The 72,089-nt window shown below is 39.0% G+C and overlaps 1 protein-coding gene and 2 non-coding genes across 3 annotated transcripts; 1 reads left to right on the forward strand and 2 right to left on the reverse strand.

Annotated features, from left to right (window-relative positions):
- The first annotated feature begins 9,348 nt into the window (after window positions 1-9,348).
- Window positions 9,349-22,875, forward strand: LOC129721714 (uncharacterized). Its single transcript, XM_055674611.1, has 2 exons — window positions 9,349-9,983; window positions 21,011-22,875. Exons 1-2 carry the CDS (start codon window positions 9,936-9,938, stop codon window positions 22,484-22,486), a joined length of 1,524 nt encoding a protein of 507 aa, XP_055530586.1. The 5' UTR covers window positions 9,349-9,935; the 3' UTR covers window positions 22,487-22,875.
- Window positions 22,876-33,299: 10,424 nt separating this feature from the next.
- Trnav-aac (transfer RNA valine (anticodon AAC)) lies at window positions 33,300-33,372 on the reverse strand. Its single transcript has one exon. It is a non-coding gene; the product is annotated as a tRNA-Val (tRNA).
- A 26,078-nt stretch (window positions 33,373-59,450) lies between these two features.
- Window positions 59,451-59,523, reverse strand: Trnak-cuu (transfer RNA lysine (anticodon CUU)). The gene has a single exon. It is a non-coding gene; the product is annotated as a tRNA-Lys (tRNA).
- Window positions 59,524-72,089: the final 12,566 nt, after the last annotated feature.

Raw genomic sequence — 72,089 nt, forward strand, 5'->3', positions numbered from 1 at the left:
GCTTCGGCTTGTTTGCAGCGGGAAGATGGATTGTGGCAAATGTGGTAATATCATTCGCATTAGCGACGATCCAGTTATTTGCGTCGGTAAATGCAAATCTAAGTATCACAGAGTTTGCACGCCCCTTACGAAAATAGCAGCGAAAGTCGTTAATGATAATGAGAATATTGTGTTGAAATGTGTTTCGTGTTTATCAGCCTGTGATGACGGTGGGAAAGATGATGTTTTGAGTGAGTTGACAAAGATGAGAGATGCCTTATCATCTGTCTCCCAGTCGCTCACGAATAATCAAAACAAAATTGAAACCCAGATAAATGTTGCTGTTTCTAACGCGATCGAGACTATTTTGAAATCTGTCAGCGATTCTCTTCGTGAGAGTCTGGCAAACATTGAGACCAGAGTTGCTAGAAAGCTGGATGATTTCAAAAACCATATAGTCTTAAATACCTATCGCGATAGAAATAATAGTCCAATGAACAGAAAAAGGAGTCGAAATGAGAGAACGGTTCACTCTGAATCGGACTCTAACCCCAGTAAAAAGATATTAATAGTACGTGATGACGAGGTTTTTTCGAATAGTATACCAACATACGCGAATGTTTTTGCGGGTTCGACTGGGAGTATGTCAAATAAATTACAGAAAAAGGAAAACCGTATGGCTCGGCCGGTCATTGTGATCAAACCGGTCGAGACTTCTCAATCTAGTGAAGATACTAGATATTTTTTGAAATAAACTTTAGATCCAAAAACCCACAAAATTAGGAATTTTAGAAACGGTAAGAATGGCTCGATAATTGCAGAGTGTGCAGTAAGGGATAATGTTGAGGTTGTTAAAAAAGACATTGAAAGCAATCTAGGTGAACGATATAATGCTGTTATTCCCACAATTCCGAAGCCTAAGTTGAAAATTGTGGGAATGAGTGATCGATATTCCTCCGATGAATTCATAGACTTGTTAAAAAGTCAAAATGATAGCTTCGGCTTTAAAGAAGTAAAGGTTATTGCCGAGTATGGAAATTCACGCTTCAAATATAACAAGTTTAATGTGATAATCGAAGTTGATCAAGACACTTATAACTGCCTAATGAATGCTGGAAAAGTAAGCAATGGGTGGGACAAGTGTTTTGTACGAGAGGCCATAAATGTATTGCGTTGCTTTAAATGTGGCGAATTTGGTCATAAAAGCACAGAGTGTGTTAATCCTGAGACATGCTCTAAGTGCAGTGAAAAGCACAAAACATCGGAATGCGCTTCTACTGATTATAATTGCGTAAATTGTTTAAAACATAAAAATGAGTTAAAAATGAATTTGGACGCGAAACATCCAGCATCAAGTTCGCAGTGTCCAGTTTTTCGGAGACTGTTTGAAAAAAGGAAAAGCAACATGTTGTCAAGTAAATAGCAGCTGAAGAAAATGCAATGTGAGAGGAAATTAGAAATAGTTTATCTTAATATTGCTGGTTTATCCACAAATTATGTTGCTTTGCGGCATCTTGTGGAAACAAAACGACCAATGTTAGTATTGCTGGCTGGAATCACATAGTGGAAGCTGATGCATTTGATCAATATAGCATTCCGGGTTATAAAGTTGCTTTTTGCCTTTCACATTCCAGACATACTGGTGGGGTTGCTATTTACGCCAAGGAATCAGTCAAGTTCAACATTCTATCAAACGAATTTGTTGAAAACAATTGGTTTCTGGGAATATCAGTTCAGAGAGGCATGACGATGGGAAATTTTGGAATAGTTTACCTTTCCCCCAGTTCAAGTGACCAGTGATTAGTCGGTTTTTTCAATTTAAGACAAACAGTTTTTCAATTTACAGGAACAGGTACACCGCGGCGCGAAACATATATTCACGCACCTTGAAAAAGGTTAGATGTGCATATATATAACGGAAGATCGATCAACATCAAAATAACAGCAAAGAGTTATGGAAAACTTTAAAAAAATTAATGAAAAGTAATAATACATTATCACAGCCCATAACTTTTAATGGTATTGAGGAAAACTCCGCGCGAGTTATTGCAAATTAATTTAACAGTTATTTCGTTGAAAGTGTTCAATCGATCAATCAAAGTATTGATGTGGTCAATGAACCTGACGAGATAATACAGCCGATCCATAATAACTGTAGATTTGATGGTTTTCATCCTATTACTTTTGCAGAGTTGAAAGATATTTGTTTCTCTTTGAAGAGATCGGCTGGTATCGACAATGTCAACGCAAAAGTAATACAAGATTGCTCTCATGTAAATGGACACGACCTGCTGGACCTTGTCAACGAATCTTTACAAACAGGGCACGTGCCTGAAGTTTGGAAGGAATCTCTTGTGGTTCCTATCCCCAAAATTACTGGGACGGATAAAGCCGAAGAGTTCCGTCCCATTAATATACTCAGAGCCGGATTTACGATTGTGGGGGCCCGGGGCCCAGTTTACAGTGGGGGCCCCAGAATAAAACAAACCCGTTTTTTTATCGTACGAGTTAAAAACACTTATTTCTCATTGAAAAGTTACCAAAAATTTGCTAGAATTTTTTCTTACGAGTTTTTTTTTTGCAGAAACTTATTGATTGAATAATCAACATTCAGCTCCTTCAGAATATTGTACTCTCAACTTAACAATGCTAAGTTTGACAGCCTTTCACTCTTCATAGTCGTACGCAACCTATTTTCAATCAGTTTCATCTTCGATAAAGACCTTTCTCCAGTTGCGTTCGAGATCATTAGGCTCAAATAAATAAATGTATGCAACTGCTCGAAATCCGGATTTTTTTTTCTTGATATCTGAAAAATAAAAACCTACCGCAATTTGAAAAAAATGCGATCCGCAAGCAAAAATTTGCACACAATTTGAGAAAGACTGCGCAAATATAAGGCTACGCTGGCAATAATCTACAGAACCTAGGAAAAAACTAGGGGTAAGCGGGGTAAGACCGCCCCCTTAAGCAATTCTGTTTATAGAAAAAAAAAGTTGCGGCTGCAATTTCATTTTTTCTTCGCTAAGAGGTTCTTCTATTCAGTACCCGCATTTAAAAAATAAGAACTGAAATATTTTTGTTTATTTTCCGGTTTTTTTTCCAATTTTTAAAAATTCATTGAAAATGTGCAGATCTTTTTCATGCGGGGTAAGCCCGCCCACCAGCGGGGTAAGATCACCCACCATTTTTTGAGGATAAACAATATTTTTAGGGCCGAAACGGTTGATTTTATCGGTATAGTGTCTCTGACAAAGTTGTGGATGGTATTTTTTTTCTTTTTAAATAAAATATACACTGTAAAAAATCTGAAAAAAAAATTTCTAAGTTTCAACTTATTTTGTTTTCTGATTATTCAAGTTCAGATCAATGTTTAGGTAACTTTTTTGGTTTTCAAAATAAATAGATTTTTTAGAATTGGGGGTTTTCAAGATATTGAATTCATAATATACCTATCTTTAAGCTAAAAACTAAAACTCATTAAACCTGTCTGTATGATTCTTTTGAAGACTTATTATGTATAGAAAAATACTAATAATTATTCTTTCGTTTATTTATATTTTCAATTTTCTATGTTTTTTTTTTTTTGAAGAACAAAATTATCAACGACTCTATACACCAAACAAACCGTCAAAAAAAAAAAATTCTTCACAAAAATTTAGCAATTAATATTTCTATTACTCCATGATCCAACAACCATAAAATTTTAGCTTACATTTTGTAGATTTTACAGGCAAAAACATATTTTTTCAAATAAATTTGAAAAAAAAAATATTTTTAATTCTATTTTTATATCTTTTCTTTAAATTTTTTTAGAGTGTGTATTTTTTTCGGAAGTAAAAAACTACTATTTTCAATTCTGCCGGAGACGTCATACCAATCAAACAAACCGTCATGGCTCTAAAATTATTTTGGTTCATTAACACCATTTTCACACAGGTTTACTTTTTTCAAAAATAAGTCTTGTTAAAATATATTATTAGAAAAGCTTCAACCAAATTGAAAATGGTCGATTAACATCGATGTCTTATGTGGCTTGAAGTTGCTTTACTGATCCTGTAAATATTCCCTTTGTAGTGTCGAGGCATTTGGGTCTTGAAGTAAAACAACAAGCAGTTGGATACGTGGCGGTTTTACCCCTTGTATAGTGGGCGACTTTACCCCCAGTGGAACATTTTCATATTTGACCGAAAAAGTAGTCAAAATTACAAGATTACTCACGGCCTTCGATATTCCCGAAAGAAGATAGATTCAGGCAAGCGATTAAACGTATATTCACGAACAAAACAATAGATTTTTAGACTGAAAAACCTTAAGTCCCGTTGCCGCAAAACAATAGCGCATTGACTGGTTGCCAGCTGAAAGGTTGTTTTTGATTATTTCTGCGACCGTTCGCGCACTATCAAAACAGAAAACCGTGCAAAATGTTATGTAATTATACTGTGATAGACACGTTAAAGAAATTTTTCAATTATTTTATAACTTGGTAGTAAAACTACAGTGGGCGGTCTTACCCCGCAGGGCGGTCTTACCCTGTTTACCCCTACACACTTCTGCAGGTCAATAAAATCTGCTCACGGACTCTGAAAATCTGCATTTTGCAACGCAAATCTAGTATCCCTGATTCGGATAGGTAAACTTATTTTCGGAATCAACAGCAATGTATTAAAAAAACTTGTGGATTATCTTCTTTCCTGCTTGATTTCCCATGCGCGCTGGTTCGATTCAAATGGTGTGTTAATGTGTGTCATTTCAAGAGAATCGAAGGTGAAATCTTATGGATGTGGTTGTGATATTGGCGCTCGCGAAAAAATAACACTGAAGGAAAGTTTCAGATTGAAATGGTCTGTTCAAATTTTCTTACTGTAAATTGAACTTTTGATTGAATCTCATTTTTGATAGAGAAAAGAACTTTTTCTCGTTTTGTGGGGGCCCCAAAAATGTGGGGGCCCGGAGCCCGGGCCCCTTGGGCCCCCCCTTAAATCCGGCTCTGAATATACTGCACACATTAGAGAAAATTTTTGAGCTCATTGTTAAAGGCCAGCTAATGCATTATTTGAACAGTAATAATTTGCTAATCCCAGAACAATCAGGTTATCGAGAGGGACACTCTTGTGAGTCTGCATTGAACTTGGTGTTAGCAAAATGGAGAGAGAAAATCGAGGCTGAAGAAACTATTTTTGCGGTGTTTTTGGATCTAAAACGCGCTTTTGAAACAATTTCTAGGCCCTTATTGTTGCAAACATTGAAGCGCTTTGGTATCGTAGGGACAGCATACAAATGGTTTGAAAGCTATTTGTGTGCTAGAACTCAGAAGACTCGTTTTTATGATTCTGAATCAGTTTCCATTGCTAATACACTGGGTGTACCGCAAGGAAGTGTTTTAGGGCCCATTTTGTTTATAATTTATATTAATGACATGAAGCGAGTTTTACGGCTTTGCGATGTAAATTTATTTGCCGATGACACTGTTCTGTTCATTGCGGCTTAAAACCCAAATGATGTTGAAACACTATTAAACCAAGATTTACATTATCTGGCGAATTGGTTAAATTTAAAAAAACTTAAACTAAACATTAGCAAAACAAAATATTTGATTATTTCTTCGGCCAACTCCAGACCAGACGTAAATATTGCAATTAAGGGTGAGACGATTGATCGCGTGAATGAAGTAAAATATCTTGGAGTAATCATTGATGACAAGTTAACTTTTAAGTCTCACATTGACAACGTCATCAGAAAAATGGCTAAAAAATACGGTATTCTGTGTCGTTTAAAAAATGAATTGACTGTTAGTAGTAAAATTTTGTTGTATAAGTCAATCATTTCACCACATATAGACTTTTGCTCATCCATCTTATTCCTTGCAAATAATACACAAATATTAAGATTACAGTGGTTACAAAATAAAGTAATGCGATTAATATTAAGATGTAATAGATACACTTCCTCAAGTTTCATGCTGGACGCGTTGCAATGGCTTTCTGTGAAGCAACGAGTACATTTTTTGACAATGGTGTTTCTTTATTAAAATTTTTAATAATATGCTGCATCGATATTTGTGTGATCGAATTGATAGAGGAAGTGATTTTCATAGGTACAACACTAGAAACGCGGAGGACGCTAGAACACCACACTTTTTATTTAGTAGATCACAGAACTCTCTGTTGTACAAAGGAATTAACTTTTTCAATTCGATGCCCAGACAAGTGAAACGTGCAGCAACAATGGCGGAGTTTAAAAGGCTTTGTATTTCACACATAAAATCTGTTTTGTAGACAGATTTCAACGAACTTTTTGTAAATTATGGAGAAGATTGTAATATTTAAGTTTTTTTTTAAATTTATCTGGTACACTAAGTTATTATGTTCATTGATGATGATGGATTTTTGTTTGAATATAGCTAATAATATTAAATAGTAGAGTTAAAAAAATGAGTTGACTACACATGTTTGAGCCACGCGCGCGTAGACTGACATAGACAATCTGGATACTGAGTACATATCGGGTTGATAAGTTGCTTTTTGGTTTGTAATAGTATATATATCTTTACCAAGATTTTTAATATTTATCTGTTTTCACGATTTATAACAAAGGGTTGGGAGAAAAAACTGAAAAGGCTTGGGTTTGCCTGTGGACTGTAAAGCTCGTTATCGAGAACTATAGTATCATAGGATCTCTCTCGTAGTTCTGGATCGTTATCCAGAACCAATTCTGATTAGTTAAAGCTCCTAAATGTTAGGTTCGATTCCTAACCAAATCCAGATAATTTTCGGGTTGGAAATGTTTTGGATGAGCCTTGGATCAATGATGTTATTGGAAAATCGCTTTTTTTAATTTCAAATTATTGGTATTCTTTTGAAAGGTTACTATGTCTGTATTAATAACCAGTCCGTTATTTGTTTGCCTACTGGTTACATTGTATGTGTCTAAATAATATCTTTCATAGATAAATCGACCAGCTCAAACCTATGTAGGGGTATGAGGTGGGACCATCATCATCATCATCATCATCGGGCGTCGTCCTGGATGATGAGCAGAATTTTGCCCGCAACCGGTCGACGGTACAGATAAATTTTAATTTTTTTACTTGTTAGATTTAGTAAGAGTGATAAGTGTTGGTGTCTGGTCCTTGATATCGTTTGTCATACTTCTTTTTATTCTAGATTTTTCATTAATTTTATTTTAAATTTTTAATTCGATAACAAGATGACCCTAGAAATGATCCCTGTCACTGTATCGATGCAATCGATTTCAGGATGTATAAAAGAGTCGTTTTATTGTTATTTTAATTTGAAAGATTAAATAAATATTACGCACAAAGAAATTTTTGATCTCTGGTTAAATGTTACGCTTGCGCCGTTGATAGATTTGGTGAAACGTTTTGTTTTTGGAACTTGTGCCACCAGCTTAGTTTTTCAACAACAAGCAGCATGCACTCGTTACTTTAATGGTTAAAAACACTTTGTATTAATTATACCTTGCATTATAATATATAAAAAATAAAATAAATATCTAATTATGCAGGCTCGGTTTAAGCCAGTCTTGTATGAAAAACAGGTTTGTAAATGAGGTTATTTTCTCTCAAACGAAATATGCAATCGTCCGTTATTTTATTATCCACATAATTAAAATGAATAGATTATTTTAAACATCAAAACAAGTATTTGACAACATAATGAATGCTAAAATATATAGGTGCCTATCTTTCATAAGCTGCATTATGTTATCATTTCGATGGTCCAAAGTGACATTTCAGCAGAAAGGAAGGTCCCCCGATCCTCGTAATAACTTCACAATTTTATCTCTGCTGTCGCATCCACCATCCACAAGTGGCAAACTGAATGTTAACCTGTATCACCGAATTTTACAATGTAGAGATCGAGATAGGCTCTACTTTGGAAGGTTAAGAAATGAGAAACGATGACGTTCGGTCGCGATGAATCTCACATGAAACCAAAGCAGTTTCGCGTTGCAAGTCTCCACTTTAGCTTTCAGGACAGGTCGATAAAATTTGACAGTTTTAATGTACTGCAAACGGTGGTCAAGAGTGAGAGGTTATTCCATAAATATTCCACCTGATATCAGATACGTGTCATCATGACACCAAACTTGCATCAGCAACTGTTTGAGTGTGCGAAGAGCCCCAATTCAAAACAACCCGTCCCCAATCAAGCCGTCATCTATCGACAAAGGAACCACTTAGCATAATTATTACAGTGCAACTTTGTTGTCGCCCGAGGCTTTTGAGAGCAGAAACTGGTCGATTGTGAGCACATATAAAAAAGACACTTCGAAGTCTAATTATCACAGAAAGCGGTTTAGGCACGTTAAAAGAATCAAGTCTTCAATTTTGAAATTAGCAGGTTTTACACCGGACCAATTTCTCCGCTGTCGTCATCAATTTCATCAAACTTTGCTCCGCAACCGCCGTGCCAACAGCGCCGCCGGCTACTCAATCTGTTGCACATTTCGATTATATTGCTCCGTCGTTCTACCACACAGGGTCCGAGATTGACCATCAAGCGGCAACGGCAGCAGCTGCAGTCCGTGGTAGCGCTAACCTGCACGACGAATGCGCAGGAGGCGAACGGGAGAGACCCCGAAAACCGTCGATAAGTATCGTGAGAAACTGAAAGTCCCAAATCATCATCCCGGTGTTTGCTGTTGTTGTTATTGATGTTACTTCTTCTGCTTTTCCCCGAATCCTGCTTCCTTTTTGAGGATTTTCCATTACGTCACTGGTGTCTGAAGAGCCCCGTTCTGACCCGACTCGAGCCGGGACCCTATTTTCGAAACGTACCGCGTGCTCAGCGGACCGTGTGTAGTGTAGGCGAGAAAGGGACAGGTTGCGGGATGATGTTGTGTCCTTGTCGTAAGTTTCTCACAGTTTTGGTCTCGTGTTTTGTTTAGCTGAGTAGCAGCTGCTTGCTTGCTGCTGATCTTTGCCGGAGCAAGCAAATAATCGAAGGGGAAAAGGTTGTTCAATCGAATGGTTCATTTTCTCCTACGGCACAGCCGTAACACTGGCAACCGTAGTAGAATAACAGGACCTGACGAACCGTCGATGAACTTTTTCTCCTCTTTTCATTCATAGTTCACTCTTCGAAGGGGAAAACCACATCAAACTGGTACGTTCATTCATCCTTGCTTTACGGTTTCCCTTTTTACTCTTTGCTCTGTCGTTCTCTTCGACGATGTCGGCCCGACAGGATGAAGCACTACTGACACTATGAGAGAAGACAGGCGGGGAAGAGTGTGTGCTGGTTTGGTTGGCTGAATGCCGATGAAGACAGGCGACGACGGCACACGCTTCTTCTTCCGTTCCGTTGCATGCGCTCCGCTCGAGACGGACGGACGAACGGGCGCAAACCGCGCTCACTTGATCGCCTAACGTCGAGGCGTACGTACCGAAGTGTTTGTGTGCTAGTGGTTGTTAGTCTTTCACGTACCTACCGGCTGACTATAGCAGGTTATTTCCATTGTGCATCATTGCTAGTCTGGCCCCAGAGCCGAAAGGAACGCGAATGCGAACGTAAACGGGCTCAGTCGTAGTAGAAGAATGGAAGTTGGAGAGTCCTTCTCAAGCTGAACAATCGGTGTTTTTCTCTGGCTCGTACGAGGAAGTGCTGCGAATGTGTGTGATTATTCAATCGAACAAACCGTTCGGAAGGATTTCATTAATGAAGATAATCTAACGGTACTTTCATCCAACCGAAGATACGAGAATCGTGTGTGGCTGTTTGGTTTTGCGCCATTGCGGTTTAGGATTAGTGTGTGACGAACGAACGAGTCGCAGTGAGTTCTGTCAGGAAGGATTAAGGCGATCAAACCGTCCATCATTGCGTAAATCTATATGTGAGAAGGTGTGTGAATGCCATTACAAGTGCTGTAGCGGATTATTACGTGTCGCAGTGAACCAGGAAGCTTTGGATGATTGCAGTCCCAACAACAAAATGACAATGTCGCAGCTATTGAAACAGACGAAGAAATGTTGCGTAAAGGTAAATTTTGCTCCTAACCTTCTATCCTGGTTTGTTTGAGTTAACATTTATGTGGTGTAATGGCGCTCTCGTATTGCGCGCCCCAAGCGTGGATAAAAGTTGAAGATATAGACGGGATGTCACGGTGTTTGGTTTTAATTACCGCTACTCGTAGCTATTTCTCCAGCGCTTGGAAATGCCCTTCGGGTGGCGTGGGACTTTCTGGAAAGGGTTGAAACGGAAGGCGTGCGGAAGCGTACAATCGGATGTTCTCACGCTGCACCGCTGCCAACTCGAGTGAAGTCAAGCCGCCAACACAGGGGTGGCAATTAGTTTTAACAAGTTACCATACTGTCGTGTGGGACAGAATCAACCCCTCTCCCTTTTAATTGTACAGCTGTTTTTTCGTCGTAGTCGTTCTTGTTGCTCGTCGTTTTCTCACTCGATAATAAATGCAGAGTGCATTTTGGCTGCTGGAACATTTTCGTGGTACGGGAGGAGGGTGTGTAATGTTACGAGCTGGCTATCGAGCGTGAGAACAGTTTGTTTCACTTTGTGGGGTTTTGTGTGCGACGACGTTGCAGTAATCGACGATAAAAGGATTTATTCCGGGTTTTAGGGGCGGACGAGGTGGCACGCATTATTCCACTGTACTACGAAATATGTACACTGGATGTTGCAATGAATAAATTATTCTGCTTCACAAAACGGTTTCAACTTGCCACATTACAGTTGGCACTTTTCAAAGGATCCACTGCTGCTGGCAGTACTGGGATCATCATATGGGGAAAGCATGAATAATGTATGGATCTGCAGTAGTTTTTTGTGTGTGTGAAATCCAGTACACTTGCCGTTTGGAGGACATTCCGATATTGTACCAAGGGACTTTTAAATCACTGTTGAAGAAAAATTGTCCCTGAACGGAATGAGAATTAGTTTCATGACAACTCTTGCACGAAGCAAAAACTTTTGTGCAGAACTCCAGTAATGGCAAATTTATGTGAGCAAACAACCCCAAATTAGCTCCAGTATTATAGTGACAGCGTTTCTTGATTGGCTCATTTGCAGGTGTTACCATGTCAACTGTTTGTACGGATACAATGTCAACTAGTATCAAGTCGGTTATTCCACAAAACATGTGGGTGGTAATAAATTTGAAAAACTTTTGCTAGTAACGATGGAATATTCAGCATGTCTGTACCAGACGCGCACCCTCCGATAAAATGGCTTGCCTAACTTTCGCTTTTTTATCAAAATTCTCAGAAATGGACGATTTCCGTCAGACCATATTTCCTATTTATGGGTACAAATTGAAAATTGTAAAATGTTTTCGACGTTTCACGAATGAAAAATCTACGTTCGTTCTAGCTGCACTGCAATAAAATATTCACCCCGAAATTTCGGCAACATTGCCTTGTTTGACATGTGCGAAGTGCAAGAAAGTGAAGATAATACAAATAATATTAAGGTGCACAGTAGCACTGTTAGAAAATTAAGAATTAGTTTTACTTGCAGCATCTGTTTGATTAAATTTTATTTCAAATTACTGATTGAACTGTTTTGAGCTTTTCTTAAAAAAATAGTAATAACAAGACGTTCACTGTGTTGTTTGTGCGTTTGAAATGTAAAAATGGTAAAATAGACTGTATCTTCTGTTCGCCGTGTATTGTCGATGGAAGGTAGGATAGCAGTCAGGTTTTTCTTTCAAACAAGGTCTGAAATGGTACACTTGGATTTTTCTTTCAGTTTAATGTCGAATTCGTTTTTACGGCAGGACTATACCGTCCCGGACTACACTTTGCTGCTGGAAAAAAAAAAACACTTTCCGAGCAGTTGCAGTGGTGTGCGTAATACCAGAGGTAGCTGTTACTTTGTTTTGTTTTGGTCATTATCGCCATTGTCTTTTTGTCGCGTTTGTGGTAAAAAAAGCAAAGCCTTGGTGCTACATTCCGTATCGGAACTCGACCTTCTGTTTATTATACACAGACTTCGCAGCCAACTGTCAAGTGTACAGGACAATTGCGGGGCTAGCGCTACGATCCTACTGACACTAACAGTCTCTCCCGAGCCGAGATTCGAACCTACGAAGACTGGCTTGTTAGGCCAGCATCGTCCCTCGAGACCAGCTGGGAAACTCGCGTTTATGGCACTGTACGAAAAATTTGCCAATTTACTGAAAAATGACTTCTTACGCGGACTGTCCGGGACAGAAAAAGGGTAGTCCGGGAAAGTCCGGAAAATGAAAAAAAAAAAAACATTCATAGGACAAAGTGTAGTCTGCGGTGTAGCTTCACCGCAAAAACGAAAACGACATGAGTTGACAAAAACAAAACGACATCTTGTGAATATGCTGTCTAGAATAATTCATAACTTTCTGGACAAAACATCAACCAACGTGAGGATTTTATAGTGACATTCAGAAGTGATATGTTCGATTTAGTTTCATCTCAAAAAGCTCATCCATCAACTGCCTCCTTTCTTTCTTTCAACAGTCACACTCGTTTAGAAGATTCTAATCACAAGAAATTTTATGACTTTTGCTGTTCTAACTTTTTCAACGAATAATGCTCATCAAATGCGTTCGAAAAAAAGATATAAATCAATATTTTGCTCTGATAAGTATAAGAAATCTATTGGAACAACCAATGCTTTTTAGATGCTCTTTTTTTTGAAATCAGTTTCAACAAGTTCAAGAGGTTGTGTCTAAGACCCTAGCGCAAGGATTTATGAAAACGTGTCTTTTTTTAAAGTATTTCTTGCAATAGGTTAGGGAATACACTCAATTTGTGATAATCAATTCGATGGTCTGAGGCGGTGAATTTCAGTAATAATTCTCTATTATTTTTCTCTTTTTCACTTATGGGTTTCAGTCTCGGATTTATAGGGTTGTTTTCCGGAAATGAAATTTCAAAATGACATCTGATCGATTTTTGGCCTTTGTGCATAATCATGATTAGAATAATACCTATGTTATGTAGTCATTTTAGGTTGTTTTCTTGATATCGAAAATCACCATCTTGAATTTAAAAATGGAATACTCGTATAGGATAGTATTTAGACTCGTTCAACGTTCGGCACAATGCATTCAAAACAATCTCTTTTCACATAATAAAATTTCTACATTTCGGTGGACACGTAGCTAATTTTTCAATCCACTGTTGTAAGCAGTGCTGATAAAAGTCATTTTCCTCAGCAAAATTCTTCGAAAATTACAGCCAATCATTTTCAATTTTCACTTCCAATGATCGCAGCACTCTTTCAGATACACTAGATTTTCGTCCTAGTAACGTGCTGTTATACTCAGATGAAATAGATCGCGCGTATCGTTCACGGTTACGGAATAAAATTTGACGACAAATCCAACCAAATGATCTTCACTTCAAAGCGAAAAATAAAAACAAACAGTCCACTCAACCAAAATGAACCTCACTGAAACACTTTTTCACTGACACTGACCGATTCCTTGACAATCTTCGTTAACTGATAAACTGATTTTGTTGTCTTGCTTCCATCGCATGAAATATAATGAGGTGTTTTGACAGTTCACTTCCATGCAAAAAGCGGGAAGGGAGAACTCTGAAAAGATTGTAAAAAAATAACATTTATGGATGCTTTTTTTCACTTTCACTCAAGAGTGTCAACAAATATCAACTCTGGTTGTAAGCATGACGGAAATTCGTTGAAAACTGACTGCTGTTTCAAGCATTTGAAATTAGACAATTTTCGTGATGCTCGCAATGTTTAGATATTCAATTTACACCCTCCGAGAGCATGTTACCATAAAACGTGGTTCTACGTAAAAAAAACGGTTTTAAGCAGGGTCACTAATTAATTACGTTGAAGTATTAATGTAATTTTCTTATCAAGTGTTTTTGTTAATGCTCGTCTGTAAATGCAGTTTTAATAAGTTCAGTTTTCCAACCATAAAATACGTGTTACTACAAGAGCGTATATACAATAGATGGATTCATTTGAAACTCTATAGAACAACTATACATATAACGGCAGTGTAGTACTGACATGCGGAAAACTCATTTTAACTGGTTTGATTGGAAATATGTGATTGCTCTTAAAAGGACGATTGGTTTTAGCTTATATAAAGCTGAGAATTAACGTTTGCGGTAAAAAAATGGACTTTTTTCGGATGGTGGTAAGATAATAACTAAAACAGAAAATTGAGTTCGATAAATTTCCCATGGAATGGTTTTATGTTAGCTTACTTGCAAAAAATTCTAAGCTCTTGCGAGCGGCGTTCCAACAGTTAACCGGAACATTCGCCAGGGCGAACGACGTTTTTGAGTTCTTCCGTCGTTTTATTTATCAATTCCATTATTATTGGCATATTGGCACTTCGTACTATAAATTTCCCGTTCATGGCCAGTTTGGAGCAAAAGAAGAGCGGCTTTGACATCCCCTTATCGCTGATTGACAGTCACAGCAGCGCTTTCTTGGGGAAATTGGTGTGCAAAATGAACTTCACCTCGGTACTCACTTCCTTCGTGGGTGAAGTAAAACACGAAGTGCCCTGCCAGTCTCGTCGCCGTTCACCACCAACATGTCACGATTTGCCGGAAAAATCTCCTTGACCATCTTATCCAGGCGCTGCCACTGCGTCATTGCCTACAGCTCCAAGACCAGTGGACAAGACTGCCGCTTCCTGACATGTATTATCAGGTTCGCCAGGTAATTTTTCACTGTTAAGGCGGTTGCACCGACCTCCCGGCCAAACTCACGCAGCGATTTAGCCATTTTTCCGTCGGTCTTCCTCTTCAGCATTCTTTGGAGCTTCTTGTCGTCTTGCCTCCGGAACCGGGCTTTCATTCGATGCTCTGATTGTTATCCAATAGTGCCAAGATGTTGTAGTTGCCAAAAAGGGGGGTATCCGGTGTCACGATGTCCGTTTTCGATGTGACAGGGTACCATTCTTTGGACGCACACGCACTGTTTTCGCCATCACAGTTAGAGCTGTCAATTTTTTCTGCTAACTCATGGGTTACTATGATTGATGCTGCATGAGTAGTTTAGCCAGTGCATGGATTATGTCTTTTTCTCCGTTTTCTTCGAGAGCACAACAGCTTGTATGTTAAGCAGAACATCTTCCTGAGCAATAGTGACGCTTGATAAAAGCTCGTTCAATTCCTTGACATTGCGGGTTGCCTACTGCAGAAAACGCGTTACCGGCCAATATCTGCCTTAAGATACTTCACAACGCCAGATACTCCAGCACCAACGACCGCACATATTGTAGTTGCACCTCCGTGAAGCACCAGCACCACGAGCATAATTTCCATTTCGCAGTACACGATGAATTCGATCTACCGTGAATTATAGCCTTGTACGAAATGAACGGGATTTTGTCTTTCCCTTGGCGTGGCCTCATTCACCACGACCAGATATTGTAACTTACAAATTTTATTGAACAGAATAGCGATGTGATGCTGAACAAAACTGTCACCTGTACCTGTCCTAAATACCTACGGAGAGGACTAACGCCACAACGTAGACTGCGCGACGTAGGTGATAGAATGAGAGAATTCGAAAAAGAGGTTGGATTTCGCTGCACTTGATGAATTTTATCTAAAAATTTGCGTTATTATTCTACACCAATAGTACTTCAAAATGCATGTTTCCAATCTATGACAAAGAGATAACACGACGAAAAAAATACATTTTCATTTTAGAAATTGTCAATGTTCAGGGTCATCCTACGCTTGTCAACATCGATAGAAAAAAATCAAAATATGGTGTTTTGTCGAGCAATTTAAGAACTTAAATTAAATAAAAAAAGCCAAATGTCAAACACCGTCAAAATCCGTAAAATCACAACACCAGAACTACCTACCCATACGCCGTTTGGGGTAGAACGTTCCTTGAAGATTTTTTTTTTAAATGCCGTCACTAAAACAACTGCAAGCCTTGATAGATTTACTGAAAATTTAGAATATTACAACTAAATAAGAACTGTAAGGGTAAGGTTACATGGCGAAAAAATATTTTTCCTGGAGAAGGCTCTTCGGGGTGCTGTTTTTCTTTACAGAAAAGGATTAATAAAGTAACTTTGGAATCTGACTAAAAAGAGCTAAAGTTTTTCTTGACTGTTTAACTAAATTTCAGAATGATTACAAAATTTCGAGTTTTGCTGAAGTTTAAATGCATAGCAACTTATTCTTTTGGCTTCATATTCATACTTTTATTTCGCAACTATTTTCAAATCTTATTGTCATCGTGGGACCATTGTTGGCCAAAAATGTTGCTTTTGTTCACCACAGCAAACATTAATTAGCGTTTTCATACTTACGTGATGCATTACTTATTACCAAGTCTTGTGCCTTTGACTAATGTGGCTTCAACACCGTTTCACTTTAAATATCGACTACTCAGCTTTGTTACAGTCGCCCAATTTCATTTTAGATGAATGAATTATTTTCCATTGTATGGAAGTTGCAATTTGTTGTTAACTTGTCTGAAAGTGTGAATCATTTTTGCATATAAAAATCCACTTTTTTCGGCAAAGTTTTGTTACATTGTATTACAAACAACTTTGTTGAAGACACAATATTTCTATCCTTTCATTTAAATGCAGTTTTGTGAAGTTTTCAATAAAATGCCTGCTAAAACCTTTGTTTTTTCGATATAACTTTTCATAGTGATTTTCTATAATTTTTCAGTGTTCTTCAATGTTATTGACTATAATAATACACGCAATTCTACTGCAGAAAGTTTATTGTTATCTCTTATGTTATTTTAGTTATTGAAGATTTACGAAGAGAGACAAACGCCTATATTTGGATTGACTTATACTTTAACGGTTTTTGATGTTACCTGTTATTTAGTGCATTATTTAAATTGAAATCTTCAATAACTCAAGAAATCTAAGAGATAAAAATTATTTTTTCATTGAAATTGTGTGTTTTGTTATAACAAACAACATTGCAGATTATTGAAAAACTGTAGAAAACCACTATAAAAAGTTATGTTGAAAAAAACTAAATATAGAAAACTCCAAAAAAGCCTATTGGAGTAGGTAGATGTTGTTTCTTAAAAAATGTGCAAGTACTTTGCCGAACAAAGTAGATGCTAAAATGCAAAAATGAGAAAAGCAAAATCTGTTCCTCAATTTTAAATCACAAAATTGTACTTTCTATCAAATGACAAATAATTAATGAAAACTTTACTGAAGACACCACAGCTCCAAAATCTGGTCAAAATACTTTCGATCAGGTTTTTGCAGCTTTGGAAACAGTGTGGCAAGGTAGGCGGCGTGATGTACATGATAGAATGAAGGAATTCGAAAAAGAGAACGGACGAACGTTGTGCGCAAAAGTACATTATTTTTCGTCAACTGTATACCGCTTGTTAGCATATCGTTAAAAGCACAGTAGAAAACATTATCCACGGTCATAAAAAGAAGAAAAAGAAAAAATTTCATAGTAAGCTATGTCAGTGAAGTTCAGACTCCCGTACGCTAGCTGTTACTAGCCAAGCACACTATGTCGAAAGGAAATAAAGCTGATATATACCGTTTTGATTCAAACTACGAATTTTTTAGTTCAAGAAGTTACATGCTAGCTTAAGTGTACGAAATTTGATGCAGTACGGTACGTTCTTGAAGCAATGCAGATTTTTTTTACATTGCAAGTTATGAAATGTGCAGATCTACTTTAAATAAAAGTATTGAAATGTAGTCATATTCCGATCATTGAACTAGTTTAAGTAATGTGAATTGAAATTTGCTTGTTGTGAGTGAGTCATTTAGTAATGACTCAACTACGCAACTTACGAAAATCGTTTGATAATTGAGTTGAAAAATTTTTTTTTGCTAGAAACAATAAAAAAATGAGAATTATCACGCGTTTTCTCGCAAATGACATTTCGCAATGACCAACAAATTAACAGACATGCCGGGTGTCACTATTGTGACAACACCAACGACGCTTTTTAGCGTCCCGAAATCATTTATTTGAAGTAGTTAACGTTACCACTTGCCAAAACACTGTAGTCTGTGCTTGGGTTACATTGTTTTATATTCAACGAGAAATTAGTGGCCAAAATCAGTGCAGTGGTAACAAAGTAATAAACATTTGAAATCACTCATTCTATCGGTTCACTCGATTCTCAATTTTTTTGCATGCCTTCCTACTAATGTAAGACGTAATCCTAGTTTCTAGCAGTTTTTATCATTCATCCGTGCTTGAATGTATGCTTTTGACCTTCCTTTAAACTTACTGCTCTACTATAACGAGTCTCGTTTCTCCTGCCAACTATAGTCAATTATAAATACCTGGAAAGGTTTTTATTGTGGGTCCCTCTGGTTTGCTTTGAAAAACTGCAATCAAAAACCCTTCCATTAATGCTACAAACTACAGTCAGGATCTAGTCCAGTAAAAAAAGCATGAATATCAAGGTCGAACTTTGTGCCATCACACAATCGAAAGGATGAATGAATAATTGAATCAGAAAAATTACCAGAAATGCTATTAGTCCCGTACAGGAGGTGAATTGAATGCCGGATAATCCTTGTTGAGTTACTGATAGCGTAAAATGCGAAATCAAAGCTTTGTGGATACAATCTATAAGAGGGACCTTTTCCTACCTACACTTCATACTCTATTTATAGTAAATTAATTGGTTGTTGAAAACTCTTAATCCTGCAGGTACTGCAGGGTCAGTGATGTATACTTTGTTCCCTCGATAAGACCATGCCACTCAAGCACAGTTAAAGCATCAGTATAGCGAAGACAAATATATATTACCGCTTTATCCATTGTTGAAACGAGTCCGGAAGGGAAGCGAGTGAAACAAATCCCATGTTTCAGTCGGTGTACAGGGAAAAGTCAAAGTTCGAAGCAATCTGTCGGGATAAAGCTACCATAGTAAAGGGTCGAACTTAGGCTAGTACTTTTATTGTCCAATAAAATCATATTAACTAGTCTTTGGCTGCATCCTTAGGGAGCAATTTCGAGAGAGCAGATAATCATTACTCGGCAAACTTCTTGATTCAAACAGCAATAAAATGTTTTGCCACTTCAGCGAATCCGTGCCACTCTAGTGCCGACACCGGAAATCTCTACACACCAGTCCGTGGCCCGTGGATGTTTGCGTCAAGTGGCTTCACTGCGACTAAAGCCCCGGTTTTCCGTAATGCTGTTGAGATATATCTCATCCCGTTATGTCAGCACTCGCAGCATCTGAAAACCACCAGCCAAAAGCAAGAGCATATCGATTCTGGGTCTTTGCCATACATATGCCTTCCGGCATCCGGCGAAAGCTCTGCGGATAAAGACGGCAAAGTGATATACCTTCACTCCGCTTGTGTGCTACTTAATCTACTCTCGTAGTTCCGATGCAGGAAGTGGACAATTTGTCACCTACTTTAGCTGTTGTTGTTCCCAGGGGAACGGGCTGCGAAAATTCGAGGTTTTAATTAACCTCACTTATTTTCGTGAAACAAAAAGTTGACGCAGACCTTTGCCTTACAGTTGGAGGGAGAAAATTAACAACCGATTACAACGTTGATTGATTTCTGGCCTCCAAAGGGTTTCATTTGGAGTGAAATTGAATTCTGAATCCGGTACTTGCTATGGGTTCTGTTGGTTACAAAACAAAACTCCTCTTTTGTCACGTAGAAAAATTCGTACAGAAACCACGAACACCGAATCTGGATGGATGCTGAAAAAAAAAATCGCCTCCAATACATTATCAGTTCATATTTTCACTGCGGTGCTCTGGCTCGCAGCATCGAAAAATCCTTTCCAAATCTGTGCACCATCCGCTTTTTCGAACGTTCGTTTCCACTGTTCGGAAGAAAAGAATACGAAAAATCACGTCGAAGGTGATGGCAGAAGGGGCTGTCGAGAGGAAGAGCGCGGGCCTTAAAAGGGTTCCCAGCAGCCGATTGCAGCCGGGCGGCGAGGGGTTCACGTTCGAGAGGGCCTCGAACAGGTGTGATTATCCTCTTTTTCCCAGGGAAATAAGCAGCGCACCCGAGAGTGATGTGCTTCTTGCGGGTTTAAGTCTGTTATTTTTACCGTCGCTTTGGTGGGAACTTTTCGGTAGCTGCGGATTGAAACGTGATTTGAAGGACGACTTAAGTGATGCGCGCTGTACTTTCGGGGGGAAATTGGACTTAATGCCTGCCGCGGTGCATCGTTCTCCTCTTCGTGTTGGGCAGGTAGAAACGATTTAAAAATAAAGTCATGCTGTTTTATTCCGTGCTGACGCTGCTGCAGCGATGAGTTGCGGTGGGAAAATGTTCAGAAGCATCATAACTGCAAGCGAGTTTTTTTTTCTTTCACTTTTTTGTTGTTGATGAAACAAAGAATTGAAGAAAAAACAACGACACACTGATGATGGGTTCGTTATTTTTTGTTCCGAGCTTTGTAAAAGGAAGAAAACAGGAAATGACTTGAAAGACTTTTTTCTTGCTCCTGAATCTGTGCTGCTGAGTGCGCAGGAAGAAAGACGATATGGGAAATGAAATTTGAGACATGGCAATGAACGAAAATTGGGATACCCAAAATCGGGCGGCTATTATGTTTATCGTTGATTAATATTTATCTTGAAGCACTAACAACGGCGGGTCTTTAATTTTCGTTTAAACTTCTCCCACCGTCGGTCGGTACTGAGAATCCAATTGCAGTTGAAAGGCAGTTCGCCAAAACGAAATGATGAAAGAGAGCTCTCCGCTTTCCTTCTAACCTCATGCATCACTGGTGGGGTGTGAATTTAATCACTACGAGGAAACGAAATTCTATCCACAAAGAACAAAAGTTCATCATTATTCACCTGAAAACATTCCTTTCGACTACGGAAGATACACTCGGCTCGGTTTGTCGCGAGTATTGATTTCCTCAAGTTTTCGCATCCCAAAAATATCTTCGCAAGAGTTTAGATAACTCCCACGACCGTCACACTTTGTTTGTATATCAAAGCGGTAGTGAAAACTGTGTGTGTGTGTTTCGAAAAGTTTTCTCATTCTTTACCACGATTTAAACATTCATTGTACAACTCGCTAATCTCATTCTCTTTTTTTTTTGTTCCTCTTCCAGATGATCAGAAAGTTTTCCTTCAGCCCGAGCGGTTCGTCATCGTCACCGTCGGGACTCGGGTCCAGGGGACTGGGAGGAACCGGTAGCATCACCAGTGGGGGACGCTCGATTTCCCTAAACAACCGAGCCACCGCGAAGTACGTGCTGCACAAAAATTGTACCCCAACGCGATGCAAAGTGCAACCGACAACGCCGGAGCGGGTTCCCGCATCAGGTGCCGCTGGCTGGACCGCCGGCACTGAAGAGGATGATTCTCCCAGTGGAGTGCGACGGAGGTTAGACCTGTCACCGAAACCGGAACTGCCCGATATTCCGCCGACGCAGAACAACTACAGTGCCAGCCGGGATGGGAAGAACCTGCCGAAGAAGCGTACAAACATCTGCAGCAACAAGAATGTGAATTTGAGGAAGTGCTTTCGAATGAGGAAGGGTTTCAAGGAGGAGCTAAGCAGTGAGGAGATGAATAATAGCAGCAGTGTGGTGTCATCGAAGCTGGATAAGATCAGTAAAACCTTGTACAATGTGGCCGGAGGTGGCAGTGGTGTGGAGAACGGTGAAAACAGGTTGTTTGGTGGTGTAAATGCTAATAATGTTGCCTCACTGACGAGTGAGAAAAGCAAAATATCCAAACCCTTGTTCCTGAGTGGGAAACATAAGAAGTACAATCAGATTGAAACCCAGTTCGGCGCCGACGAGGGGGCCGATTTCGAAGACGACGACGACGATGAGTTTGTGGCGTGTGAGTTGGATGGGATCCGCGAGGGAAGTACCGCATACGATGGTGGCCGGTTACAGTTTGAAATAAGTGAACCCCTGCCTGAGCTGCCAGTCTCACCGCTGCCCGGTGGAAGTGGCACCGGCTATGATGAAATCATCTTCGAGAAAGTAAAGTACGACCACAACAAGCGATACCTTCGCAATGGCACCAGTTCTCCGTCCACGGCAAGCAACCGATCTCAAAACGGTTCTTGCTTAGCCCATTCCGTCGATAGCACTCTGTCCGCCAGCTTCGAATCAGGCAAGTTCGATCATCACCTGACCCAATTTGGCGGTGAAGTGATCAGCAAAAACGACGATTTCATGGATCCCTGGCGAAACTACAACCTTAACAGCCGTTGGAATAAAGTGTCTAAAAACCCGTGGGAATATGAGGCACAGAAGGTAGATTCCCCCGTCCTATCCCCTGTGGAGCACAGCTCGTGGAATCCGTTCAGCGAAGAACCGACGCAACCAAGCAGTACTCCCCCGCAGCTGGTAACGGGCAAGACTTACCCTCCGCCCTATCAGGTGCGCACCGACATCTGGCAGAGTTTAAACAACAAGAACTACGAAATCGATTCGGACGTGATCTGGCGAACGTCGAACTCGTCGCGACGTACCTCGGCCAGCACGGTGGAAACCTGGATCGAGGACGAGGTGTTCGATAACTCCTTCAACGAGGAACTGGAGCGCCGGTGCGCCACCCTCAAGATCTAGATTCGGTGCAATAATTCCTACCGACCAGCCGACAGTGAGAGCAATACTTGTGTCTTTTCCGTTCCACGCGAAAAGAAGAACAATGTAAGCTTATCAAACATCTAGTTCTAGTGTTTATAGTTTGAAATCGAGGCATGTGATATTAACAATTATTTATAACCGCAGAGAAGCAAGTGGACAGAACGAATCTAAGTCCAGTTTAGTTTTTGACCTTTTTTGTTTGCTATTTTTGTGATTTTATATTCTGTTGAAAGAACAAATGATCTCATTTAGATTGTGAGTGTATTGATAGCAGCAAGCACGATTTGAGCGCTCATGAATTAAGGTTTGCTTTAATAAATTAGTTTTAATGAATAAATTATAAGGTGAAATCCGATTAAAAATTGAAACCGTTTTTGTTTTTCTTCCCCTACCTGTGTACCTTAATAAATTGAAAAAAAAAAAAAGAAGTAAATAATAACTCGCAAAACTCCGAGGTGTATTAGATTGAATAAATCTTAGAAACAATCAAATGAAACTTCTTGTTAATTTTGTTCTCTCCTTCTTTCTAATCCGCTAATTCGACCCTCCAGTCCAATTATATTAGCACTGATGAGTGTTTCAACCTACGTTGAGAAAGAAGTAACAGTCATAAGCAGACCGGTAATGAGGACAGCGAAGCCGCCGGGCGAAAGAAGACGTTGTTTCATTCGCTGATAAGTTTTTGTTTTAAAGTTCAGTTTGGATTTCTGGCGTTGGGATGCGTTGGGAGGAGCGGGGCAAGAATGCTGTCAGTCGCTAGAAGTTATTCAACAGGAAAAAAATTCGCCGCTGGTTGGACGTGTGCGGTTCTCGGTTTAAAGACTGCTGTCATGGTTTGCACGATCGTTTTCGCTCGATGGGATCCAAAGACTGTGGCTGCGGCGGCAGCAGTAAATCATTTGAAGTTTTCTTGATTACTTGATGGCATTGATTATCGTGGGAATGTGAATGGCGGTAAGTATACAGTTGTTGGATAGCAGCTTGGTTGGAATGGTAAACATATGATTCTATGGTTGTAGTTAAAGCTTTCTCGTTGGGATTAGCATGTAGGTATTGAGCTAAATTTTCTTTGATTTATGGAGCCATTAACCTTGGATTGCTGTGCTACTCAGAAGGCGGATAACGTCTACTAAAATCGTTACACAAAGCTAAAAGTAATCACAATTCGGGATAATTGGTATAATCAGAAATACAGACGACAAAACGAAACACTTGGAGAATTCTAAATTACACAAACTATGTTGAGCATTGACAGATAATTGATGTTTTGAGTCGCATTCGATTTTGACTTTCTTGTAATTTACTTATCTGCTTCCATTTTATTTCAAATCTGTATGCATTTTTTATTACTAAAACTATTGGACGATTTCATATCATTCTTTTGTATTTCTATCATTAACTGGTTCAAGATGTACACACTGTAGGCTTTTTTTATCTATTTTTTTTAAATTTTCCTAAAATTTGTTTCGATGAATACCAGGAGTGACTCGCCCATAGTGCAACCTGTGCATTGCACTTGGGGACGCCAGGCGAACAAAAAATTTCCAATCCAAACTTATATTTACATATATTGTGTTAGTTTTTAATGTTTCATTTTTAAATAGCAGCAAAGAGAATGACTTGTTTTTTTTTCCCTGTAATGATTGTGATTACTTGCTCAAACTGTGACTTTCAGATTTTTTTTAGTTGAACAGGTAGGTTTAAAAGCCACGAGTCGCCCCTAATGAAAACTGAGAATAACAATGTTTAACTTAAAAAAAAAAAACAAGTTAATATGCATTGAAAAAAATAAAAAAGCAATCCCAATCCGCGCGAGAGTCACAATTAAAATAGGACTTTTTTTACAATCGTCTCCATTGCTTTTCATAGAAAAACTTGTGTATATTTTCTTACAAAAGACACTAAGACTATGATTAGAAATAAATATTTTTTTTTTTATTTTGTCTCTGTGATAATTGAACTACAATTTATTTATTTTTCTCTGAAGGGTCACAGACGATATCATTTTACTTGTGGAACGAAAGTACATTTTCAGTAAGTAGTCACGGTGATAGTTTGAAATACAAATGGCTCTTTGTCTTAAGGTGCCGCCAGCGCCGCACGGACGCTAATTCCCTTAGTTTCTAAGTCTTAGTTGATTGTAAAAAGCATTTTTTCATCACTGAATAGTAGGCTATGAACTATTCGGGCATGACGGAGTAGTTCAGGGTCTCTATGTTATAGCTTTTGACAGTAAAATCCCGCGTTAAGATGAAAAAAAAAATGCTTTTTACAATCAACTATGACTTAGAAACTAAGGGAATTAGCGTCCGTGTGGCGGCACCTTTAGAATAGCACGTCATGCGTTGTAATGTTTGAAGCTCGATTTTGAAAAGTGACCAGAATGACAGAGAAACTCAATGCTCACCTAATGTTTTGAAGGTATATTAAAGCATTTTTTCTCAGCTTTCTTGCTGAACTTGCTCAAAACACATTTCTCTGAATTCCAAGATGGCGGCGAGATGCAAGATGGCGGCCAATTTTTTTCTACTTTAAATGAAAGCTCTATCATTCCTCTTGAAAACGATGTGTTGGTTGCAGGGGGTTCAATGACAAACTCAAGAGAAATAAATCAATAAAAAGGTCAAGAATTGCCCAAAAATCAACTTTTGTAAAAACCGATTTGAGCCCGAAGGACCCATTAATATGAACTAACCAAAGTGGTTTTTCGCTACCTTCAAACATTGAGACGTAAAAATATCCTTTTTAAAAGACCTCATGTCACCAGTGGGACGGTTTCAGCGAGAATCGCTCATCTAAACCCTACCTTTTTTGAAGGCGCTGGAAAATAATAAGGGGTAGGCGATATACTTTCTCCATGAAAATGGGATTGCATTTGAAAATAGCTCTTGGCATTTATCGCAATTTCAACTCGTTCTTTGTTATTACATATATGTCATATTCAATCATTTCTAAATTTCATAGGCGAAATAAAAAAAAACTAAAACATCAATGTTCGGGAGTTGGTCACGAATAGTACAGGGTGTAAGGTAGCTCACTTAAAATCCTTCAAGGGGTGATGAAGGACAGGGCCAGCGGGTGATGTGGGTAGCATGGGTAGTAGTCCCACTCTAAAAATATCTTTGTGGGTACTTACCCGCACGGAATTAACAGAGAAAACCAAAAAATATATATTCTTTGTTTAAAACTAAAAATTGCCACGCAAGAAATTAACATTATATATTTTGTATTTTGTCCCAACCTGAATAATTTTTATTTTCAACTTTTTTTGGTTTTTGATCAAGGTTTCAAGAAAAATCGACTTTTTGAATTTAATTTACGCTTACGCTTTCTAAAGTTCTGTCTCCTCGAAAAAATTTTCGATGCAAAATTTGGGCTCAATCGGACTTCGGGAAGTAGAGCCTCAATGCGGTCAAAGTTTCAGTTTTTTACCCATGATAAAAGGCGCAATTCAGAAAATATTCGAGCTGGGAGAGCCTTTTGTTTGTTCTGGTGTAGCTCGAGTCTTCCAGCGCAAAAGTTCTTAGTCACTGAAAGTAGTTTTTGTTTTTTCAAACATTTGTTTATGAGATAACATCATATTTCGATGATTCATGCGTCTTTGATGGATTTGCTATTAACCAAATTTCGATTTCAGAAACTTCAAGAACTACTCTTGTGCATTTTTTTGTTGGTAAAAAAGTGAAACTTTCACGACTGTAAATGAAACCTTACCAGAAGTCCGATCGTGCTTAAATTCTGGATGGAGACTTTTTGCGGGAAGACAAAACTGTGCAGCCCTATTGCGTTGCATTGCATAGCATTGAAAAAAAAAGCACAAAAATTTCCGTCTTTTTTTCATGGGTTTACCTTCACACGCATTGACGAATCTGCCCATGTAGCATCAATTATAACAACCCATGAGCCAGGTGAAAAAAATTTGACTCGAACTCAAAACGTGACGGTGAAAATAGTGAAGTTACTCCGTTCGGAAGTGTGCGCGTTCAAAAAACGGTACCCAAGCGCGTCGAAAACGGACATCGTGCGGCATAAGGACGCTGAATGCACCCGTTCTGGCAACTACAACATCTTGACACTATTGGACAACAATCAGAGCATCGAAAGAAAGCCCAGTTCCGGACGTCCGACGATCCCGAGCGACAAGAAGCTCCAAAGGATGGTGAAGAGGAAGACCAGGGGAAAGCTCTGGATGCGCCTTCGTCACCCATGAATTTTTCCTATTCCTCACTACCCACTCGGGAAAATAGTGTGACGCCGGCCCTGATAGAGGATCATGTTTGATAAAAAATATCCTTCTACGCATATGGTCAGAATTCAACTACCGCAGAGTTATTCACTTTTTCCCGTTTTCGGTTATGTTTGCCTTCAACGAGATAAAGCACAAGAAGTATGATAGCTAGCTCAACTTCATGGGTTTCTTTGGCAAGCGGAGAAAATTTCGTAATCAAAAGAGTCTAAAAAACGTCAAACTAGAGAAAAAAGGAACACTTAGAAACCAACAAATGTGAAACCGAATGTTCTTTGAGAACTGAAATGCAATTTTCTTTCTGAAATGTGTGATAAACATGGGTTTTGTGGTTGACCAAATTTAACATCGAAGTTTGTTCTAGTTGTTTTTTGACACCAAGCACCTGATTCTTTTAGTTTAGCTGCTATTTCACTTCAAAAGCAATAAGCTGCGCCATGTTTATCACACATTTAAGAGAGCAAATTGCAGTTTAGTTCTCGAAAAACATTCGATTTCACATTTGTTCCTTTCTAAGTGCTTCTTATTTTCTCTAGTTGGAAGTTTTCAAGACACTATTGATTACGAAATTTTCTCAGCTTTCCAACGAAATCAACAGAAATGAGCTAGCTATCACACTTCTTGTGATAGACCTCGTTAAAGGCAAACATATCCAAAACTGGGAAAGTGAATAACTCTGCAGTAGTTGAAACGGGACCATATGCGTAGAAGAACTTTTTTCATCAAATAGGGTCCTCTATCACCCCTTGAAGGATTTTAAGTGAGCTACCTAACACCCGGTATATTCTATTTTAGAACTTCGTCACGAAAAATATTCATGAATGTGTTGATGAAAATATGTTTCCCTGTGACAATTAAAAAAAAAAGTTTCTGGGTTCTCCTATAAATATTAACTTGGTGAGCATGTAAATGTAGACATCTTCAAGCAAACCCTTTTTGTGACAATTACTAAAAGTTTGTATAAGGCTCTAAGCCCCACCTTTTCGACGCTTTTTCAGCGAACATTTCTGAACATTTACAAAACATATTTTTTATACGAATATGAATTTTCTCTTAAAGGTCACCAACATGTCATTTATGCGGACTGCCCAATAACAAAAATGCCCATTTCATTGGTTTCAGGAAATAAAAATCAAAACAAAAAAACCTAAATTAATCCACCTAGCGGTCAGACTCAGCCTTTCTCATTCAAACTTATTATTTGTAAAAATAGATTTACATGAATGCTTAAATCCAATAAATGTTTATCCGCTCTTTGGGTTCTAAAATATTGATGTTGTAATTAAAGTATAAAATATGAAATTTGACGTAATATTAGTACTTAAGAAATAGCGAAATAAAAGCAATGACTCTTAATTTCGAACAATTTAATCACGAGCGATGCCGGGAACGTTCAGATAGTACGATACCACATTTAAATCATGTTGAGGCCATATATATTGATCGAAGCAGGTAAAGTGTTGAATAGTCTTTGAATTTCTGATCTTACTAAAACTTTTAAACAGCATATCAAATTGTTATGAAGTTTGTTATTCGTAAGTTTGAGAGATGACTCATTTGTATGACACTAGTTATGTTCAAATAAGTCGTGTAATACTTGAGATAATAGACTTTCGTTGTTTTACAAATTAAAACATAACGCTTGCTTAAGCTTGATTACAATCAAATGAAAAGGTAACGTATGGGGCAGCCAAACTTTGAAACCACGTGTTCAATCATAATTCATCAGTTAACCCTTAACTAGCCCGTTCATCTGATATCAATATTGTTCAAATCGGTTGTGTAGTTTCTAAGATAATGAAGTCTCGTGATTTTCACATTTCGATACATTACAGACGAAGTTACAGTCCGATTACTGCAAAATTCAATAGGGAGGTAATATGAGGTAGGTAGACCTTTCATTTGATACTAATTCTGTGGAAATCGGGTCAACCATCTCTGAGAAATATGAGTGAGTCCAAGTAAGTTGTCTTGGAATATGTTTCATTTCATAGCTGGATTTCACATTTTTAAACATAACAGGCAAAGTAATAATCCGTTTGAAAAAAAAATCATTAGGGTCTTATGGGGCAACAAGACCTTGCATATGACACTAATTTTATAAAAATCGGGCCAGCCATCTCTGAGAAACATGAGTGAGATTAAATAGTCTCCAGAACACGTTTCTTTCCATAACTCCTGAACCACATGTTCAATCTACATAAAATTCAAAAGTTAAGGGTTTTTATGGTAGCCCGTTCATTTGAAACTAATTTTAATCAAATCAGATGTGTGGTTTCTGAGATATTGATGTTTCGTGATTTTTACACTTTGATACATAACCTCTAAACTAGAAATCAGATTACAATAAAATTCAATAGGGTCTTATTGGGCAACTAGACCTTTCATTTGCAATTAATTTCATTGAAATCTGTTCGGTCAGACCATCTCTGTGAATAGTGAGTGCGAAAAAAGGTGCACATACACACGTACACACCCACACACAAACATATACACCTATACATGCTTATATGCAGAAAATGCTCGATTCGTCTAACTGAGTCTAGTAGTATATGACATTCGGCCATTTGGATCACTTTTCTACCTTTTAATTAGCCAGTGATCGTTAGGAGGAAGTCAATATGTTAACTTTCATTATGTGATTTCACATTTTCATGAACAACGGACAAAGTTACAATCCGATTGCAATGAAATTCAATAGCAACCTATGGGGCAACTAGACCTTTCATTTGACACTAATTTTGTGAAAATCGGTTCAGCCATCTCTGAGAAAAATGAGTGAGTTTAAACAACCTCAGGATAACTTTTCTTTACATAACTTTTGAACCATATGTTCAATCATTACGAAATTCAAAAGTTAAGGGTTCTGGAGACAGCCCAATCATTTGAAACCAATTTTATTAAAATCGGTTGTGTGGTTTCTGAGATATTGATGTTTCGTGATTTTTACATTTTGATACATAACCTCTAAACTAAAAATCCGATTACAATGAAATTCAATAGCAACCTATGGCGCAACTAGACCTTTCATTTGCAATTAATTTTATGAAAATCGGTCCAGCCATCTCTAAGAAAAGTGAGTGAGAAAAAAAAGTTGCACATACATACACACACACACACACATACACACATACATACATACATACAGAAAATGCTCAGTTTGTCGAAAGAAGTCGAGTGGTATATGACATTCGGCCATTGGGACCACTTTTATACCTTTGGTTTTTCCAGTGATTGCTATACCTTTCTAGGAGAAAGGCAAAAAAGTATTCCAAAAATTAATATGTAGATATGGTGCTTTGGCATGGTTTCCACTAGTTTTTTAGGGGTTGTTGGGGGCTTTAAAACACAGTAACTTTTTTACGCGGGTTACTTTTCTCCATCACTCAAAACCGGTACAAGATATCGACCTCATTTCAACCATGTTTTTCGATTTAAACCAAAAGTAGTCATACCTATATCCTAAATCACAACTTTTGGTGTAAATACTAAAAATACTGAAAATTTAATCCAATATTCTATTTTAGCCACTAGATTGGTCACTATCATATTCAAACGAGGATCAAACATTTTAGGATGTTTTTCTTCGTTATATTCTCAACTCAAAATAGTTTTTTTTACGCAGTACCATACAAATTTGGAACACGTCCCCCGCGTAGAGTTTAGTTTGACCGAAAACTGTTAGCTGAAGATTCTCTTGGATCTCGCGGACGATTACAATAGAGGTCTTCTGTCATATCTGTTCTGAGCTTCCTCTACTTCTAACAGAACGATTTTTCCAGTCGCTCACTATGCGCGACTTCCGTACAAACAAGCGGACAAAAATATTCTCATCGATTTTCCGCACTTTTGGTATTTTGATACCTGTTATGATCGAGAAAGTTTTCATAATAACATTTGTGTCTATATTCAAATCAAGTTTTGTTCGAAGCGTGCCTTTCTTATAAAAGGAGGAAATAATACATGGATTTGTTCCCAATTACTTCAATTCAATTACTCAAAGCGTTTTTGGTTCTCAACACGCGCTAATTCGAAAATCCGCGTGAAGGTGTTTTAATTACCGCGGTATCGCTTAAAAAACGCGGTAATTTGAAAATCTACGAATTTAAGCAAATATATTTAAGCATCCAAAATAAAGTCTTAAATTTACCAAGAAACTTAGTAGAAGATTGGAAACCGATAGATAAACTCTGATAGCACTAATAAATTCGTTTCGCTAGATTTTATTCCAGGCCGTTGTATACGTTGTATTTACAGTGTTTTTACAAAAGAAAAAAAAAGACTGGAACTAATGTGTTCAATGTGAGGGATTACTGCAGGCTTTGAGACGCTCGAGTGTGAAACAGGTCCAGCGAGATCGATAAGATTAAAACAAATTTGTATTCAAGAATTGATATGTGTTGACGGTCGAACACTTACCCAATAAAAATATCATTCGGCTTTCTATATTACCGCAGTATTGACACTGTAGGAGTAGATACCTCTATGTAAACTGTAACAACAGGATTTTATCAATGCGTTTTCTTAATGCGTTAGCTTATAGTATTGAATGAGGTTTACGGTTATATATTAACGTTTACATTAGAAAAAAGGGACAAAAATTGCCGATTTTTCATGGGTTTTCCTTCACACGCACTAACGAAACTTCCCATGCAGCATCAATCACATAGCGAATTTCGTTATTCCACTGCGTCAGGGCAAATCCACCGAGGAATAAAGAAAATACATCAAATACAAGAAAGAGATGCCAGATAATTGTTAACGAACTAAGCACGTGCGGTAGTTAACGTGGAACTAGGCACGTGGTTGGAACTGACAAATATTACGATGCGCTTCACGCAGTATGCCAGTAGAGATGGTCGGGTTTCGGGTTTTCAAACGGGTTTGAAAATTTTTGAAAGTGTCGGGTACGGGTCAGGTTCGGGCTTGGTGGAAAAAATTTTCGTGTTCGTGTCGGGTTCAGGTTTGAAAATGTCGGGTTTGGGTTTGAAAACCCGGAACCCGACTATAGCAAATAAGCATATTTATAAGATAATGATGTCTAATGTCATGCAACTGTATAAATCACTAACATTAAAATACCATTCAAGGCTCAAAGCTTCAGGGCAGCCTCAAATTGGTTTGAAGAATCGACCGCTCTAAAAAGATGTCGGGTCCGGGTCGGGCTGGGGTTTCACAAAAATAAAATTTCCGGGTTCGGGTTTGATCGAAAAAAAAATGTTTCGGGTTCGGGTCGAGTTCGGGTTTCAACTGAAAAAAAAAATCGGGTACGGATTTGAAAAATCGAAAGAAAGCCCAGTTCCGGACAGCCGATACACAGTGGGACAAATCGGTCCGTTGGTGCGACAAAAACTCATGACTCTTTAACAGTTATACCCGTAGTGTTCATGTCTTTGCCAATATTGTTCAGCATGAAAATATCTTTAAAAAAATGTATTCAGGTCCTGATCAAACGATTATAACAAAAGGGTTACACAAATATATCTGAACTTGATAGAAATAACAAAGCCTGTAATATTCTAGAGATAACAGAATGATAAAAAGTACAGAATTATGTCAAATTTTGTTATCATACACTTGAATGTTCAAAAGTGTGTTTTTCTAAGGCATATTTATAACAAAAATTATTATTCAATTAACAAAATAATGTACATTCTAACTAATTCTGATCTTTTTCTGCCAAAAACCTTACAAAACTTGCTATAATTTGTATTTGTAACCTAGTTGAGGAACCTTTTCGATCTTCAAACACTTATAACATTATTTTCAAGTCAACAGTTTAAAGTGTCAAATGGCTGGTTTTTTAGTGATCGTTGTAATCGATTGAATGTCTACTGGGCAATTACTCCAGCAAAAAAAAAAAAAAACGCGAATCACTTTAACATAGAGCCTGCTCTTGCCGAGGCCACTGAATCTGGCAACGGAACAGGTCTGATTTTCATTCGAAATTCCTTTCGTCTGTTGACCTGATTACGTTTCGGTTTTCAACGCTCTCGTTTACGTTCGCGTTCGTCTTGCCACATTCCACCGCAGCAGATTGTAATCGCGGCTGCACGGGTTGCCATAAAAATCATCTGTCGTTCCCACGGACATCCTAATCTTTTCACCTTCATAATCTACTCGACCGGAGCGGGTTGTTCAAGCAGAGGAGATCAAACCCACTCGGACTGACTTTAGCTAGCTTTCAGTGACTAAGTCGATGATGGGGTATGAGGATTCAATTAAAATAAAAAATCACTGCATCTGTAGGACTTTGACTTCTCGTAAGATTTTAATCCAACGCTTATATTATTGGCTTTAGACACGATTTCGTGCCGCAGAAGAGCTTGAGACAAACATGATTTACAGCACTTGCTCTTTAAAGCGCAGTAAACTAGAAAAGGTAAGGCAACGGAATGAGTAAGAAACTGCGAAATCATGTAATCAACAGTGTAGTAGAGAAGTGTACTTTAGTTTATTATTTCTGTTGCTGCAGGTGCAGGATTTTCTGAAGAATGCAGCATTATATTAGTTAGTAGAGAAATTGGAAAACAGCAAAAAACTTATTGTTTCCGCCCGGGATCGAACCGGGGGCCTTCCGCGTGTTAGGCGGATGTGATAACCACTACACCACGGAAACAGATGGTATGAGTAGATTCAGCCACTGTACTCGTTTATCAGTCGTCTATTGTTTCAACATAAATTTAGATTATTCGGATTACAAAAGAAAGGAAAAATAGTCAGCTCACGCCAAACGAATATATCATTTGAAAAGACCGCCGGCTGTCGACGACGTAAGCACCGACTAAAAAACTAGCCGTAGGGCTAATCAATCAAAGTGAAGTACGTGCATATTGATATTAGAGAAAGCACGGTGCAGCACGAAAATCAATAATTTATCACTAGCAAAGCGGAAAAGTCTGTGTCGGATGATTTTCTTCTATGTTAATGTCGCCTGGTGAGATTGTGAAAGTTATTGATGGCATGCAATATAGCAGCTTGGATACAATGGATAAAATTTGTTTACTGGTGGAAATAAATATTTGTACAAATCAATGCAGAAACATGTGATAGTAGATTTGAGAGGTATAACCCATATTCGGACACTAATTCATACAAAACTGTTTCCTAATGTGATGAATTTTGCAGTTTAAAGCGTGACGCAATGAAGCAACCGGAAGAAATGAGTCCACGAAAGGACACAAAGGTGAAAACGATTTGCTGATTCTTAGACTCTATATTTTGTTCGTCGCATGACAAGGAATTTGAATTTGTTTCTCCTGTCTATGCCCTAGCGCGCTGCGGGGCAAATGTTCGCACTTTAAAAATAGTAAAACTCGGTTTGGTTCCCACAAGTTGGACCCACAAGTTGGTCCCACAAGTACGATAAGTGCAATTGTTGACCGTCAAAGTAGACTAGAAGTTGAAAATTGAAAACTCTTGCCCCGCACTACTGTAGCAAGCCTGGCACCGGCATCACTGCTAGTGTGTAGCATATAAAATTTAGCCGAATGCGGCAAAATCATTCTACAGGGCGCTAGTTTATATTCTTTCCGGTCACGCAGGTCACAATTACTCGAAATGATAGGGCTAGGAATTCTTAGAAAAAAAATCACAGGAAGGTTGTATGCAAAGCCACGACCGCAAGGTTGAAGTAGAATACTTTTACAAGAAAGATAACCCGGCTGCTTGCGAGTCATCATTTTTACTAGCAAATAAATGTTGACCGCTCATTGGCAGTATTGAAAATTCTGTGCGAATGAAGTTGAAGTGTGCTGACCAGACGTACCGTTTTGAACGGGACAATACCGTTTTTTGGACTATTTTTAACCGTCCCGTCTTTTTGCTATTTTGTACCGTTTTCGGATACTCCTTGAAAAAATCTTACATAAAGCTTTGCATTGAAACTCTTCCTAAGGCGTCATCCATTAATTATGTAAGGACTTTTTTCGAAATTTTCGACCATCCCTCCCCCATAATAAGGCTAAGTAAGATTTTGTATTACCCCTCTCCCCCCCCCCCCACGAATCTTACGTAAGATTGTCTTTTTAGGGTAAAAATATTTTCGAAGGTTAAACATTTTTTTCACACATATCATATTCGTAGAAGATACAACAAAACAAGTTAATACAGTTGATACTATGTTAAAGTAAACAAAATTCAAAATTAAGTAGAAATGAAGTAAAGCACGCAATCACCCAGCGACGGCGAATTCACTGCTTTCCCAAGGTTCAACTGTTAAGATCGCAGAGATAAATAATTCAACCAATTTTATTTTTTTAGTTTTGTAAACTTATTTTTTAGTTTTTTTTTAAATTTTTCAATCTTACGTAAGATTCTCTTGAATCCCCCTCTCCCCCTTCGCAAGCATTCATAAGGAATTTGTATACCCCCCCCTCTCCCCCTAAACCCTTACGTAATTTGTGGATGACCCCTAAATGGAAAATAAGTTTTCAAGCAGCCAGGATTTTTTTAATGTTACCGAGTACGTTTTGTGCCTTTCTGACAGTACCGCACCACTGGAAGGACATCACCTATCGTGAACTGACGAAAATGTCGCGATTGAAAGTTGAGACCATGATAATTGATAGTCAAAATCTCGATCATCATGTGACAAATTTCAGGAACTCATTGCAAAAAATCACACAAATTCAGGATCGGGTAAGTGCATCAAAGCAATGTTTAATTGTTTTTGAACCCATTTGTCCCGTTTTCTCAATCTGTCCCGTTCTACTCAATTTCAGTTTGCACATATAAATACGACCTCACTGATCAGGAAAAGAACAAATTCTTTGCGGCGCAAACAAGTTTTAACAGTCAGAGTATATGTACATGTAAATTCAAATTAAGATAATTAACTTTTGGTTAAAGCTCAGAACGAGAAAATATTAAATCTTCAATTCATTTGTTTGGTTGTCCTAAAAATGACAGTTTGTTGTTGATTTTAAAATCGGATATGACGCTGATTGCATCTCTGTGTTACGCCGATAGCGGGAGTTATGGTGAACTTGCGTATGACGAAGGCATTGTATTACCTGTTTCATTGGATGGGGGAAAGAGGAATATTGTAAAATTTTGTAAACATTTAACTCAAACAATATTACCAAATCGTAGTCAGGCACTCTGACAACAAAGTTGAAGGCTGTTTTCACACTGAAAATCTGACAGCCAGCAGAAGTTTTGATTGCCAAAATCCAGAATGCCAAACAGCCGTAAAGAGAGTTGTTTATTTACCTACGGCAAGTTTCTCGCCCCATCGCTCGTGTTCGCGTTCACCATGGCAGAGACCTAACTGTCTTTGTGAACGCGTTCTAACAGGGCAGTTTGTTATTCAAAGTCGATTATGCTTATCACAGCCTTTGCGCTGCCCCTACATTGGGGGGTTAACTCAATAAAGTAAAAATTAGACAACTACAACAGAATTGATTGCATCCCGCACCGAATGTCTGCTTGTGTTGATGCCAGGAAATTATTAACCTTCAATTACATGTTTATTTGCCTTGAAAAAGGCATTTTGCGGTTCAAAATCGGTTGCTGATCGCAACCTTTGAGCTGCCCTAACAGTGCGGGAATTAAGATACACGGACAACATGCACTGTGGAAGCTATTTCACATTCAGTGAATTACACGGGCGCGACAGAATGCTTGCTTGCGTTGTCAAAAATTATTAACTTTCAATGACTTGTTTATTTGCCTTGAAAAAGGCATTTTGATTTTCAAAATTGGATTTCCTGATGGCAATCTTCAACACGGGGGAATAATGGCAGTCTGGCGACACACGCTGAGAAGAACCGCGCTGCTCCTGAGACGTGGTGACCAACCACAGGGCTAGGGCTGCTGTTGTCGCTGTCTAAAACTGTTATGAGCGGCTTCGGCTGAAACAAGCTCTTATAAAGGCCAAATAGCATGTTTTCAATTGCAAGGTATATGATTCTGTCGACCGTGCTTGGGAAGCAATCAAATAACGACCAATCAGAGGTCGAATTTTTCGTTTTGACAAGGCTTGACTATTTCCAATAGTACAGCAGTGTGAAAAATAAAATTACAATTATCTTCTTTTGGGAAGAATTTTAGAAGATTTTCCAATCTATTGCTGCAATAACGAAGGAAATCCATCAAATACTAACCGATGTATTAGCATTTGAAATTGGACATATTTTTCACTTTTTTCGGTTTTAGATTTTCATTTCACATCCCTATGTAGCCGAACTTCCTGAGAGAAGTATTCTACTTCAAAAAAAACCTAAATTAATCCACCTAGCGGTCAGACCCAGCCTTTCTCATTCAATTTTTTATTTGTAAAAATAGATTTACATGACCGCTTCAATCCAATAAATGTATATTCACTCTTTAGGTTCTAAAACATTGATGTTGTAATCTTTACATATAAAAATGCAGTCAAGTCTGTCTGTCTGTCTGATCCATATAGGCGCGAAAACTACCGAACCGATCGACGTGAAAATTTGTATGTAGGGGTTTTTGGTGCCGATAAAGGTTCCTATGATAGTTTGAGACCCCTCCCTCTTCTGGAAGGGAGGGGTCCCATACAAATGAAACATAAATTTCTGCACAACTCAAGAACAAACCAAGCAAATGAAACCGAATTTGGCATGTGGATGTTTTAAGGGGTAACTAATATGTCCATAATAGTTGGATAAAACACAAATTTGTGCACATCTCGAGAACTAATCAACCAAATGGAACAAAATTTGGCAGGTAAATGTTTTTAGTGGTAATAAATATGTACATAATGGTTTGAAACCCGACTCCCTCTTCTATAAGGGAGGGATCCCATGAAAATGAAACACAAATTTGGCACAGCTCAAGAAACAATCAAGAAAATACAACCAAATTTGGTATGTGAATGTTTTTAGAGGTAACAAATATGTCCATAATGGTTTGACGCCCCTCTCTCTTCTGGAAGTACATGTTTCTTCACTAATTTTTGCACATCTTGCGAACTAATCAACTAAATGGAACCATATTGGCGTGTTTTTAGTGGTAACCATAATCGACCTCAGATAACATTTTGGATTGTGAGATGGCAACTTCCGGTTTCTGGACACAGCCGAAAATGGCCGATTCCCATTAAATATTAGTATTTCTGGAACCAGAAAGATGCACAGAAGCTAAATATTGATCACAGACACAATCTTGAATATTAAGATGGCGACTTCCGGTGTCTGGCAAACAGCCGGAAATGACCAAATACCATTCAATATGAATGTTTTTGGAACCAGAATTACGCCCAGATTAGAGAAATTGATTTCACAGACAATTTTAAAGTCCAAAATGACGGCTTTCGGCTTCTGAAAAACAGTCCAAAGTGACAAAATATCACCCAATATGAGTTTTTCTTTAACCAGTATCCTAAATACAATTTTGAAATCCAAGATGGCGACTACCGGTTTGTGAAAAACAGCCTAAAATAAACAAATACTATCCAATATGAGTATCTCTGGAACCAGAATGATGCAAGGAGCTAACAATTGACCTCAGGCACCATTTTGAATTGCTAAATGGCAACTTATAGGCAACAGTCGGAAATGACCGAATAATACTCAATATGGGTATTTCCGTAAACGTGATGATGCATAGAAACCAAACATTGACCCTGTACACCATTTTGAATTTAAAGACGACCACGTTTCTGGAAAATAACCAAAAATACCTCCCAATATGGGTATTTCCGGTGTCAGATTGATGTCAGAAAGTCTGCTGAAAATGACAGAATACCAGCCATGTGAATATATTCAGAATTAAGGCGATGTACAGAAGCCAAAAGTTGAGGATATTGTCATTTCGATAACGGTTTCAAACGGTTTGTTATTTGACTTTGATAATATCCTATGACCGATTCGTCCTGCATTTGCAGACTTTAAACACATTGCAAGGAATCAATGAATTTGGAACGTTCAAATAGTACGATACCACATTTAAATTATGTTGAGGCCACATATATCGATCAAAGCAGGTATAGTTTTAAATAGTCTTTGAATTTCTCTTCTCTCCATAACTTTTGAGCCACATATCAAACTGTTATGAAGTTTGTTATTTGTAAGTTTGAGAGATGACTCGTTCGTATGACACTAGTTGTGTTTCAATAAATCATGTAATCTTTGAGATAATAGACTTTCGTCGTTTCATTAACAATTTAGTACATAACGGTTGCTTAAGTTCGATTATAATCAAATGAAATGGGAACGTGTAGGGCAGCCAAACTTTGAAACCACGTGTTCAATCATAATTCATCAGTTAACGCTTAATTAGCCCGCTCATCTGATAATAATAATCAAATCGGTTGTGTAGTTTCTGAGATAATGAAGTTTCGTGATTTTCACAAGTCGGCACATTACAAATGAAGTTACAGTTCGATTACAGTAAAATTCAATAGGGTCTTCTGAGGCAGCTAGACCATTCATTTGACACTAATTTTGTGGAAATCGGGTTGGCCATCTCTGAGAAAAGTGAGTGAGTCCAAGTAGTCTTCGGAATATGTTCCTTTGCATAGCTGGATTTCACATTTTTAAACATAACAGGCAAAGTAATAGTCCGATTGCAAAACAAATCAATAGGGTTTTTTAAGGCAACAAGACCTTCCTTTTGACACTGATTTTATGAAAATCGGATCAGCCATCTCTGAGAAACATGAGTGAGATTAAACAGTCTTCAGAACACGTTTCTTTTCATAACTTTTGAACACATGTTCAATCTTCATAAAATTAAAAAGTTAAGAGTTTTTTAGGTAGCCCGTTCTTTTGAAACCAATTTTGTTCAAATCGGTTGTGTAGTTTCTGAGATATTGTTGTTTCGTGGTTTTCACATTTTTAAACATAACCTCTAAACTAAAAATCCGATTACAATAAAATTCGATAGGGTCTTATGGGGCAATAAGACCTTTCATTTGCAATTAATTTCATGAAAATCGGTCCAGCCATCTCTGAGAAAAGTGAGTGAGAATAAAAATCTGCACATACACACACACACACACACACACATACAGAAAATGCTCAGCTCGTCGAGCTGAGTCGAGTGATATATGCCATTCGGCCCTTTGGAGCACTTTTATACTTTCGGTTTTGCAAGTGATTGCTATACCTTTCTAGGAGAAAGCCAAAAATGAATTCGAATGCTTCCGGAGCACGTATGGGTCAGGTTAAAGGTGCGTTTTTCTTGCAAAGTTTTATTGAATAACATCAGTTCAATAAGATCGAACAACCAACTGTAAACTAGAGAAAAAAGTGTTTTATTTCCGGTTTGCAGCGTGATACAGGGAAAAAAATCGGAAAAATGCTGTCCTCTTTTATACCTAAACCCGTCCTGGATGTATGTAATTCGATAACGCTTTCTGAGCTGGGACCAGGCGATAATGAAAAAAGTAAGGAATGATAAATTCCGTTACTGTTTCTCGGTCTCTTACTTGCTCTTGTTATCGAACCGCCCGATGATACCGCAGGCAGGTACCGTACGACTACCGACTGACACAAATTGTGATGAAGTTTCTGACGAAGCGGAAGAGATAAATATTCATAAAAGGTTGTGACACTCGTATTTTCTCGCAGGTCTCCTCAACATTCTTTCGTGTCTGTGATCTGTCATCGTTACGCAGTAGAGAGCGTGATAGAAGTGGATTTCCAGAAGGAACAGTTTGTTTTGGATGATTCGATTCGCGAACTGTCCTTACAAACCAAACAATTACTTTAAAGAGGCAGTTTCGAGACGCAATGTATTGGATGCGCGTTGGAATGCAAAACCAATTTCAAAGCGACCAAACTGCAACAGTATGCCAGCAGAAGAGCGGTCTATTGTGCCAGAGTGGAGCATATTCTCGAGTGCTTCCCAAATCAACTTGCAGCCACCTAATCGCACACTTCAGTTCACAAGTGCACTCTGCTCTATTTACTCTTTAGAATTGAGTTGCTGATGGCCTTAGGCGCTTCGTCTTCTCCCGACAAGTGCCATGGTCATCTACCAATAGAGCTCGGTACAGCATCCTTGTAGGCATCTGTATGTTCTCAATTTACTGTACCGTACTGCGTGGAGCTCTCTGGGACAGGATGATGCTGCATTGTTACGGTTCCGTCGCATCCATTCATTATTTATAAATGAACGGAAGTATCAAGCGCCGGTTTAATGGGAGAAGGGGAGAACAGACTGGGGGAGCGTTGTTGTTAAGGAAGTTTCATGCTTTTTACATGACTTAATTTTCTAGTCGACATATGCATTGAGACCGGAATAGTAGAACGCAACAAGCTCTTCGGTTGTGGATGTTCTGCACATTTTTTTTTGAAGTAGAATACTTCTCTCAGGAAGTTCGGCTACATAGGGATGTGAAATGAAAATCTAAAACCGAAAAAAGTGAAAAATATGTCCAATTTCAAATGCTTATAAATCGGTTATTATTCGATGAATTTCTTGCAGCGATAGATTGGAAAATCTTCTCAAATTCTTCCCAAAAGAAGATAATTGTAATTTTATTATTCACACTATTGTACTATTGAAAATAGTCAAGCCTTGTCAAAACGAAAAATTCGACCTCTGATTGGTCGTTATATGCTTGCTTCCCAAGCACGGTCGACAGGATCATATACCTTGAAATTGAAAACATGCTATTTGGTCTATATAAGAGCCTGTTTCGGCCGAAGCCGCTCATAATAGTTCTAGAAAGCGACAACAGCAGTCATCCTTCCTTAGCAGCAGCACTAGCCCTGTGGTTGGTCACCACGTCTCAGGAGCAGCGCGGTTCTTCTCAGCATGTGTCGCCAGACTGCCATTATTCCCCCCGTGTTGGGGCAGCATGAAGATTGCCATCAGGAAATCCAATTTTGAAAATCAAAATTCCTTTTTCAAGGCAAATAAACAAGTCATTGAAAGTTAATAATTTTTGACAACGCAAGCAAGCATTCTGTGTTGGAACCTAGCAATTTAAATCTGTCGCACGCAAAATGCCTTTTTCAAGGCAAATAAACAAGTAATTGAAGGTTAATAATTTTCTGGCATCAACACAAGCAGACATTCTGTGCGTTGTCTAATTTTTACTTTATTTAATTAACCCCCCACTGTAGTGGCAGCGCAAAGGCTGCGATCATCATAACCGACTTTGAATAACGAACTGCCCTGTTAGAACGCATTCACAAAGACAGTTAGGCCTCTGCCATGGTGAACGCGAACGCGAGCGATGGGGCGAGAAACTTGCCGCAGGTAAATGAACAGCTCTCTTTACGGCTGTTCGGCATTCTGGATTTTGGCAATCAAAACTTCTGCTGGCTATCCGATTTTCAGTGTGAAAACAGCCTTCAACTTTGTTGTCAGAGCGCCTGACTACGATTTGGTAATATTGTTTGAGTTAAATGTTTACAAAATTTTACAATATTCCTCTTTCTACCATTCAATAAAACAGGTAATACGATGCCTTCGTCATACGCAAGTTCACCATAACTCCCGCTATCGACGTAACACAGAGATGCAATCAGCGTCATATCCGATTTTAAAATCAACAACAAACTGTCCTTTTTAGGACAACCAAACAAATGAATTGAAGATTTAATATTTTCTCGTTCTGAGCTTTAACCAAAAGTTATTATCTTAATTTGAATACACATGTACATATACTTTGACTGTTGAAACTTGTTTACGCCGCAAGAGTTTGCTCTTTTCCTGTTCAGTGAGGTCGTATTTATATGTGCAAACTTGAATTGAGTAGTACTTCAACTTTATTTGCACAGAATTTTCAATACTGCGAACATTTGCTAAAAAAATGACTGACACGCAAGCAGCCGGGTTATCTTTCTTGTAAAAGTATTCTACTTCAACCTTGCGGTCGTGGCTTTGCACACAACCCTCTTGTGATTTTTTTTTTTAAATAGGGGGGAGTTTGTAATGATTTATTTATGTACAAAAATATCTATTCAGAATTATTATTGTGTGTTCAGCCACAAATGGTGACATTTCAACACTATTATATATATTTGTACGCTATTTAGTATTATTGAATGTTATTAGCTTACGCAGTTAAGATAATGTAATTGTAGGAAAATTATTAAACCTAATTGTCAAAAAAAAAAGAATAAAACGAAACTTAAAATAAACTTAAAATAAACTCAAAACTATCTTACTGACTATAAAGTGAGTTAATCGTTGCAATTGAGGATTGCAACGATTTTTGTCGGAATTTGTTGATAATTTGACTTGACATATTTTCTAATGTTTCACCATTAGTGAGCCTATGTAGCTCGTTCGTGCTAAACCAGGGAGGACGCTTCAAAATCATTTTCAAAAGTTTATTCTGAATCCTTTGAAGTGTCTTCTTCCTGGTTGCACAACAACTTGTCCAGATGGAACTGCATATAACATTGCTGGTCTAAATATTTGTTTGTAAATTAACAGTTTATTCTTGAGACAAAGTCTAGAATTCCTGTTGATAAGAGGATATAAACATTTCATATACTTATTGCACTTTGACTGGATATTTTCAATGTGCTCCTTGAAAGTAAGATTCTTATCATGAATTAGCCCTAAGTATTTAACTTGATCAGACCAATTTAAGACCACACCACCACGTTCATCTTAATAACGTGGTTATAAGTGGGTTTTAGAAATGAAACTCTTGGCTCATGAGGAAAAATAATTAACTGTGTTTTTGAAGCATTAGGGGAAATCTTCCATTTTTGTAAGTATGAAGAAAATATATCTAAACTTTTTTGAAGCCGACTACATATAACACGAAGGCTTTTTCCTTTTGCGGAAATGCTTGTATCGTCACAAAACAGAGATTTCTCACAACCTGGTGGTAAATCAGGAAGATCAGAAGTAAAAATGTTATATAAGATTGGGCCCAAGATACTCCTCTGAGGCACACCAGCTCTAACAGGAAATCTATTAGATTTACCATTTAGATAGTTAACCTGGAGAGTGCGGTCAGTTAAATAACTTTGTATCATTTTTGTGAGGTAAAGCGGAAAACTAAAATTTGACATTTTACCTATTAAACCTTTATGCCAAACACTGTCGAATGCCTTTTCTATATCTAGAAGAGCAGCTCCAGTCGAATAGCCTTCAGATTTATTAGTTCGAATCATATTTGTTACTCTAAGTAACTGATGAGTAGTGGAATGCCCATGGCGAAAACCAAACTGCTCATTTGCAGAAATTGAGTTCTCATTAATATGTGTTATCATTCTATTAAGAATTATTCTTTCAAAAAGTTTGCTAATAGAGGAAAGTAAACTAATTGGTTGATAACTTGATGCCTCAGCTGGATTCCTTTCGGGCTTTAAAATTGGAGTGACTTTGGCATTTTTCCATTTCGTAGGAAAATGTGCTAGTGCAAAGCATCTGTTAAAAATTTTTACCAAGAAATTTAAAGAGTTTTCGGGAAGTCTTTTGATGAGGATATAGAAAATCCCATCATCTCCTGGTGCTTTCATAGTTTTGAATTTTTTGAGAATGGTTCGCACCTCATTCAAGTTTGTCTCCAATACCTCTTCGGAAAGAAATTCTTGGGTGGTGATCTGAACATAATTTTGGTTTACTTCATTTTCAATAGGACTTACTACGTTCAAATTGGAGTTATGAACACTCTCAAACTGCTGAGCAAGTTTTTGAGATTTTTGTTCATTCGTTAGAAAAATGCAATCACCATCTTTAAGGACTGGAATGGGCTGCGAGGGTTTCTTAAGAACCTTCGAAAGCTTCCAGAAAGGTTTTGAATAAGGTTTTAGTTGTTCAACTTCTCTCATGAAATTCTCATTTCGCAAGAGAGTGAATCTATGTTTGATTTCCTTTTGTAATTCTTGAAAAATAATTTTCAAAGCAGGATCACGAGATCTTTGGTATTGACGTCTCCGTATGTTCTTCAATCGTATAAGAAGTTGAAGTTCACTGTCAATAATTGATGCATTAAATTTCACCCTTGCCTTAGGAACTGATAAATTCCGGGCATTGAGTATTAAGCTGCTAAAATTTTCTAATGCTCTGTCAATGTCAGCACTATTTTGTAAAATAATATCATCATTCAAATTTTCTTCGATCGTAGAACGATATCTATCCCAACTAGTCTTGTGATAATTTAACACAGATCTAGTGGGATTTAAAATAGTTTCATGGGAAATAGAAAATGTTATGGGAAGATGATCAGAATCAAAGTCAGCATGAGTTAATAAATCACTGCATGAATGGCTTTGATTTGTTAGTACCAAATCAATTGTAGATGGATTCCTAATAGAAGAATAACATGTAGGACCATTTGGAAATAAAACTGAATAAAATCCAGCCGAGCAATCATTTAACAATATTTTTCCATTGGAATTGCTTTGAGCATTATTCCAAGATCGATGTTTCGCATTAAAATCACCGATGATTAAAAATTTAGATTTATTTCTTGTGAGTTTTTGCAAATCTCCCTTGAAATAATTTTTTCGCTCACCAGTGCATTGAAAAGGCAAATACACTGCGGCTATAAATGAAATGCCAATACTTGTTTCAATTTCAATTCCCAATCTCTCGATAACTTTGGTTTCAAGATGAGGTAAAACACGATGTTTTATTCGACGGTGGATAACTATTGCAACTCCACCACCGGCAACATCAATTTTATCAAACCTATGAACCATATAATTTGGGTTCTTTTTAGTTTGATATTTGGCTTTAAAAGCGTTTCAGTCACAACTGCAATATGCACATCGTGGACTGTTAAAAAATTGAAAAATTCATCTTCTTTCGCTTTTAAAGAGCGAGCATTCCAATTTAGAAAATTTACAGCATTATTTAAAATCATTGCTGAATTTCAATTTCATAACAATATTAGTTGTAAATTTTATACCTTCTTGAACAGCCTCGTACATCGAGTTACAGTTCAACAAAACGGACATTAGTTGCAGCATGGATTGTTGTAGGTATTCAATCTTTTCGGGAGTTGGATTACCTAAATCAATACTGGCTGACTTTTCAGCACCAGACACGAATGGTTTGTTACTGTTTGAATTTGAAATATTACATGAAAGGACACTGGCATATGAACAGCCTGGTGTTGCCTGAAGAGGATTATTTTTCTGAAATTTGTTATCTGAATTTAAATTATTACCTACAGACACACCTGCTAATGAAAGTGTTGGTGATGCCTGAACAGTACTGAAAGTCTTTTGATTACCCACATTGACAACAGGTTGTTTAGAATTCCTACGTTGTCTAGAAGCAGTAATTTTTTGACCTTACAGGACAATTAAAGAAATTAGATTTGTGATTTCCCCCACAATTTACACATTTGAAACTATTAGTGATCTCTTTCACGGGACAGATATCTTTCGTGTGACTAGTGTCACCACAAATCATACATTTTGCAGCCATATGGCAGTTTCGAGTTCCATGACTATAGGCTTGACAATTCCGACATTGCGTAAGATTATGGATTCCTCCATGTCTCTTGAATTTTTCCCACTTTATTCGCACGTTGAATAAAACACGTGCTTTTTCTAAACATTTTAAATTATGTACTTTGGTACGATCAAAATGTACTAAGTAATTTTCCTGGTGTATTCCAGTTTGAAAAATTTTGGCATTTGCCTTTCGTTTCATCAAAATTACTTGGTTGGGGGCAAAACCAAGTGATTCTGACAAACAATCTTTGATTTCATCAATACTTTGATCATTTGAGAGACCTTTCGACGTGGAATATATCTTAACTGGCCAGTTCGGATATACAAACGTTCTCTCCTGGTTGATCAACAAACACGATAAACTGGATGAAGAATTAGTAGTTGTTGCAGTTGGCATCGAAGAAGAGATGGACAGCGCATTATGCGATTCGTTCAGCAATTCTCCAGTCGCGTTTGAGACGTTTTGTTCAGGCACAAATAAAGACAAATGAGCTGCCTCAGACGGTTATCCAGCACATAAACACTGGCTGGCCAACAGTCAAACAAATCACTTATCCAAGTCCCAAGAAAAAGGAAGCTAGTTGCACGCAGTATCGTTTATTTGCCTGCGATCGACGAAGATATCCAGAACTATGTATAAAGTTGTTCTGTATGTGCCAACACATCAAATTCCCATGGATCCAATTTCAGCCGTAACAGAAAGCAGAAAGTTCTTGGAAACTAATTCATTTGGACTATGTCGGACCTATAGATGTACGAGTCATCGTCGATTGTTTCATCAAGTGGCCAGGAATCTTACAAACATCTTCATCGACGACGCCATTGACGATAGAATTCTTGAGAGAGATTTTCACGAAATATTTGATAGACCAATGACGACTACGCTTGATTAGCTTCGTCCTACGGGAATTCATCAAACCCAACCGAAACCAACTTAGCGTGCTTAGGGTATACACCAAGGTCCACAAGAACGCCAAAACTTGGACATGGAAACCCTTCAATTACCATCGAAGCATTTGGGAAGGTGAATTTCAATGTTCTACTGGATCCAGGTGCGGGAGGCTGGAGTCTCATTCGTTCCCATCCAAATCTACTACGCGCTAGTTACAATGACATCCAGCAGCCTGTCCAGTCGGTGCACCTATGAGCTGGTGCGAACTTGACTCTAGGCTGGTGTAGGATTTTCTGGATGAAAATGAAAGGCCACCAAGCTCCACAGATCTGAGCCCAAATGACGTTTCTGTTTGGCTCTACATTGCATCTTAGCTTTCTGATTACAGGACCTCTAACTAGGAACAGTTTAAAGCAATTCTCCAACAAATCTGGGATGACCGAATTTGAATCCTGAACCATCCACCAGCTCCTGTTCAAGTCGAGCTATTCACATCGCTTTTATCGACAACCTGGATAAAACAATACGGACGGCTTTACTGTCAATAGTTGCATTAACACCTATAGAAATTTCTCGAAAGTATGATGAGGTGGCCTCGCCCAGTTATTTAGATACTCAAGTCCACCAAGACGGTACTGAGATAAAGAGGGAGATGCTAGCCTTAGCTAGACAATTGAGTATGCTATGATTAAAATGGAGCTGTATTTTCCTGCTTAAAAGTATTGCTTGGACTCTGCTAGACCGATGTTTCTATATATTTTTGCGACTTCCCAATCTCTGTCACTAAGCAATACAGAGCGATTTCAGTAGATATACCCTGTTGTTACGCATATGCAAGGGTAAGTCTTTCGGTGTAGCTTCGGATGTAGCTATCCGTGATTTTCTCCATCGACTTGAGAAGTGTAGACGTCAGACTTATAGAAATGAAAGCTTCGGGCAATCTTTTTCACCCCTCTGATTTTCGCAGGAAGATTCGTAGAACTCCATATGGTTCTGGTGTCTTCCTAGGCTCAAAAAAGGTTAGTGCCCAGCTGATAGGAGTCCCCGTGAACAGTCGACGTTGACGTTGTGCGTCTGGATTCGAGGTACTGTAGCTTATCAACGTTCGATCCGGAGGTCACCATCGAGCCAGGAAAGTGGATGTTCATAAGAACCTGCAGCGATTCTTTGGTAGTGACAACCAGACTACCATCTACCTCTTTCAATTGACTTAAAGTATGGAAAACAATTCCCATGAAAGGTAATTATATTAGCTATGTTGCGGGCGGCCTTCCGGCAGCTAACCCGAACATTCGCCTTGGCGAACGAAAACATGCGTGTAGGCATGTTTTTAAGTTCTTTCTTTGTTTTATTAATCAATTCCTCCTCAGTTTTTGCACCAAAATTGTTGGAGTAGATCTTACGCTTCAGGTTTGCTCAGGAATTCTCGATGGGACGCAGCTGGGGGACGTTTGGCGGGTTCGCCGACTTGGGTACCACATCGATATCCAACAACTCCATTTCGATCAACGATCATAAATTTTGTGTGTGAAATGAACAGTCGTTGCCATACAGGGTGAGGTAGGTCTCGTCATCCATCACCACCGCCAAGTCACTATTCGCCGGGAAAATCGACTTGACCATGTTATTCAGTCGCTGCCGCTGCGTCATTGCCTACAACTCCGTGATCAGTGGACGAGATTGCCGCTTCCTGACATGTATGTTCATGTTCGCTAGGTGCTTTTTCATTGTTTGGCTGCTTGCACCGACTTTCCGACCAAGTGCATGCGATATAGCCACTTTTCCTTGGGTCCGCCGTCCGGAACTGGGCTTTCCCTTTTTGCTCTGATTGTTGTCCAATAGTGTTAAGATGTTGCAGATGCCGAACGCGCACACTTCTAAACGGAGTAGCTCCACTGTTTTCGCCAAAACGGTTAGAGTTCGACTGATAGAGCTGGAAATTTTTTTCTACTGACTTATGGGTTTTTTTTTTTTTTTCTTCACATAACATTTATTTGACACGGCACAAATACAATTTAATGTTTAACGGCGCCAATTATATCTGATGACTTAAAAACTAAAGCAAATTTTTTATCCTCGCTGCCGACTACGAGCTGAAATTAAGTCTAACTTAAAACTAGCATGGGATTTCCAATCAGTGTTTTGTTGTTCAATGGTCGTCTGATAATCGTCGAATGGCATGTATGGATTCGTTCTGCTGAGCCACGATGTCGTGAGTTGGGACAGAGGCTCGTAGTCCTTGGGTCCTGGTTCTGTTGTGCAGGGTCTGGTTGCTGGTTTTGTGCTTAAGGTTCAAACGTGTTCTTGTCGTTTTGTTGGGTGTAGACGGAGGGGAACGGGACTAGACTGGGGCGTGGATGGATTTCAGGAAAACGTATATAAGGGACATGTAGGATAGGTCACGGCTCGCCAAGACATCACGAACAGGAACAGCCGGCTGTCTACCCTCGGCCTGCAGGGAAGCTATTAATTTAGACCTGGCGTCACGGTGTACAGGGCATGACCAAACCACATGCTCTATGTCGTGATAACCTTCACCACAGGCACAGATACCACTTTCCCCGAGCCCAACACGACGGAGGAGCGCGTCAAATCTATAGTGATTGGACATAAGCCGGGACATCACGCAAATGAAATCTCGACCTACATCCAACCCCTTGAACCACGGGTTCGTCGATACTTTGGGGATTATGGAATGTAACCACCTTCCCAATTCCCCTCTGGTCCAAGCATTTTGCCAACTGATGATCGTATTCTGACGTACAAGTGCGAAAAATTCATTAAAGGCAATTGGTCTTTCATTAATATCACCGTTTGTTGCGCCCACCTTAGCCAAAGAGTCCGCTTTCTCATTACCCGGTATCGAGCAGTGAGAAGGGACCCACGCTAAGGTAATCTGAGTAGATTTTTCGGATAAAGCACTCAGATGTTCCCGTATTTTCCCCAGGAAATACGGAGAGTGCTTAACATCTTTCATCGATCGGAGAGCCTCAATGGAACTGAGACTGTCCGTAAAGATGAAATAATGGTCCGTGGGCATTTTTTCGATAATCCCTAGGGTGTACTGAATTGCAGCTAATTCTGCGACGTAAACAGAAGCAGGATTATCGAGCTTATGGGAGACGGTTAAATTGTTATTGAAGATACCGAAGCCAGTGGACCCATCAAGAAGTGATCCGTCAGTGTAGTACATATTGTCGCAGTTGATGTTTCGATATTTATTGGAAAAAATTTTAGGGATCTGCTGCACGCGTAAATGATCCGGGATTCCACGAGTTTCTTCTATCATGGATGTATCGAAAAACACAGTAGAATCAGAAGTATTTGATAAGTCGACACGATTTGGAATATTCGAAGAAGAGTTAATATTTTGGGACATGTGATTGAAATACAATGTCATAAAACGGGTTTGAGAATTAAGTTCGATTAACCTTTCAAAATTTTCAATCACGGGACGGTTCAAGACCTCACATTTGATTAGAATACGAGAAGACAGGCTCCAGAAGCGGTTTTTCAATGGTAGTACTCCAGCTAAAACCTCCAAACTCATCGTATGGGTCGACTGCATGCAACCTAAGGCGATACGCAAACAACGATATTGTATTCGCTCCAGTTTGATCAAATGTGTGTTTGCTGCGGAGCGGAAGCAGAAACACCCGTATTCAATAACAGACAATATCGTTGTTTGGTAAAGCCTTATAAGGTCTCCTGGATGGGCTCCCCACCATTGTCCGGTTATTGTACGAAGAAAATTCACTCTTTGTTGACATTTTTTCATCAGATACCTCACGTGACAACCCCAGGTGCCTTTAGAGTCGAACCAGACACCAAGATATTTGTGTACCAAAACCTGAGAAATCGTTTTACCCATTAATTGTGTTTGAAGCTGAGCAGGTTCATGCTTCCTAGAAAAAACTACTATCTCAGTCTTCTCCGGAGAGAATTCGATACCTAGCTGTAAAGCCCAAGCAGACAAATTGTCCAAGGTATCTTGCAATGGTCCTTGCAAATCGGCAGCTTTGGCTCCTGTAACAGAGATTACACTGTCGTCTGCAAGTTGTCTTATCGTGCATGAATTTGCCAGACATTCGTCGATGTCATTTACATAAAAGTTGTAAAGAAGGGGGCTTAAACATGAGCCCTGGGGAAGACCCATGTAGCTAATGCGAAAAGTTGCCAAATCGCCATGCGTAAAATGCATGTGCTTTTCGGACAACAAATTGTGCAAAAAATTGTTCAAAATTGGAGAAAATCCTTGTCGGTGAAGTTTACCCGAAAGAATGTCAATAGAAACGGAATCAAAAGCCCCCTTAATGTCCAAGAACGCAGACGCCATTTGTTCTTTACGAGCATACGCCAGCTAAATATCTGTTGAAAGCAACGCAAGACAATCATTCGTCCCTTTGGCACGGCGGAAGCCAAATTGAGTTTCTGATAGTAGACCATTTGATTCGACCCAGTGGTCTAAACGACGGAGTATCATTTTTTCCATCAATTTCCGGATACAGGATAGCATTGCAATCGGCCTATAAGAGTTGTGATTAGAAGCTGGTTTCCCTGGTTTTTGGATGGCGATCACCTTCACTTGCCTCCAATCCTGCGGTACAATGTTTTGCTCCAGGAACTTATTGAACAAGTTCAACAAGCGCCTCTTGGCATTGCCGGGTAGATTCTTCAACAAGTTGAATTTGATTCTATCTAATCCAGGCGCGTTATTGTTACAGGACAGGAGGGCAACTGAAAGTTCTGCCATCGTAAAAGGTGATTCTATCGCGTCGTGGCCCGGAGACGCATCGCGAACAATATTTTGCTCAGGAACAGAGTCCGGACATACTTTCCTGGCAAAATCAAATATCCACCTACTTGAAGACTCCTCGCTTTCGTTGACCGTTACGCGATTCCGCATTCTTCGGGCTGTGTTCCAAAGAGTGCTCATCGATGTCTCCCTCGACGTCTCGTTCACGAACCGACGCCAATATCCACGTTTCTTTGCTTTAGCCAAGCTTTTAAGCTTGGTATCAAGCTCCGAATACCGTAAATAGTCGCCAGGTATACCTCCCGTCTGGTAGGCCTTAAACGCGTCGGATCTTTGCGTGTAGACATCGGAGCACTCTTGGTCCCACCACGGAGTGGGAGGCCGTTCTTTGATCGTTACGCCGGGATATTTCTTCGTTTGGGCTTGCAACGCGGCGTCGAGAATCAAGCCCGCGAGGAGGTTGTATTCTTCAAGTGGTGAATGATGTTGAATCGACTCGACCGCTTTTGAAATCATTTCCTCGTATAACTTCCAATCGACATTTCGTGTGAGGTCATACGGAATGTCAATTGGTCGCATGCGAGTTGACCCGTTAGTAATTGAAATAAGAATAGGCAGATGGTCGCTACCGTGAGGATCGAGGATTACCTTCCATGTGCAATCCAACCGTAGCGACGTCGAACATAAGGATAGATCCAAAGCGCTTGGGCGCGCTGGAGGTTTCGGGATACGTGTCATTTCACCGTTGTTTAAAATAGTCATGTCGAAGTCATCGCAAAGGTTATAGATTAAAGAGGAGCGGTTATCATTGTATGGGGAACCCCAAGCCACGCCATGAGAGTTGAAGTCTCCCAAAATCAAACGTGGCGAGGGAAGAAGTTCTATTAAATCAAAGAGCAGCCGTTGCCCAACCTGTGCTCTGGGGGGAATATATATTGAGGCAATACAAAGCTCTTTACCTTGTATTGTCATTTGACATGCGACAACTTCGATGCCTGGAATCGAGGGGAGGTTAATACGATAGAAAAAATAGCACTTTTTAATCCCTAAAAGTACTCCTCCATATGGGGTGTCTCGATCAAGGCGAATAATATTAAAATCATGGAAGTTGAGATCAATATTTGAAGTAAGCCAAGTTTCACAAAGGGAAAATGCATCGCATTTGTTTTTATTTATCAAAACTTTAAACGAATCAATTTTTGGTAAAATACTTCTACAATTCCACTGTAAGACAGAGATAGAATCCTTCATATACGCAGTTGAATTAGGCATCGAAGGATACAATCGCTGCAAGGAGAGGCCATTGGGCAGTCAACTGCTTCAAAAATGATCTAACTGTTGGGAGGAATGCTGTAAGAAAAATTTTAATTGGATCGGGTACATTGAAAGTTTCAAAAATCCAGTCCACAATGTCAGAAAATTTCACTAATCCAGAGTTTGTTTCATCAACTGGGAGTGTAAAAGGAGCAACTGGGGTTTTAGATGTTCCTGGCAGTGCTGGGAACTCCTTCTGGGACTTTAAATTTGCCAGCCCAGGAGGAGTTTGCTTCGGTTTTTCCGCAGCACTGTTTGGTTTGTTTGTAACCTTCATTTCACTTTGAGAAATCTTAGGACCTTTTCTGGGAAGTTTAGGAGAGGAAACACTTTTCCTCTTTCTAGACTCCCCAGGATTGGCGTAAGATGCTCCCGCTGGTGAATCGTCAGAATCGGTTTCCTCAGAGGGCAACAGATCGAAGGGGTTCGAAGTAACGGGAGAAGTGGTAACGGTCTTCTTCAGCATGTCAGCGTAGGAACGCTTTGAACGCTCTTTGAGAGACCGTTTTATTTTATCCCTGCGCTGCATGTACACCGCACATGTCGAGAGCTCATGCAGACTTTCTCCGCAGTGAATACACTTTTCAGCGTTAACACTGCAAGAATCTTCCGCATGAGGCTCCCCACACTTGCCACAACGTGCCTTATTGCAGCAGTAGGCGGCTGTATGGCCTAACTGCTTGCAATTCAGGCAGTTCATGACGCGGGGCACGTAGAGCCTCACAGGGAGACGAACCCGGTGGATCGAGACGTGGCTTGGTAGTGCAGACCCGGCGAACGTAACTCGAAACGAGTCTGACGGAGTGTATACTGTTTTGCCACCGATGATCGATGCTGACCGCAATTGCTTGCAGTCGAGCACCTTTACTTCGGGACACGTTTTGTTCTTAAAGCACCCTTTGGCACTTTGCAGTATACACTCGACGGACAGACTCGAATCGGTTATGACACCGTCGATCTCCACGTCTCGTGCGGGTATGTAAACGCGATACTCGCGTGTGAAGAGCTCAGAGCAAGCTATATCGTTGGCCTCTTTCAGGTTACCGACCACGACACGGAGCTTGTTAGGCCGGACCTTGGAAATTTCGGTCACGCCCTTGTACTCCTTCGTCAGGTCTTTAGAAATCTGCAAGAGGTTCAACTTTTTCGATTTCGGTCCTGCTTTTGGCCGAAAATAAACAGTATAGCTGCCCTGGGCTCCGTCTGGGTAAAGCCTGGGGCGAGGGGGGACTGAAGAATGAACAGGGGAGGGGGTAACAGAAGGGTCAGGGTCAGAGGGGTTCGGGGATGGTGGCGCGGGAGGCGAGGGATCTACATCCATCGCGCTATGTTTAGCGCACTAGCGCTGACACGAACACGTACCTTTTTATTTCTCTCTTCCAGTAAGGTTGGTTGTCCGATCGTTCGAAGTAGCAGCCGTTACAGCCAGCAGCACCAATACAGCAGCACCAAACAGCCACCAGCAGCGAGCCAGGTGTGAGATCACTCCACACAGCGATACAACTCGCTGACACTGATGGCTTCTTCTTTTTCCTCGTTTGTGTCTCGTCCACTGCTGTAGCACAATCCAGCCAGCAGCCAAATCGGCTTACGCACCAGCTGGCAGTCCCGATGCGAAACAGTTGCACAAAGGAACGACCTTGAACCCGGATTTATTTCACTCGACCAGGCAAACAATGCCAACACTTGTTCACACGTCTTTTGTTTTATACTCTATCGGACCGATCACCAAACACGTCCAGTACTGATGCGTGTTCGGCACAGAATGATGAACTTATGGGTTACTACGATTGATGCTGCATGGTTTCATCAGTGCGAGTGGAGGTGAACCCAGGAACAATCGCAAATTTTTGTCATTTATTTTTATTGCAAACATCGAGACATCACTTTTTACAATCGCGTGACCTCAGAAAAAGTCCTAATGTCCTCATACCATCGAGCTCCGGCTCTGTGTAGCTCAGCGTTTCATTTAGTAAGGGATGCTCTATACACCTTTGCATAGGGGTTTAAACAAGAGGTGGGCAATTCGCTCACGAACTGATCCAATGAGCTGGTTATTCAAAGTGAGTGAGGGATTTACCGCTCTTTTTTAAAGAGCGGTAACTCACCCCTTACTTTAATTAAAAAGCTGATAGCAGATTTTGTTGGTAAGACGCCGCAAGCGAGAGTCATATGAAAGCTTCACACCACAAGCACAATCCAGCACTTCCAGCAACAAGCTGCCACCGACTGTCTGCTCTGCTATGTGAAACCTACATAACCCATCACTCATCCACCGGCCAGCTGCGAGAGCATGCAAAAATTAAATTGCCATACTGCGTACACAGGTACACCGTACACGGGTTGGCTAAAGCCAAAGATAACTAGAGCAAGATACCTAACTTCCATATTTTTAATACAGAGATTTTTTAAAGATTCTCCTACTGAAACATATACTACGCCATTTTGATAAATAACGTTTGAATAAAAGTGGTCCAATGGCTCATGGTGAAATCATGTGTCTTCTAGTCAAAAGTCTAAATTAATCCACCTAGCGGTCAGACCCAGCCTTTCTCATTCAAAAATTTATTTGTAAAAATAGATTTACATGAACGCTTCAATCCAATAAATAAAACTACCGAACCGATCGACGTGAAAATTTGTATGTATGGGTTTTTGGTCCCGATAAAGGTTCCTATGATAGTTTGAGACCCCTCCCTCTTCTGGAAAGGAGGGGACCAATACAAATGAAACATACATTTCTGCACAACTCAAGAACAAACCAAGCAAATGAAACCGAATTTGGCATGTGGATGTTTTAAAGGGTAACAAATATGTCCGTAATGGTTCGACACCCCTCCCTCTTATGGAAGCACATGTTTTTGCACAAATTTCTGCACATCTCGCGAACTAATCAACTAAATGGAACCATATTTGGCAGGTGAATGTTTTTAGGGGTAACAAATACCACAGACTTCAGGCAACATTTTGGATATTGTTTTTGGCACGTTTTGCATGTGTAGGATAAGTACAACGATACACCGTGCCCCAGTGCTGAGTCGAGAAAATTACATACATGAAGTTTCGTGATTTTCACATTTTAGTACTTTACAGACGAAGTTACAGTCCGATTACAGTAAAATTCAATAGGGTGTAACGAGGCAGCTAGACTTATCAGTTGACACTAATTTTGTGGAAATCGGGTCAGCCATCTCTGAGAAAAGTGAGTGAGTTCAAGTAGTCTTTGGAATATGTTCCTTTTCATAGCTGGATTTCACATTTTTAAACATAACAGGCAAAGTAATAGTCCGATTGTAAAACAACAATAGGGTTTTATGGGGCAACTAGACCTTCCATTTGAAACTGATTTTATGAAAATCGGTACAGCCATCTCTGAGAAACATGAGTGAGATTAAGTAGTCTTCAAAACACGTTTCTTTTCATAACTTTTGAACCACACGTTCAATCTTTATGAAATTCAAAAATTAAGGATTTTTCAGGTAGCCCGATCATTTGAAATCAATTTTGTTCAAATAGGTTGTGTAGTTTTTGAGATAATGATGTTTCATGATTTTTACATTTTGAAACATAACCTCTAAACTAAAAATCCGATTACAATGAAATTTATTAGGGTCTTATGGGACAAGGAGACCTTTCATTTGCAAATAATTTCATGAAAATCGGTCCAGCCATCTCTGAGAAAAGTGAGTGTGAATAAAAATCTGCACATACACACACACACACACATACAGAAAATGCTCAGCTCGTCGAGCTGAGTCGAGTTATATATGCCATTCGGCCCTTTGGAGCACTTTTATACTTTCGGTTTTGCAAGTGATTGCTATACCTTTCTAGGAGAAAGGCAAAAATATATTGTTCTATCAAAATCAGAAAAAAAATCGTTGAAGATTTCAGTAATTCCTGAATAAATTCGCGATACTAAAATGCTATGTCAAAAGTGTTAGATAAGCATTTTTATCCTTCATTTTTTCAAACATTAGTGATTGGTATACGTTGAAATGTCATGAACCTATTGAAATTTTTATTATTGCAGGAAAAAGAAAGGCTGGCCATGTTTTCTTTGGCGGTTGGTCATCCTGTGGATAGCTAAACTAAAACTTTTCAGCAGCTATGTGCCACCTTGCGGTTATGTGTGTGTGCCACAAAAACAATTCTTCTTGTTTATCATTATTTCAGAATATTTTTAGGTCCATTACAGTATGTTCAGACTTGTTTGCAAGGCCTAGAAAAATAGATAAATGGATAGACAAACCTATTGTGTAGTCTGTCTCCACCACAACGGGTTTCAGCGGCTTGAATGAATACCGGTTAGGCGAGGATACATTATCCATTCATCTGTTTTTGCTTAGAGCTGGAGGAAGACGGCCAGACAGAACGCACGCTAAGGAGGGCGCCCTGGCATCCCGGAGGCTGTCACTGGTTTATATTAGCAGAACCGCTCATTTCGCTGCCTGCCTGCTGTCGCCGGAGAAATGTGAAACTAACGGGCTCTCACACACAGGACGAGATTTTTTTTCTTTTATCCTTTTCAATAGTGATGATGATGATGATGAAGATGAAGCTACTGCCATGTGCAGAGACTGACTATTAACCGGGCAGGGTGTCTAGGAGTAAACGGTTTCCTCTCACCGGAGCGTTTCCTTTTCCCACGCTCTCCATATGGGTCTCTTCCGGGTCCTCTTCCTCGCTCTATTCTCGAGTGGTCCCAACCCAATCCTATTAGGGGTTGAACGCAGGCCACCGATTGTTGAGCCTTGCGGAGGTGGCGTTTAGATCTACCCATCTTGCAGTTGAATAATGGAAAAGCAAAAAATAAGTGATAGAAAACGAGGAACTTTGCGTCATTATCATGAATCGAGGAACAAATAGAGGGATGTAAATTATTTCATTCCAATCCTTTTTTGCTGTTATTTCCGGGAAAGGATTGATTTTTTTTTTCTTAACAGCGGAAATATGATCGTGTTATGGTTACTAATGGTTTAGAATTTTTTTGTTTGTCTGATGGGAAGTAGAAAACTTGATTGATTAAGCATTGGAATGCGAAAAAAGTCATCGAAGTGTATTTTTATCTTGGAGAATGTGCGAAAACGATAAAAAAACGTCCTGACCAGACATAAAATTGAATGTTTTTGCTGGTCGTAATCATACTCCTACACAACTCCATTCATATGAACTTTAGTGTTTTCAATGATGTCAAGGGTTTTGAGGGAAGATAAAATAAAATACTTCTTATCTATCGCACAGATTGTCGTCACTTAAATAAACGTAACATCAAATTCGTTTTGGTTGATATAAAATTGAAAAACAGTTGTATTTTCGATTAACTTTTATAAAAAGTGTAGGCCATGAATAGGCCAACTGGAACACAATAATCAACCACGAGTAAGAAGTAAACCTCACAACCTTCCACTAGTACTAATATTATTTTGTAATTACACTCTGTAGGAACATATAGCAACCAGGAAAAACTTTTCCTTTGGATCAATGCCAGGCCACCCGAAGCTCGTCCAACTCTCGATATCAGCAAGGCAAATCACGCCAACAGGAGCACCTAAAATTGCACACTAGGTTATGGAGGTAAAACGCGCAAAACACACATTTGATTTGCATATGTTGTTATACCTAGTGCGAAAAAGTTTTTCTACTGCTCGTATGGTATGTGAGCCTAATCTTGCCTCCTCGTGTAACTTCCTGATTGAATTAGTCGTCAAGTCTTTTGAATGAGGAACTAACATAACTGATTGTTCTGAAAATATCTTAGCGTGTTTTTATAACTTGCACATAAATAGGAGATGAATTGCTTTACTGTACCTCTCTGAAGGATGTGATGATTCACTACACAAACACCAAGTCACTTTCGTTTTAATTTCTAATTCAGCTCTGGATCACATAGGATATGGAAAAAAATATACCTTCCAAGGTATATAAAAAGTACTGCTATATATTATAGCACAATTGATTTCATATTGGATGTAATTCAGCACATGTACAACGAATTATAATAATTCAAGAAAAAAAAAGACTGCCTTTGAATCATGTGCATCGTCGATGTTTCTTGAATGTTACAAATACAAAAACTAATGTCGGATTGCCAGTATCGTTGCGTGAGGAATACGCCGTTCCATACACTAAAGTTGATAACCAAACAAAATTAGTTTAGTGCCATTTGCATAGAAATTATTTGATTCAACTTAATAAACGTCTACCAGACGGTCTATGTGCAAAAACTGTCCAGCCATAAACTAGCTTGTGCGTGCGAGGATGCTTTTCCCCCGTATAAGTAGAACGTACTGTTGTATGATTATGTGCTTTAGAATGATGATATCATTTTTGTAGAGTTTTATTTGTGTTGATCATGTATCAAGTAAGACAAAAAATTAACGCGCCCAACGTGGGGCTCGAACCCACGACCCTGAGATTAAGAGTCTCATGCTCTACCGACTGAGCTAGCCGGGCAGATATAGAAGAAAATAGACTAAACAAAATAGATAACTTCCTCTGAAACATAGAAAGCTACCTACATCGAATATTGCAACGATGACACCGCAAAGTCATTTTCTATCTCGCGTAATCGGCGGGAAATTCCCCGTTGAAATATGGTCGGAAAAATGTACCGCTCATTAATATCCAGCACGATGACACTAATTCATGCAGAAACGAGAACAAGGATTGACCTCTTGACCAACGCAACACGCAAGGCTACAGTTGGACCATAACAATTCTTGAATGAAGCGTGAAACTCGGTGGGATCGCCTTTCAAACGGCTGTTGCCCGCCGTTTCTTTCTCTCCCAACCCACTAGCAAAAGGCGATGACGTGATGGAGGCACGTGTTATCCTGTATTCCGATCCGAAGCATCCTCATTAGCACAAGAAATAATTACAACAGCAGCAGTATTTATCGAATCGATTGGGTGTAAAACTGGAATATTGGAACGGAAAATGACCGGATGGTGCCACGCAACAGCTGACCACTCGCGGGGATTCAAATTGTTAGCCTACAACAACCCTTCCGCTATTAGGTACCTGCAAAACAAAGCGCGCAACAACTCCCATAAGCCAGATCCCGTCTGTCAATTCATGCAAGCGAGTGGTCAATTTGCGTTCGCGGTTGAGTGGATAGCGGAAACGCATTGCTGCTGCTGCTGCTGCCACTAGAGGGAAGCTTCCGATACTCTGGCCGGCATTATCTCCAATTATCGGCAATGAGAAATTGCTCATGAATAAGGGATGGAAGCGATTTGTACAAGGGCGCCAGTGACTGCTGCGCGCACCGCCGGTAATGATCGATTTCTTCTCCATTATTTTACATTCCGCTCCCCGTGGAGAACGAAACGAATGGAGGGATTTGCATAAATTACGGCGCAATGGTTTGAATGTGTTTTGAAGCAGTTGCTACTGTTGAACGGTACGAAAGTTTTGTTCACGCAGAAAATCCTAAATCTATCAACTTTGAAACATCAATCTTCAGATAAGAAGTTAAGGATATCATACTTCGCAGCACCACAAGAAAATCTGTAATATGTAAGATCAAATATCGTCCAAAAAGGAATCCTTTTGTAAATTGGAGAATGGAAATTATAGCGGAGAATGAAAAATAGAGTCCCTATTGATGATAACAAATATTTCTAAAGCCAAAACGGTTTATTTGACTAGCATAGTGGTTGTGGCCGAGTTGTAGATAATAATTTTATCCTTAAAAACAAGAGGGTTGTGTGCAAAGCCACGACCGCAAGGATGAAGAAGAATACTTTTACAAGAATGATAACCCGGCTGCTTGCGTATCAGTCATTTTTTCATTTGTTGTTCAATATCGAATAAGATACCAATCACATCTTGGCGTTATCACTGACAGTGCGAATAAAGTATTGTTTGTGATAAAATAAACATTGAGAGGCTGATTTAACACTCAAAACTAGACGACTTATGTGTTGTCGACATGAGTCAACTTTTCATTGAATGCATTTACTAGTGCACACCATTGCACAGAGACTGCATTTCTCTAAAGTGCCTCACTGCATCAGCTGCTATCGATGCTGATACCCGCTAAGATGTTGCTAAGGGAGGACTGCTGTTGTCGCTGTCTAGAACTATTATGAGCGGCTTCGACTAAAACAGGCTCTTATATAGGGATGAAAAAGCTATCGATAGTTATCGATAGTGGTAGGAAATCATTGATAACTATCGATAGCCATTTCAGTCAATATTTCCCATCCTTACTCTTATACAGACAAACAGCACATTCAAATTGCATGATCTATGTTTCTGACAACTGTGCTTGGGAAGCAATCATATTAACGACCAATCAGATCAATCGAATTTTGCGCTTCAACAAGAATTGACCGTTTTCATTAATATAGTAAGTGACTTGTCATGATTTGGACTTGACAATATTTGAATTTTGATTATGCGAAAAATTAATGTTCATGCTTATAATGAAAGCTTTCCGGATGTTGTGCTCATGACTGAAGGAACAGATAATTCAGTACGTTCTGAGACACGGAGATGAAGCCAAATGTATATCTGCTCCAAATTTCGCCAGGTATCCAGAACGTTCTGCTCCAAATTTCGCCAGGTTTCCAGAACGTTCTTTTCATTGGATGCATTTACTAGTGTGCCCGCTATCGCTCAGAGACAGCATTTCATTAAAATGCCCCACTGCATCAGCTAGCCCTGCTAATATTGATGTTGAGATCAACTGCAACCGCTGCGCTATCCCCGTTGCCACAGCAGTGGACGCTTCCGTTTCAACATCAAGCCAAATATATATCTGTTCCAAACTACTTGAAAGAGTGAATTGATATTAGAGAAAATATCAACTCTTCAATTAGGTTTTTATTTAATCCTGAAAAGGACAATTTGTTGTTTGATTCAATGTCTGATAAGATGCCGATCACATCTTTGCGTTATCACTGGCAGTATGAATAAAGTATTCCTTGGGGGAAAATAAACACTGAAAAGCTTGACACTCAAAACTAGACGATTCATGTATTTTGAACGCCAGCTTTCCAGAACGTTCTTTTCATTGGACGCATTTGTTAGCATTTCACTAAAATGCCCCACTGCATCAGCTGGCCCTGCTGCTATCGATGGTGATATCCGTTGCCACAGCTGTGGTCGCTATTCGCTGCCATTGGTATCCGCTGCCCTGCATCATCTGGCCCAGCTATCGATGCTGATACTGCTGCTGTATCCACTGCACTGCTACTGCTGCTGCTAAGGGAGGACTGCTGTTGTCGCAGTCTAGAATTATAATGAGCGGCTTCGGGTGAAACAGGCTCTTATATAGGCCAAATTGCACATTTCAAATGGCAAGATCTATGATTCTGTCGACTGTGCTTGGGAAGCAATCATATAACGATCAATCAGAAGCCGATTTTTTCGTTTTGACAGGGCTTGACTATTTTCAATAGTACAATAGTGTAAATAATAAAATTACAATTATCTCCTTTTGTGAAGAATCTTAGAAGATTTTTTAATCTATTGCTGCAAGAACGAAGGAAATCCATCGAGTACTAACAGATTTATTTGCATTTGAAATTGGACATATTTTTCACTTTTTTCGGTTTTAGATTTTCATTTCACATCCCTATGTAGCCGAACTTCCTGAGAGAAGTATTCTACTTCAAAAAATATTACCTGCGTTTTCAAACTACATTAAATTTTTTTATTTCTCCTTTTTTTCCTTTTTTTTACAATGTTTGGGTAATCTTTTGTAGTTTTCATGAAAAAAATCACAGGAGGGTTGTGTGCAAAGCCACGACCGCAAGGTTGAAGTAGAATACTTTTACAGAAGAGATAACCCGGCTGCTTGCGTGTCTGTCATTTTTTCTTAAAAAATAAACGTTAACCGTTATTGGCAGTTTTGTAATTTCTCTTTGTTTGATATGTTGAATGAAGTTTATTGAATATTTTTAAAATTTTGCGCAAATGAGAAGTTGAAGTGCTTCCGAATTGTAATATGCACATTCAATACGACATAATTGAACAGAAACGGAACAAAGGCTACGGTTTTGCAGAACGCGAATGACGGCGCGATGCGATTCGCTTTGCCGTAAAGAAATGTGCAGCTATTTATACGGCGAAGTAGATCTATACAATTCAAGACATTTCGTCTTGCCGAATCGCATCGCGCCGTCATTCGCTTTCTCCAAGCGGCGCAAACACGCAATAACAGTCAGAGAATGCATGTAGATGAAGATAATCATCTTTGGAGTATGGCGCAAAACAAGAAAATATTAACTCTTCAAATATTCTTTTGTTGTCCTTATAAGGACAGTTGATCAATACAATATCTAATGAAATGTTTATCACATCTTTGTGATACCCCGCAAGTGGGGGTTAAGCCACGCAGGCAACAGTGGAAAACTGTTTTCACACTAAAAACTAGACACAGCCAGCATTCATAAAAAGGTTGTGTGTTGCCAAAATATGGCAAAGCTTTTCACTGGAGGAAGTACACAAGTGTATATTTAAAATCGGATATGATACTGATTGCATTTTGATGCTATCCCTAGCAGTGGGAAGAAGGCATCTTTCTGATAACACAGCATAAAGCTGTTTTCAGTTTGAAAATTTGACGCCTCACATATATTGAATGCCAGTATTCCAAAACGTTAGTGTCTATATGAGCCTATATGAGGAAACTTTTCACTGGGGAAAACGTCGGCTAATGCACCTACTACTGATGCCGTCTGCTACCGCATGAAGGCAGCTTTTCACTAGAGAAAGTGCTGCTGCATCACATCAGCAGACCCTGCCTGCGAGTTGTCCTGCCACTATGGCTGCTACTGCTGCCACACAAAGGCAACTTCTTGATGGACTAGGTGCCACTGCACCTACCGTAGCTGATATCCGCTGCAGCTTTCAATGTTGCTGCTATCCGCTACTTTTGCTGCTAAGTGAAGACCATATTGGTCCGTGTTCGAAACTACGATGACTGATTTAGGTAGATGCAGGCTCTTTTATAGGCCAAAATAATGCATTTCCAATTTACTAGGTCTATAATTCTATCGACCGTGCTTGGGAAAGCAATTGTATAACGACCAATCAGAGGTAGAATTTGCGTTTTGACAAGGCTTGACAATTTTAAATAGTACAATATGTCGAATAATAAAATTGCAATTTCCTGCATTTGGTAGGAATCTTAGAAGATTTCCCAATCGATTGCTGCAAAAACGAAGGAAATCCATCAGAAATTGACCGATTTATTAGCATTTGAAATTGGACATATTATTCACTTTTTCCGGTTTTAGATTTTCATTTCACATCCCTATGTGGCCGAACTTCCTGAGAGAAGTATTCTACTTCAAAATCAAATTTCAGCTTTTTCAGATAATTATTTTAAATTTTCACTTTTAACTTATTTAAAAAAATATACAGGGTGTTAGGTAGCTCACTTAAAATCCTTTGAGGGATGATAGAGGACCCTATTAGATGAAAAAAATCCAGTGGTGGGCACCGCTAACCGAAAATTTAGCAACGCTAATCGCTAAGCCGCTAACCGGAAAATTTAGCTCGATAATCGCTAAACGCTAAATCCACATTAGCGGAACTTTCGCTAATCGCTAACTTTTTAATATGTAAATGGTCATATCGCTATACTTTTTGCTCGTGTTTTGTAAGATTTGGAGCACTTTGATCTTTTTTGGTAAAACAAACAAAAACAATTACTTTTTAAAGCTATTTACAATAAGAGGTTCACGAAACGGTATTCATACTTGATTTTGTAAAAACAAGAATAACAAAAGTTATTTAGCTTGCATTAAAAATAGATACTCTTAGGGATGTAATAAAAATTCAATTATTATTTGAATCGAAAAAGTAGAACCAAAGTTGTCATAATTTCAAGCGCATTGCAATTTATAAAAGTTCTTGGTGTGCCGGAAATTCAATCTAGGCATTGAGCTTGTTCTTCAAAATGCTCCTGTGGCTTGTACGATAACTGGAACTCCATTCTAGGGTAAAAAGACTGACAAAAGTAACTTTCGCAGTAAAGTATGTTCATCTTTCGAAGCAATTTACGTACGCCATCAGCAATTCACAGTTTTTCTAAATATTTCAATTGTCGCTTCTCTACAAAATTTTGCGAATTAGCGATTAGCGATTCGAAGGCCCAAATTTTAGCGACGCTAACAGCTTCGCTAACCAGCTCAAAAACTTGCGAAATCGCTAAACCGCTAACTGAGTTTTAGCGTCGCTAATTAGCGATTAGCGAATTAGCGGAATGGTACCCACCACTGAAAAAATCCTTCTACGCATATGGTCAAAATTCAACTGCTGCAGAGTTATTCACTTTTTTCAGTTTTCGGTTATGTTTGCCTTTATTGTGGTCTAGCACAAAAACTAGAGGAATTAAGAAGCACTTAGAAAAGAATAAATGTGAAATCAAATGTTTTTTGAGAACTAAACTGCAATTTTCTGTCTGAAATGTGTGATAAACATGGATTTTGGAGTTATCTAAATTAAACATTGAAGTCTACTCTACAAGTTGTTTTTTGACATCAAGCATCTAACTCTATTAATTTAGCCGCAATTTCACTTCAAAAGCAATAAGCTGCGCCGTCATTCAGTGTTGTAATGATCATAATTTTCTGCTCCACTCTTTTACGTAGAAATAATAAAATAATAAAATAAGTGAAATAGCAGCTAAACTAAAAGAGATAGATGTTTGGGGTTAAAGAACAACTTGTAGAGTAGACTTCAATGTTTAATTTAGTCAACTACAAAATTCATGTTTATCACAAATTTCAGACAGAAAATTCCAATTTAGTTCCCAAAAAACATTTGATTTTACATTTGTTCCTTTCTAAGTGCTGCTTAATTTCTCTAGTTGGATGTTTTTAAGACACTGTTGATTACGAAATTTTCTCAGCTTTCCAACGAAAGCTAGCTAGCTTTGAGCTAGCTATCACACTTTTTGTGCTAGACCGCGTTAAAGGCAAACATAACCGAAAACTGAAAAAGTGAATAACTCTGCAGTAGTTGAATTTTGACCATATGCGTAGAAGGATTTTTTTCAACTATTAGGGTCCTCTATCACCCCTTGAAGGATTTTGAGTGAGCTACCTAACACCCTGTATATGTATATGTATATGTATATATGTGTATATTTATTCGATAAAACAAAATTGTTATCTACAACTTTGCCGAAGACGTCACACAGAATAAACAAACCGTTTTGGCTCTTAAAACATTAATTAATAATATTATATGATTATCAATACCTTCCCAACATAGCGTTTTTCAATAGATTCTCATAAACGAGTCGTGTTTCAAAAATTTCAACCTATAGCACAAAATGGCATCTTTCGCTCATAGTGCAAAGTTTTATCCAAATCAAAAATGGTCGATTAAATTGGTTGCCCGTTTTTTTGTGGAATTGCACTGTTTCCAAAAAATCGGTTTACCTCGATTATCTTGAATTGAAAATTTTTTTTCCGTAAAACATGCTTTCTCGGTGACCTTGAAGAAGATTCGTTTACGTACGGAGAATATTTTTTAAATGGTCAGGAATGCTAAAAAGCGTCGAAAAGGCGGGGCTTAGAGCCTCACACAATCTCATGGCAATCATTACAAAGTGGTTTGTTAAAGATATTCTACTTTTACGTATTTTCAAACTAGAAGAGAAGATTACAAAAATCACTGTGACAATAAAAGAAGCTTTTAAGGTTTTAAAAGGTCACATATTCTTCGATACAAGACTTTTGACGTATATTGTCTTAAGAAAGTCACGGTGACTAACTGGGAATCTATTGCTATGAAATGTCACTATGAATTTATTAGGAAAAATTGAACCCTGCCTTTTAATGACTTGATGATCATGACAAAATATCGTTTGTACTTCAAATAATCACCGTGACTTCTAATTAATCTAATATTCCTGTTTCTAAAGGAAAATAGTTTTGTCAGTCTAAAGAAAAAATAAATAATATGTAATTCGATTGACATAGAGACAAAAACAGAAGAAATATTTGTTAGCTTCAGTGTCTTCTGTGAGAAATTTCAAACAACATTGTCTAAAAACAATATAATAGCTACTCTGAGTTCTATCTTCGTTATTTATCAATTCCTCCTTGTTTTTCGCGGCATAACTGTTGGAGTAGATCATACGCTTCAGGTTTGCCCAGAAATTCTCGACGAGACGCAGCTGAGGGACGATGAGCGGGTTCGCCGACTTGGGTTTCACATCGATATTCAGCCGCTCCATCTCGATCGCTTCGATCGCATCCAGGGTGAGACAAGTGTCGCCATTAATCAACACCGTCACGTCACGATTCGCCGGGAAAATCGAACTTACTAACTTATTAAGCAGCTGCCACTGTGTCATTGCCTGCAGCTCCGAGACTAGTGAACGAAACTGCTGCTTCCTGACATGTATGTCCATATTCGTCGGATACTTTTTCACTGTTTGGCCTGTAGCACCGAACCCCGGGGGAAGTTACTAAATCGATTCTCAATGAACTTTCTATCAAAATAAAGAAAGTTCCACCTATTGTGAACTCTGCCAGAACTGGCATAGACCGTATCCAAGTAATTTTTATAAAGCAAAAATTTCACATTATATCAAGCATGTACAGGTAGAGCATTAAAAAATTCGATGATATCGAAATGTGGTAGTCAAATTATGTTTTGTTTCACAACGGCTTTGGCCCTATGGGGGACCCTACTCTGGAAGGTCGAAAAATGATGAATTTTAATGATATTTTTCGGATGTTTAGAGAAAGGTGTAGTTTTTTTGGGTATTTCGGCTATTGATTAAGCTATATTTGAAAATGTATTTTGCATGTCGTAGACTATATTAAGGTGAATATTACGCTGACAGCGTTTTCCACGAGACCATGTTTTTCTCAACTGGTAGTACGCTTTTTCAGCATCCACTGATCCGATTTGGTTGAACTACTGGCTATCTAACTTGTTACAGAGCCTACTTTCTATATACTATATTTGTATCCAGGACATGCAAAATATATCTCCAAATCATGAGCGCAACTAAGGCAAATTTCTAGGGGAGGCTAGTTTTCATGCATGTAATTTAAAAAAAAACAGAAAAAGGAGTTTTAATATGCTTATTTAATAACGCTTAAAATAGTGTCGTAACAGCAGAAAAAATCACTTCAATATAGAATCTCCGTAGATGTACTGAATATCTTGAACAGGGTGTCAACGCCAACCTCTTTCAGCAACACTGATTTGATATTGAGGAGAGCCAGGTTTGGTAAATGGCTGAGCAGTGCTTTTTAACAGCACATCCGTCTAGTACGAGAATAAAATAGACCCCAGTGTGGTTCAAGGCATAATGCCCTATTCCTACCTCCACGTGTTACCTACTGGGATACGAGCAACCAAGGGAAACCGGTGAACTGGTGGGAACTTGGTCGTATGCTGACAGGAAAGGGGTAGTTGTTCTCCTTAAAGAGCAGCTTGTCTGAACCCCACAGGCTAGGGATGGCTCAAACAGCGACTGATCCGGACCGAACGGCTGAACTATGAAATGCGGTGTCTCGCCAGCTACACCTATGGCGGCAGCCCCGTCGCGAGACTAGGAATCGCAGCCCGAGTAAGGCAGCATACTAAAATAAACATACTACGAACAATCAAGAATTCAAAACGAACCGGAAAAATAGGCAATGACCCAGCCGACGAAATAAGGACGACGATTAGAAGCTTCGTACATGTAACAGTAGATCGCTCAACGCCTCGGATGTCGACTGGATTCTGCTGGATCAGCTAGAATCCCGCCATTTCGACATCGTTGCGCTCCAGGAGCATTTCCTAAGAGGAGAGAAGGTACGATGGATTTGTGACCGCAAGGCACAGTACCACCAAAGCGGTGGCACAACCAATGAGCTTGGTAGCGGTTTTATAGTGCTGGGCAGGATGCAGAGTCGTGTTATGAAGTGGCAGGCAATCAGCGACAGGTTGTGTTTGTTGAGAATAAAAGGCTGGTTCTACAACTACACTATTCCCAATGTATACTGCCCTCACGAAGGAAGACCTGATGCAGAGAAAGAAACGTTCTACGCACAGCTGGAGAAATTTTACGATAGCTGCTCGCGTAGAAACATCAAGATCGTCATTGGGGACAAAACCGGAAGGAAAGACTTATATAAGCCGGTGATCGGCCCGCACAGCCTGCACACCGTGACGAACGACAACGGCCAGCTATGCACCAACTTCGCAGCTTCCCGCGGGCTGGCAGTCCAAAGTCCCTTCTTTCCTCGACCAACGTACAGCAAAACAATTGACCACTCTCATCGACAGCCCGTTCTTCACAGACATTACATACGTACGCACCAATCACAGTGCTGATCGGACATGACCACTTCGATACTAAAAAATACAAAATGCTAAAATAACCGGTAGTCCTCTACGGAAGTCCTGGTGTTTTCGAACGGAAGGTGCTGTGGACTATCTAAGGTGGAGTGCAAACAGACGACGGATAACAGCGCGACAGCGCATGAACCATTAGCTACAAGCGCTGATTGGAGAGAACCCCATCGCGCACCTGACGAAAGACAATATATTGCGGTGGACCGATCACGTCGTAAGGATGCCGGACGACAACCCTGTGAAATCACTTCTCTTCATCAAGCCATACCGGCACCAGAAAGTAAGGGGCGCAGCGTGCATGATGGCTCGACCAGACCGAAAAAGACTTGCGAGTGATGATACGTCTGGGGAATTGGTGAAACACAGCCCAAAACCGAGTAAAATGGCGACAACTTCTTGATACAGCACGAGTTAAGGTACGTTTAGACTATTAGACATGTCGGTCTGATTTTGACTACGGCAAAAATCGGTAGTCTGCTCGATTTACCGTTCGACATACTTTGTCAAACCCGTTTGTATGGCGGTGTTCACACTGCTTGCACAAGTCGAGAGGAAGAACTGCCAAATGAATGCCAAATGAATTTTTTCCTCCATTTGAATACCGTGCTGGATCGAAATCCGTACACCTAAGCACATGATAATCTTCGACGGTCAATATAAAATCAAGAAATCATATATTGCTTTAAACTGACATGTTTAGTTATAGGTCTACTTATATTTTATCACTATTTTCCAGCAAAATGATTAAAATCACTCCGAAACTCGGAAAAATCATGTTTAAATAGAACATGTTTTGAATCGAAATCCGTACACAGTTTTTTGTCTGAATCAAAACCCGTACACTTTTGAATCGAAATCCGCACACACGCGATATAGACTGGATCAAAGTCCATATAACAATAAATCAAACTCCGTATAGGTGAAGAAGTACAAAAATGAACATCTTTTATTTATAATTTATCTTTAAATTACCGAATAAGTATATTTTGAGGATCAACTGGCTTCTAAAGTTTCACACTGTTTTCTAATTTTTGATATCAGCTGAAATAGTGCAATTTTCGTAGCGTTTCGTAGTAACCGGAACGCCGGAACCTCTCGAAGCTTCCCGGTACGACTTTCCCTTGCGCACCTCAGTCACAGCTCTTTTAAAATTGTTTGCCGTATATTTCTACTTGTTTTCTTCCATTATATGCTGAAAACAAGAAGAAAGTTCAACAATATATGCATGATGCACACGCTGTACGGATTTCGATTTAAGCAAATAAAAAGAATCAAAATCCGTACGGCACAGTTTTTGTTGAATAAATACAACTTACACTATTTATTAGACAATATACAGCTCGAAAATGACAAAGACTTACCTTTTCCATCAATTTTAAAAAGATTCACAGAGTAAAACACTTATATCCCACTTGAAAATCGTTTTTATCTGAAGAATGTTTCCTTAGTAAATTCTCTAACGATACAACGATATGACAACTGGAACCGATACACGATTGATTTTTCATTTTTAATATTTTTATTTCATGGCCTACTGGCGCATAGTTTAATTTAACAGAAGGCCAACAACTCAACGGATATGTACATGTAACTATCATATGAATTTTCACTTTTATAATGCTTAAAACTGAAGAAAAACATCAAGGTGTACGGATTTAGATACTGTACGGGTTTCGATCCAGCACGGTATTTGCCAGGACACAAAAAACGAAAATGATGTTTGTTATGAAAAGCCAAAACAAAAAACTAAAAAAAATTCAAAGGTTGCTATGTTCTTGGAGTCGAACGAAAAATAGAAACGTTCCTATTCCCTTCGACAAATCGAACGGCATGTCGAATCACAATATCGAATAGGTGTAAATTCGATATATTTTCGAGCAATCAGCTCGAATCTGATGAAAAAATCAGATAGTCTAAACATACCTTTACTACAGCTCTTGTCTGACTGGTAAGATGACTAAGAGAGCTAGGCAGGGATACCAAATGTGCAGGTTTGTCTGCAAAACGCAGATTTTTGGAGTCCGTGTTCAGATTTTTATTGATTTGCAGATATTTGCAGTTTTTCCACGGTTTCTTCAGATTTTTGTCAGAGTCTCTTGCGCAGATTTTCTTCAAATGTGTAAAGATTTTTACAGACTTTTACCTGCACGAGCGAAATTTTTTTGGGTTTTTTTTTTCAGATTTCAAGCGCATTTTTCCGGTTTTTCGAGCAGCTCCAGACATTTTTCAAAAACATCTGGCATCTCTGGAGCTAGCTTTGAGTATCGCTCCTGGGTGCAGCGTTGCCAGGTATCCAGATTTACCTGGACTATCCAGATTTTTGAACATGTATCCAGGTAAACAGCTTTGATGTCCAATTATCCAGATTTTTCATGGATGATCCAGATTTTATCCAGATTTTATTTTCTCTGTTCCGCAAAAAGGTCATCACTTCAATTTTGGCGCGAAATTTTGCAATTTTGTCACCTCAAATTTTGCGTACCCCTAGACTTTTATCCGAAAAATTAACCTTTCACCCCACGAAATGACTGCCAGATTTTTTCCAGATTTTAATTTTGCCTTTTCCAGATTTTTTAAAAAATGACCTGGCAACGCTGCCTGGGTGCAGAACTAGTTCTTAGCCAATGAATGACGACATCTCAATTTGTGTTGATTTTGATGCTCTGATAAGTAGTATGGAATGTATTTATAT

The sequence above is a fragment of the Wyeomyia smithii genome, chromosome 2, assembly GCF_029784165.1.
Source record: "Wyeomyia smithii strain HCP4-BCI-WySm-NY-G18 chromosome 2, ASM2978416v1, whole genome shotgun sequence".
NCBI classification, from domain to species: Eukaryota; Metazoa; Arthropoda; class Insecta; order Diptera; family Culicidae; genus Wyeomyia; species Wyeomyia smithii.

Bases quoted from the DNA above. Each gene is read 5' to 3' on its own strand.
- LOC129721714 (XM_055674611.1), top strand. From the start codon at position 9,936: ATGACAATGTCGCAGCTATTGAAACAGACGAAGAAATGTTGCGTAAAG. The intron at 9,984-21,010 runs GTAAATTTTGCT...TTCCTCTTCCAG, and splicing joins CGAAGAAATGTTGCGTAAAG to ATGATCAGAAAGTTTTCCTT.